At 34.1% G+C, this 71060-nt stretch overlaps 2 protein-coding genes and 1 long non-coding RNA gene across 5 annotated transcripts; 2 read left to right on the top strand and 1 right to left on the bottom strand.

The window, feature by feature from the left end:
* Window positions 1–24459: 24459 nt before the first annotated feature.
* LOC104899769 (protein Brevis radix-like 2) lies at window positions 24460–30391 on the top strand. The gene is made up of 5 exons (XM_010687032.4): window positions 24460–25035; window positions 25267–25649; window positions 28553–28688; window positions 28900–29288; window positions 29829–30391. Exons 1-5 carry the CDS (start codon window positions 24904–24906, stop codon window positions 29905–29907), a joined length of 1119 nt encoding a protein of 372 aa, XP_010685334.1. The 5' UTR covers window positions 24460–24903; the 3' UTR covers window positions 29908–30391.
* Window positions 30392–31559: 1168 nt separating this feature from the next.
* Window positions 31560–43058, top strand: LOC104899768 (GBF-interacting protein 1-like). 3 transcript variants are annotated; one of them, XM_048647782.2, is made up of 11 exons: window positions 31560–32044; window positions 33000–33043; window positions 33736–33859; window positions 34843–34978; window positions 35571–35773; window positions 35861–36139; window positions 38729–39065; window positions 39569–39788; window positions 41209–41301; window positions 41758–42201; window positions 42458–43058. In XM_048647782.2, exons 1-11 carry the CDS (start codon window positions 31870–31872, stop codon window positions 42791–42793), a joined length of 2391 nt encoding a protein of 796 aa, XP_048503739.1. In that variant the 5' UTR covers window positions 31560–31869; the 3' UTR covers window positions 42794–43058. The 3 variants fall into 3 exon arrangements, with proteins under 3 accessions (XP_048503739.1, XP_010685332.1, XP_010685331.1); XM_010687030.4 differs by having other exon boundaries at window positions 34849–34978; window positions 35571–36139; XM_010687029.4 differs by having other exon boundaries at window positions 35571–36139.
* A 10746-nt stretch (window positions 43059–53804) lies between these two features.
* Window positions 53805–54492, bottom strand: LOC125491659 (uncharacterized). The gene is made up of 2 exons (XR_007268397.2): window positions 54183–54492; window positions 53805–54096 (listed from the first exon to the last, which is right to left on the bottom strand). It is a non-coding gene; the product is annotated as an uncharacterized LOC125491659 (long non-coding RNA).
* Window positions 54493–71060: the final 16568 nt, after the last annotated feature.

Below are 71060 nucleotides of genomic sequence, written 5' to 3'. Positions count from 1 at the left end.
AATATTTAGTTTCAATATATCATAATTTGATAATTTTAATATTTCTAAATAATTGGATAATACAGTTACTAGTATTCCATCTATACAAATATATATTATTAAAAGGCGTGCGTAACAACGTCGATACGCCACGTGGCACCCTCCTCCTGCCACTAGAATTTTGCCATGTGTCTGTTAACCAACAAAGTCAAGTGGTCATCATTTAAAAAATAAATATGCTGAAGGCTGGGCTCGAACCCCTAACCTTATATAAGGGTTTTCAAAGAATTACCATCTCATCTAACATCTTTTAGTGATCCATGTTTCCACAAAATTACAAATATGTGTTGTAATTAGTTAATATTATTAAACATATCCCTTGCATCCTTAAAAATAAATAAATTTGCATGTTCATTAAAATTAATTGTGTATGCATGATACCATTTGAAGAGCAGTGTTGACCACTACAGTACTACCCCTATGGAGTTTTAGTTCATGTAATCTATGTACAATAATTTTTTTTAGAAATTGCGTATTATAGGGTTTGATCCCGAGACCTCAAGTACATATACTAAAGTCTTAACCACTAGGCTAAGTTGTATTTATTGTTATTATCATAAAATATTATATTAATAAATGAAATTTTTTCTTACCCGGGGCATAGCCCGCCTAATAACTAGTTTAATATTTAAACAAGACAATGGTTAGAGTTTTGACGAAGAGAGAATTATAGAAGAATTGTGTTGGTGGAAAAGAATATGAAGTATTATCAGGGTCGTAGCTCTAGTGTGCAAAGATTAAATGTTGGTTTTATTTGAAGGGCACAAATTGAAAAAATGATGTTTTATAAACCTTAAACAGCAAACGCTCCACATCTCCATTCTCCAGACTCTATAATTCACTCTATCACTTATCATCTTCCTTAATCTCTTCCACCAAGAATTTAACCTTACATATCTTTAACTTTTTAATTATTTTTCGTAATTTTAAAAAATAACAAAACTAATCCAATAATCCATCAATTAGTATTAATTCTCTCTACTAAAAATTATAATATTTTTCTCTCACTAATGTGTAAAAAAGGACCCAATTTTCATTTTAGAATAAGACCCTAAAAATTTCCAAAATGACCTGAGTATTATTATCCGTCCATGAAGTTTTTTTTTTTTTTTAATAAGTGCAAATTTAATTAGCTTGTTTGCTGCTACAAGAACAAGCTCAATGTAGTTTGCCAAATCTTTAGCACGTGAATTCGTGATAGAATCACTTGTTGTTTCTGTCCTGTAATTGTCTTTTGTTTTGACTGGATGAAAGGTCCAAAAACAATGGAGTTAAATATTGCAGTTTCCCGCAGAGTCTGAGTTGTATAAACAGTCAGCAATCGTTGTGATTTTGTACAACTTGGAAAATATTTTGTAAATATTTCTTGAATTTTAGCTTCCTTCTGAGGCAAATACTCATATGTGAGTTGGTAAATTACTACAAACTTGTGAGCTAGAGAAGCCAATACAAGCTAAATTATGATGCCCTCGAACACTTAAAAATAGGTGGTATGATTAGAGGTGGTAAAAAGTGACACGATTTGTTAGCCTTATCCAGAACTTGATACAAAATAGTGGGTTTGGGTAAAGGTTTCAACCTATTTAGATGAGTGAATTGACCGACACAACCCGTTTTGTTGGATTAGGGCTGAACATTTTAACCCAAATCCAACACGACAACCGATTTAACTATTATTCTACTATCAATACTATTAGTTGGATTTGAAATAATTTGAATTTTTTTCATAAATATATAAGATTTATTCTTTGGTTGTTCGATTTGATTTGTTAAGGTAGAAATTAGTATATAAGACGTGGATTAAAAAATGTATGACATACATGTGTTTAGTTTACGAACACGTTGTGCGCACTAGATAAACATGTTAGTAAACGGGTCGGGTTAGGATTGAGTGTTGGTTAAGGGTGTTCAACTCGTTTATCGACAGACCCAACATAAATTTGACACGACATGAGCAGTTTACCTCCATGTATGATTTATGTTACGCTAGAACATAATTAAACTGATAATCAAAATCTATTTATCTCATATTGGTCATCATAATATATACAACAACATATGATCAAATTTTTGGTCAGGTTTAATTTGTATCACACTATAGACACTTTAGGGTTGAGAAATTTAGAAGTTGAAATGAGATAATGATGATAGTAATTTAATTAAGGATAGAATCACACATGATCAAATTATTAATATGGGAGTTTGATAAATTAAAAGAATATTTCTATTTAAAGTAGGTAAGTTAAATTCTCTTTTAAATATGAGGAAAATTAGGGATTTATTTGCAATGGGTGAGACTCGATTCCAAAACCTCTAAAATAAGAGGTGATATCTAACACCACTAAGGGCATGTTCTCCCCGACTTATTTTCAATTCCATTCAATTCAGTTCTGGACAATAATTTTACTCTCACGTATCACTATATATTTCAGTTCAGTTCAATTCAATTCAGTTCAACTGTTTTATATCGAAGAGAACAGGCCCTAAGCCATCTCAACTATTGCTTTAATTTTATAGATAGAATGTATTAAAATGAAAGGAGTTTAAACAGAAGATGCATGCACAACAATCTTTAATATAAAGGGAAAGAAAGGGTTTGTGTTATTGTAGCAAGCCTTAGCCTCCTATAAAAGTATAAAGGAAAAATAGAGAAAAGAAAGAAAAACAAATTAAAAGAACCAAAATATGGAGTAAAAGAAAAAGATGACAATTGACAAGTACATACTTTTATGTTTCCTTACGTGCAAAATGTTTGAAATTGGAATAATAATATCATCATATACAACTTAAAGCATGCATTAGACAGTCTTTTTACTTTCCTCGAATATATATGTTCCCAAAATTTCATAATAATCAACGTGTATGTATGTCTCTCATAGAAAGGCATGGTTTTATATAATGATGATTGGCCAGAAACACTAATCTGCAATTAACTAGTTAATTAAAGAACTTTTAATCTAATCTATTTCTTCCATTTCATATTACTCACTACACTTTTCAATTCACGGACTCCTAGATAATTTTTGGAGAAGAAAAAAGTAGAGAGTAAAAAGAAAAGGGATCCATGTGAAAGGATAAAGATAGAGAGAGTTTATTGCCTAAAAAGGAAGTGTAGCAAGTAATGTGAAACTTCCCATAACAAAAAGTGTAGCGAGTATTATGAAACGGATGAAGTATTAGGAATATATCGTAAAGCTAAGTTTAAATTTCTTATCTAAAAGCCAAAAAGTAGCATTAGTAACAGTTAATCCTTCGTCCTTAAGGACCCAAAAGGGACCAAAAACTAGAATAACTTTTACGTTTTTGCACTTTAATTTGATGAATTTGAGATCATATTAACTTGCAAAAGCTTAAAGTTTATAATTGGAAAGTACGAAATTGATGCTTCCATGCTGGACAAAGGTAGTTGCTTTAACTAGGAATTTTGGCAATTCTATCCTTAGCTTCTAAGGAGATAAAACAAACTGAATAAAATCAATGGATCTTTGATTTGGCTATATATAGGATGAACAGTTCATTCTTCTTTTTTCTTTGTTCGATTGAGAAACTTGGTTTACGGTCTAAAAATATGCCAACCTATTATAAGACGACTTTTTCTTTTTATGTTTGGTATATATGTCGTATTATCGTGTCATATTTACTTAGAAATAGAGGTGAGTAGGTGACATTAAGATAAGATACCCGACAAGTGTATTACTCGATCAAAACTCAACTCAAACAACTCTTAATTCAACTTGAAATACTTCCAAAGAAATTGAAATTCTCTATTAAAAAAACAACTATGATTTTAAATTTTTACAATTTATTTTTAAATGTTAAATTTTTTCTCTTAACAAAATAATAAAAGAAATAGATTGTTATTCTAAAAAGCACATGTCAAACAAGCACAAAATCAATGTTAGACGTTCAAGTTTTCACATTTTTAATTCATAAGTTTTCAAGTCCAGTCGATTTCGTTTCAAAAAACAAGATATACAGCCATATGGATGAATAGCAATAGTGGGAATACTATCCATATTAAAAATAACCACATAACACTATTAACTTGAAATTAAAGGCAAGAAAAGCATAAAGTGAGACAAAGAATATTGAGTTTCTTTTTGTATGTACTCAAATATTTTTTTTTGGAGGCCTCACTGAGATCACATGGTAAGATGAATAATCCTACCAGACCGGCACCTCTCGCAGGTTAACCCAACTTGAGTTTACAGACATATACTTTGAAATTGGGCCGGGCCGGGCCTGTTCACGGGTTCGGCCCGTGGGTTTGGGTGAATGTCGGGTCGGGCCCGGGCCCATGAGTGGTGGGCCAAGCCGGGATTGAAATTTTAAAAAGTTGTCCATGGTTTGGCCCAGGCCCGCGAGTTGGGCTCGTGCTTCCTGCGGGTCTGACCCATGTTTTATGTTGCTATTTTGCATTTTTGACAGTTTTAGGCTAAAAAACAAAGGAAAGGAGCGTTCGGCCTGCGGGCTAGCACACGCGGGCTCGTGCCGGTGCGGGCCGGAAATAAAATTTCTTGACCATGACAGGCCCGCGGCCCACGTAGCAGACAACGGGTCGAACCTTGAGCAAGCTTGTGCCGGCCCGTCTCATGCCCACCTCTAGACGTACCCCTAGTACCCTAGTGTGCTCAAATATGTCTAGACTATAATAGTACTAGAAAAGAAAGTCTGTTTAAATTTTAAAATACGTATATTTATCCCTTTTTTGTGGCCTTAGTTTCCTTAACTAATGGTCTGCGGAAAAGAACAGCCAAAAAACGAATGGAATGAAGTTGGAGCAACTTTTCACCGGGATCCAGGGCTAGAACTGTGACCATCATCATTTGCCTATCGTGCAACCCAAACCTCAACTTTTGTTCCTCAAAGATTAAAATCATAAAGCTCCAAAGTTGTGTCTTTGCTCTCTTTTCGCCTTTATTTTCGTTTGTATATATATTGGCGGACTTCATTAACTTGTTCAGTTTTTAATCCTTTTTCTTTTGCTTTCTTTACATTTTTCTTTTTCTTTCTTAGGTAGTTTATGATCTTCAGGTGCTACTTCTTTACTGGAAAGTAAGCCAAACCTATCTATCTTTTAACCAAAAACATAATTACATAAGAGTATGGCTAAACCGTAAATTTTTTGTAAGTAAATAAGAGAGAGGAAATGGGATGGTACTTGTGAAAATTAAATTGGCTAACTGTCATCCCTCTTTATTGTTCGATTTAGTTTTTTTTTTTCGAATACATAATACTTCGACCTGAATTTCTAAATAATTTTAGTCCTTAGCAAAAGGGTATTGTAAAGTTTTTAACCCGAAATGACTTACAATGTGGAGTAAAATTTACTTAACCTATTTATTTAATAAATTTATATGAGAGAGATGTGATAGCTCAGTGGAATACCATCCGGAATTCCAGGCTAGGGGATTGTTCAGGGTTCGAATTCTCATGCCAATAATATGTTGTGGCATTTACTTCTAGGCTTTTTACCTTATATCCAACCCATGAAATGGTGTGTCCTGTTAGCTAATAGTCTAACAGAGATTCGTCTTCGAACCAGTTATCTTTTCTAATAAAAAAAAAAATCATCTCTAAAAACAATTTTTAGGGGGGAGTTCTAAACAGAAACTGTAATGATAACTAAAAACATAATACTTCTATACTATAGGCTTATACAAATCTCAACCCACCTGCTAATTTAAGATCAGGTTTAGATTGATTGACCGATTGCTTTTGTTATCCCTAGTTTATGTAATTGTGAAATTAATTGAAATAAGAGTTTACTAAAAGTTTAGCACATGCAAATCCCTCGTCGAAAGCTGACATGGCTGGCTATGAACAAGTTGCAAGTGTTGCATGCTGTAAAACTTTGGATATTTCATTTTCATAGTACTTTAAAAGAATATAGGGGACCGCGCACGAGCCATCGAACATAAAGCATGGATATATCAAAGAGTAGATAATCTAAGTACTTTAACTATAGTGACAATTTAAGCTAAGACATCAACTTTTCTTTTCAACCAAGCTTGCGTGATGGAGGTGGTGGGACAGGTTACAAGTTCGAACTCCAATACCTAATTGTGTTTAGGAGTAGGGATTCCCTTATATCCCCTACTCTCAAGCGTTGACCTGTGTAGTTGGGATGGTCGACCTGCGATAAGTGCCGCTCGACTGGGATCCTTCTTCTTACCAAGGGATCCCGAGTAGGGGCCCAAAAAAAAAATCAACTCTTCTTTTCTCTCGATTCCTCTAAGCGGCTAAGCCAGTACTATGTTTTTTACTTGATTAGTTATTTGTCTCCAGTATGGTATCACATACTACTTCGTATTATTTTAGTTGTTGTCGTTCTACCATAATGATAAGCTATTTTATGAGTTACAACACTTTATCAGTTTCACGCTTAACTATACTACTTCATCAATTTCAACTAACTTGTTAATTTCCACTTCTTTTCAACTAGCTAGAGTATTGCAAAACATACCCATTGTATAACTTGATTATAAAAAAATTAATTAATTAATATCAAAAGTATATAAATTATCCACTGAAACAAATTTAATAAATCTATACTAATATATTAAAAGGCGTGCGTAAACCAGGAACGGTGCCACGTGGTGCTCTCCCTAAGGAGTTTTAGATCATGTAATCCATGTACAATAAAAAAAATTAGAAATTGCATAGTATAGGTTTTGATCCCGTGACCTCAAGTCATGTACTAAAGTTTTAACCACTAGACCAAGTAGTATTTAGTGATATCATATCAAAGTACAATATTAATAAATGAAAATTTTCTTACCCGGGGCATAGCCCGGACCTAATAACTAGTTATAACATTTAAATAGTGCAAAAGCTTACACGAATAATTAGCATAAGAGTAAGATATATATTGTTTTTTTTTTGTGGCATCATTGACTCATGGGTATGGTTTTTGTCATTTATTAGAAGTTGTTATCACATTGGTTAGAATTAGAGTGTTGGTATTATTTTTTTATTTGAATATAGTTAAACTCAAATTTTGAAACAAAAAAGTGACGAACTAGCAAAATTATTGGCTATACCATATTGTTTAGATATATATTTACATTGAAAATTTGAAAATATAATACATTTCTACTATTAATTCTTTCAAATATTTAACGGAGTTGCTTCTTTAAATATATTAGTACTTCGTTTTCTTTTTAATCTACATAAATTGACTTTTACATTTGACAACACAAAACTTTAACCATTAATATTGTAAAAAAGTTGATACTTTGAACAATATATGTCGAGACGAATGTAACAAAATTTCACATGACTACACTTTTTAATTCTTATATATGATCAAAATAAAATATGTGAATAGCCACAATATACAAAGCGTGTAATAAAAAAAGACCCGTAGGGAGTATGAACTAATAATCGAGGTAGAACTTTTGGAGTTTGGTATTTCTATTTTCATTGTGAAACTTCCTAATATATGGAGGGCAACAACTTGAGTGTTGGCCGTAGCTCAATTAAGACCTAGATTAGCTTAACTTAAACAATCCATTGTCTGAGTATATGACTAGGTTACTTTGTATATTAATTGTCTTACTTAGCTTAAATATTGTTGAATGTTGAAGGTGGGGGAAGGTAGGGAAAATTGATCTGATACTTTATGATCGAATTTGTATTTTGTGCAGTATTTCCAAGCACCACAAACAAGAGTGGCCGATTAGGTTGGGACTTGGGAGCAGAATTACAAGATTCCAGAATTTGAGGCAAAATTTTCTGCATGCCATCAAATTACAAAGAAGCTAGTACATATAAGTTGGAATATTTTTTCATGGCCAACATACTAGTTGGAATTGAGCGAGCTTGTACGACGTTCAATCATCATCTCAAAGTTGAAATAAGTTCGGCCATATGTACCCATGTCCCATCATTATTAAGCATGGTTTTAAGGAATCGGGACCCTTATGTTGAGTTGGATCGGATTGGATAAAAATTAACTTGATTCGACAATATGATCTAACACTAGGGGAAAAAACATAAAGGGCTGCGCAGGAAGGGCTGCGCTTTTCGTAAAAGCGCAGCCCTACTAGTGAAGGGCTGCGCTTATTTAAAAAAGCGCAGCCCTACTAAGCAGAAGGGCTGCGCTTTTTAAAAAAAGCGCAGCCCTTCACTAGTAGGGCTGCGCTTTTTTAAATAAGCGCAGCCCTTTTGTAGGTAAGAAGGGCTGAAAAGCGCAGCCCTTTTGTAGGTAAGAAGGGCTGAAAAGCGCAGCCCTTCTGCTTAGTAGGGCTGCGCTTTTTAAAAAAAGCGCAGCCCTTCCTGAAAAAATTTGAAATTTCGGAATCGCGGGCTTTGAAATATTGAGCGGGATTCGTCAAATATATTATCCCTCATTCTCTCTCCTCTCTCACGTCCCTCATTATTCCTTTCCTCCTTCTCTCTCATCTTCTCTTCTCTCTCATCCTCTCTTCTCTCTCAAAAACCCCCATAAACATTTGCGACAAAAACCTTGAAATGATTTGCACTAAACATGGCGACGGAGTCCGATTGCCTATTGTGATACCTTTTCGGAAGCGGAACGAGCCAACGAGTCAAACTCACCGCTATGCTGTGATGTTTAGGCTTTTTAAGCCATCCGAGTTCGTTTAAGCCTCCAAATACCCATTTTAAGTTTTTCCGAAATTTTTTTTTTCCTTAAATTATGTATTTGGGTTTTGTTTTATGTATTTAAACATTATTAGGTTGTAGTTCTTGTATTTTCAGATCTATAATGTTCTTGTATACTTCTCTTTGTTTATATATTTTGATTAATGTTCTTGTATACTTCTCTTTGTTTTGATTAATGTTCTTGTATACTTCTCTTTGTTTTGATTAATGTTCTTGTATACTTCTCTTTGTTTATTTTGATTAATGTTATTCTATACTTCTCTTTGTTTATTTTGATTAATGTTATTCTTGTATACTTCTCTTTGTTTATTTTGATTAATGTTCTTGTATACTTCTCTTTGTATATAATTTCTTGTATTTTCATCTTTGTTTTGATTAATGTTCTTGTATACTTCTCTTTGTATATTAGTTTTTGTTCCTTTTTTTCATTTTCGTTTCATTCTTTTTATTGTTTTGGGTTTAGTATTTTCGTTTCGTTTCTCTTCTCTTCTGTTTAATTTCAGAAAATGTGAGATTATGAGTAAAAAAATGACAAAAAAAATTTTTTTTTTTTTGGTAGGAAGGGCTGCGCTAGTTAGGAAAAAGCGCAGCCCTTCTAGCCCAGAAGGGCTGCGCTTTTTCCTAACTAGCGCAGCCCTTCTGGGCTAGAAGGGCTGCGCTTTTCTAGCGCAGCCCTACTTAAAAAGTGAAGGGCTGCTACTGAAAGGGCTGCTGTCAAAAAGCGCAGCCCTACATGCCTTTTTTAGCGCAGCCCTTCTTCATTTTTCCACTAGTGTAAATGCAATTTTAATTAAGCGTTTTAGAATTATATTAAATGAGTTACAATAAATCAGTTTAGTTGAAAGGTACTATACTAATTTCGTTTAAGTTTTTATGAACCATGATTGTATCGATAGGTCACAAGCATAGGAAAAATGCTTAACATATGTCAAAAACCATACATTTTAATGAAATAAAAAGATGAATACTTCATAAATGAAATTTCTCAATAAATTTTTTATAGTAAATAATTAATTATTATGATTCAAATGGATTGAGCAAGTTATGTCGAGTAGTATAATTACGTTGGTTTAGAGTTAGTTTTCCAATCATTATTTTTTAAAATGATAGGTTTGTCTTATAAAATATTCAATTATTTTGTTATCGACTCGAACATGAACTTAGATCCCACATTTAGAATCTTGGAAAAAAAATTCATGGGACCACATATTATAGTTAGATGAATTTAGTTTCACAAATTACACCGTACGCATCACCATTCCATGTGATGATCATGAGTATCTTGGGAGTATAGTTATTATTCTAATTTGGTAAGGTATCTTGACAACGGTTGACATTTATTCTACTTGTCTACATTTGATCAGAAATCAGAATGTGGTTTTTGGACTACATGTTATCAATCTATACCTAGTTTTTTTTTTTAAAAACAACTAACTCAAATGACAATAATTTTATTTTTAAAAAAAAGAAATTCTATATAGTACTCATGTACTATTGGCTTTTCCTAGAGATGCTATAAAGTAGAGATGACCATCGGTGCGGGCTGATCCGTAGCCCTTAGTGGGCTGGGTTGATATTTCACGGTCCAGGATCGGACCATGAAATCCACGATTTGGGTGGGCTAGTCCACGTGCTGAAAAATCTTAACCCACACCGGTCTGTTATCGATTTTCACGGTTCGAGAAGCGCATATGGCGGTTCGTAGGCCTAACGGGCTAGCGGACCGCCATGACAATTTTTTTCCAAAGTTCTATAATAATTTATTATTGTTACATAAAACCTTTAATATAATTACAATATATACAATTGTTAATATTAATGAATAATTTCATTATTTTTGAATTTGATGATGTGGAACTACAATATATGCAATTTGATTAAAATATATACAATTTGATTAAAATATACACAATTTGGTTGAATAGGTTCATGGACTGGGTTGGTCCAGTTCATGGGCTGGGCTGGACCGCTTTCGTGGACTGAGCTAGGCGATTTATTAGCGGGATTTTCTGGGCTGGACTCAGAAAATTTGGCCCACGATCCACCCACCAATTTCACGGTTCGATTTGGGCTGGATCGGGTTTTTTGCGAGCTCAGCCCACACAAGACAAGAGGCGGGTTGGGCTGAATTAGCACGCACTGTTGGACATCTCTACTATAAAGAACTTTAGAATTTCGCACATGCCCCTTACATATTGCCATTATACGTGGTACTATCTCAAATAATTATAATACCTCCCACTAGACCACCACCATAACTACCCTTTTAGCCACCTTCCTACCATTCCCACCACCACTATCGTCACCAAGTATGTCCACAACGTCCCCTTTGAGCATTTAATTTGTCAATTATTATCCTCAAAATTAGTGGATATACTAATGGATACTAGTGAATGGATTGCAAATAAGGGGCTTAATGGATCTTGTGGGTGAAGATAGTTGTGCCTAAAACATTGGGATAGTGGTTGGTGGGTAGTTAGAGTGGTGGGAGATAGTATAATTATTTGAGATATTATCTTAGAGAAATGTCAATAACTGAGGGGTACTAGGTGGAATCCAAAATCTTTCGATGATATCATATAGAAAGTCAATAATACAAGGATATTTCTTACTATATAGAATTTCCAAAATAAAAATAGATAAATTTCATCTATAATTTGTTGAGTTCTAATGAAAATCCTCATATGGTGAAATAATGAGCAAAAACCTGTGAAATGAATAAAATCTTCGGAAAATGAGAAAAAATGATCGTATCTCAGAGTTTTCCACAAGAGTGGTTCACATATGAACTTTTTTTTTAAAAAAAAAATTGGTAAGAAGAATTCCTTTGGACTGCCCTCGTACAAGACCCCCATCCAGAGGCCCATTACAAGCCAAACACCCCCAACCGCTCCCCCTCCCCCCGTAAATCCCACGCAAATGCTTGGGGTACGAATTGAACCTTAGACTTTGATAGGGAAGATGTGAAAGCTCACCACTTGAGCCAACCCCAATTCCTATACATATGAACTGGATTGGGAAGGGAACACACATAAACACACACACAATTCCCTTCCCAATTAATTATGTATATTAATCTGGTCGCTTTAATCTTTAAATATGACAAACAAAAAATTTAAAAAAAAAAATATTGGAATGGTAAATATAGCAACATTTTTTTTTCAAGAAAGTTAATTTATTTGCAGTCTTTGGAATTAGCATTTGCCACAATTTTTTGGCATACATTAAGTATACCTACTGATATTATAGCCTTTGGAGCATGTGGAAAGAACGCAATTCTAATGTTTTTGAGAGAAGCACTGTGAACATAGATCATATATACTACAAAGTCTGGCATTTGCAATAGGAATGGACCACTCGTTTATTGGCAGATATCTCTCTCACTATCTTTTCCCTCTCTTCTTGCAGGCCACCTCCCAGAGTTTCTGTTTAATGGCGTCCTCCACCACAAGGATGTTGTAAACTTAATTTTGATGGCTCTATTGTTGGGATGCTCCGCTTCGGCTAGTGTAGTCATTCGTAACTATGCCGGACATGTATTAGCAGTCCAAGCATATCATTTGGTCACACTTCAATCCTTGTGGCTGAGGCCTGTGGTTTGTGCAATGGTCTTATTTTGGCACAAAATCTCAATATGCAGAACATTTATGTCGAAGGAGACAATCATGTGGTGATTCATTCTTCAAGGTCGATATTCATGTCCATGGAGCATTCACACCCTCATCAATGACATCTGGTTGAAACTCAGTCAACTGACTATTTGCTCCATATATCACATTTTTCGCGAAGCCAACTGCACATCAGACTATCTATATAAAAAAAAGTCACTCTAGTTCTGCTGCGGTGGTGGATGTTGACACTGGAACTAATCCTACATTTGATCATTTGGTAATTCTTGATTTGTTAGGTCACTCTAGTTCTGCTGCGGTGGTGGATGTTGACACTGGAACTAATCCTACATTTGATCATTTGGTAATTCTTGATTTGTTAGGTCACTCTCTTGAGAGAAAGGTGTCCTAACTTTTCCTGTTGTACCTAAAAATAAAAAAAAAATAAGTATACAACCTTTTGAGATATAATAGAATAATAACTTAATACATCTATTTTTCAAATTCCAAAAAAAGTATGAACACAACAAATTAAAAAAGGATAACAGTCCAAAAGAAATGGAAAAAAAAAACATAGGAGAAATATAAAAGTAAGCATTTTTAAAAAGAAATAAAGTGTTTTTTTAGCTTGTTTAAAGCAACACTACATCATATATAGTATTAATCGATTGTCAATAAATTATTTATATGAAGTTCATATACATATGGTATGTGTGAAACTTTTATTGTCATTTTATATCAAAAGCACATCAATTATGTCACATTTGGCACAATCATATAGTAGGGAAGTAACAGAAGTAGAGAGAAAAAAGTGAGTGGGTGCGTGTGATGTCCAACTTTAAAGAGAAAATATAGAGAAAATACTTGCCAAAAATCATAACAATTATCTAGAACATCTAAAAAAATGAAAATGTGGTAACATAATAATAATCATAATAGCACTACCAATATTGTAGTAGGAGTAACATAATACCTCTTCGATCTTTTTTTACTTGTTACATTTTGATGGTTTTCTAACAATAGTTAAAAATCTAAAAGTGGGTGAACTTTTTGATGTGGGAAAAAATTGTAGCATGTTTCAAATGGCCATGATATGGTCATGAACCCAACAAATAATTTGAACAAACGACATAAATTTTAATAGAAATAAACTCATATTATAAGTATTCGAGAGTCTATTTTATTTTCAAAAATCATTTGTAGGATTGTCTAGCATATTATTACTATGGAGTCCTTCAAAAATTGCGATCATTTTTGAAGTGTAGTCATAATTAAATTTCTATTTTTATTGCAAAAAAAAAGATTACATTTTCTAATTTGTTTTGAGTTTTAAATTTATATATGTTGAACTTAATTTATTATTGAACTTATTTTTACTAAACATAACTTATTAATGAACTTGACTTATCATCGAGCTTAACTTTTTATTACTTCAATTATATTTATTGAACTTATTATTGTTGGATATAACCTATTTTTACTTATTAACTTGACCTTAAATATATATATTTAGTTAAAATAGGTTTAATTTAGAAAGATGTTCCATACAATACTAATAATAAACTATATAAGAGAATACATTACAGAATCATTAACCATAAGTTAAATTCATTTTTTTTAATAAATTAAGGAGAATATATCTCTTTGAAGTACTAATACAATTAGTACGTACTCATGGACAATTTATCCCAATCTTGATATTACCTTTTGCTTTTTCTATAAAGAAAAAAGTACTAATACAATTATAAGTTATGTTAAATCCTATTACATGAATAACTCATGCAATATTTAGCAATGACCTTAGTATAAGGGCCAATTTATCCCAATCTTGATATTACCTCTTGCTTTTTCTATAAAGAAAAAAGTACTAATACAATTATAAGTTATGTTAAATCCTATTACATGAATAACTCATGCAATATTTAGCAATGACCTTAGTATAAGGGCTAACATTAGGGATGAGTGTGGGTCGGGTCTCTGGTGGGTCCAGCTAGACCCATACCCAGAACCAGACCACGAGGTCTAGAAAATTCGAGCGCTTACCCAGATCCATTAGGTTCACTGAGTCTTAGGTCCGGAATGGATTTCAAGCTCATTTGGAGTTTCGATTGTTTTTAAATATGCGAATTTTTTACACACGTTTTTTTGTTATTAAAATGATAAAAGAACAAAATAATAGCTTAATTCTTGTAGAAACATTTAAAATTAAAGCATACACAATAAGTTGACTTTAGTCTTGGTAAAGTTTTGTAACACTTTATATATATATATATATATATATATATTATATATATATATATATATATATATTATATATATATATTATAATATATATATATTATATATATATATATAATACATAAACTAATATGTAAAAACGAAAATGGGTTTACGGAGCGGGTCTGTGTCTGATTTTATGAGACCCAAACCCAACCTTGAATTTTAACACACAGACCTAGATGAGACCCGAACACAGCCTTGAATTTTAACACACGGACCTAAATGCGACCCGAATCCATCGGATCTCAAATTTTATAGACTCAGACCCCTAAAAATGGGCCGAATCCAACAATGTTTGAGTCGGGTCTTTAGCCCATGTCCATACCTAGCCAATATAAAATATCTCTATTATATAAGCCAGGGGGGGAGCTATGGTGTGTCCCTTTGAAAAGACTTTTTAACCCTTCATTCAATAAAAATATTACCTATTAAGATTTCAAGATTCTCAACAATCATAGTCCTTTCTAATTTAAAATATGTATATCAAAGGAAGTTCAAAGTACGTAGCTCAAATAAACTTTCATAAAAATATGTGTAGTGAAAGAAAAAGTTTATGATTGAGGAACAAATTAAAATAACTAAAGCAGTTTTCAAATCAATTACAAAATTAAAGACATAAAATTTTAATTTTACCTAAACTTTGAAATGCAATAACAATACCAACATCCATTAACATGTAATAAAAATACCAAGAAAATAACTTATTCATCAAGTAATTTTTCTATTTACACCACATGATATTTAATTAGAACTAATAATGATTGTAAATTACATCCTTCAAATTATATTTAGATGAAATTTGTTAAAAATCGCCAAAATAATCCACGCACGCATCGCGTGCAAAAAAGACTAGTTATTTCAAATCATAAGGGAGATCAGTATCCAAAAAGGCAAAAATGAGAAAACTACTGAGCATATGACAATAAAGACGTCCTTTATGTACCATCAAGTTCGGTAGCTTGATTTGCTTCCTTAAAACAATAACAAAAGGGTTTTTCTAAATACCGCCCTATTTTTTTTCCTACTAACGCCCTATATACATACTTCTTATGTATTTTTACTCATATACATAGGGATGGCAGGTGAGTATAATTTGGCGGGTTTCGCACCGCATCCGCCCCAGTTGGGGCGGGTATGGATATGACTTTGGTGGGTAGTGGGTGGGTATGGATACGAAAAGTCAAATCCGCCATGGGTGGTGGGCAGGTGGTGGATATGAGGTCACATCCGCCCCAAATCCACCCGCCCCGCCCCACATCCGCCCGCCCCGCCCCATATCCATCCGTCCCGTATAATATTTACTAATTTACCCTTTATAAAATAAAGAATTATGTTCATAAATCTAAAAAATTGTAAAAAATAATTAAGAAATATGAATACTAAGAATGAGTACTTTTTTTTCTTTGAAATGGGTGTTTCCAATAATTAATTTATATAATAGGTTATATATAGAAAATAAATCAGGTGGGCGGGTGGAAAATCCACGTAGGTGATGGGCGGGTATAGTTGGGTAATGGATATCCACTTGGGTGGTGGAGCGGATGTGGGTATAACCTTATACCCACGTGGGCGGAAGTGGATATGGAAACTTGTACCCGCCATGGTTGGCGGGTAGGTGGTGGGTATGAAAATTTTAGGTGGAGGTGGGTGTGGATTTAGGGGTATCCGCATCCGCCCCGCCCATTTGCCATCCCATATACATTTCCTCAGACTCTCTCACTCTTCCACTCTCATACACTGTCACTCTCTTTCACTCTCCCACTTCCTCACACTATCTCATTGTCCAAGAACTTCTCTGACCACTTTTTCGCCCAATTTCCTGGTCACTCTCTCTCATCACATATTGAAGGACGTTGAATGACACTATCACACCGCCACTCCTCCGGCAACCTTTCCGCTTACAATACGTGCAACTTTTCCGAAAATTGAAAATGCTGAAAATTGAAAATGCCGAAAAAGTGGTCAGACGCCTATTTTATTTACCTGTTCCTGTGGTTGGGTCACTTGGGTGCTTATTTTTAGGCGCCTGTTCATGTTGTTGGATGCCTATTTTAGACGCCTAGGTACTTTTTCGGCATTTTCAAGTCAATTTCTAGTAATTTTACTCTATTATGAGATGTTCTAATAAAGCTAAATAAAATCGGCCAAAATAGAGATTGAAACAAAAAATGATTACACTAAACCCCATGTATCGTAAGTTTCGGGGGCCACCTTGCGCCCTCAAACCCCTACCCAGATCCCCGTGCTAAGATTTTCGAAGTGCCATGTTTAAAACATTCTACCAGTTTTATTCGAATTTTTTTAATTACATTAGCATTTTTCCGTAATATAAAAAGATGGTAACAAATTTTGAAATCGTTGGAAAATGTGAATTTGTCGGAAATGTTTTAAATCTCGTAGTCCTTCAATGGAGGAAATGGAAGGGATAAGAGAGAGATAGTGAACGGAAGAGGTGAGGAGAAATGGAATGAGGATGGAAAGGGAATGAGGAATGGAGGGGAAAGAGAAAAAAAACTCCTGTATTTTTATACAAAAATATAGTATATTAGGGCTCCGTTTGATAGAGCGTAAAACGTTTTCCTGAAAAATTGTTTTCCTCTATTTTCAGTTTTACATTGTTTGGTTGGCAAAGGAGTGCAAAACCATTTTTTCTTTGGGATAAAATTACACTCCCAATGATGGAAAATCATTTTCCCTTCAAAATGAAGGGAAAACTGTTTTCCTTATCTCTCTTACACACTCCTCTCATTACCTCCTTACTTTCCCTTTCATATTTCTTTCATTTTCATTATTTTTTCTTACATAGAACCAAACAACGGAAAACTAATTTCGAAATTGTGTTTTCCATTATAAATTATATTCCATGAAAATCACTTTACACTGAAAACGTTTTACGCTCTATCAAACGGAGAGCTTAATAGGAAAAAACAGGACGAAACTTAGCAACATCCAACATTTTGAAAAGGGATCAATAGTGCCCACCAAGACCAAGATAAATTAGTAGACATTGGTTGCACTTGCACAACTCAACTCTTGGCAGCTTGCTCTCAATTCTCAAATCTCTACATTTCACTCTCCTCCCAAAAGAGTGTGAGAGTGAAAAGTGTCAAAACTCATAAAGTGTGGGGAATCTCAAATCTCAACTCCATTCTCACACTGTACTACTACTGTTACTACTAGTTGTGTTGAAAGTTGAAACTGTTGTGAAAACAGTGGAATGACCAATTCCACTGTTGAGCACAATGAATTCCACTGCCATGCATTCAATGCATGGTAGGTTTTTCTCGCCGTATTTGTTGATTTATGCAAATACACAGTAAGTTTTGTGCCTATAAATATACCATTTGTAATACACGAACATCAATGCAATATACAATACTCTCTGATATATTTGCATAACTTCTCTCTCTATTTCTCACAACACGTTATCAGCACGAGTGTTCTACCGGAAATTTTTTTTAAGGTATCTTTAAAATTTTTACATCCATTTTGTTTTTAAGTTTAAATTTTTTTTCCAAGCCCAACCTTTATACTACCCGAACATGGACCAACAAAGTAACGGGATTAACATTGTTTTACACAATGTCTCTGTCTCGGGTATTTATTTTTGGATAGAGCGAAACAATGTGCCATTCACTACCAACCCAGCGAGGGGAACTGTAATACAGCCCCGACCCAGTAACCGTAACAACGGTACAAATACTCATACCAGAGAAAACCCACAAACCCCTGTTCCCAACACCAATAATAACCCTCCTATACAACCAGCTGAAAATCAACCTCCGCCCAGTAATAAAAGAGATAGAGATGAACAGGAAGAAACTAGTAGTAAACGTCACCATACTACTAACGCAGAAAACAAATAATTTTAACGCCACCTTCATGGAGGGCAAGGACATTTTATTTACGTTATTTTATTTTATCTGCTCTTAAACCGCCTATATGGACAGGTTAATTTTTTTTATTGCCGCCTATATGGACGGCCTAGTGAAATGATAGCATTATTATGTCTTATATGTGCAATAATGTCGTATGTATGCAGGGAACAAGCATTCAGAACATTATTATATATTATTGTCTCTAATCTTCTACTTTTTTTGCATTTATAGTTACATATATTATATTACCAATTTACTAGCATGCTCTAATATATATTTGTCAATATTAGAATTTTATTGCGTTGTATATTTTTTAACTGTATATGAACTGCACAGTTAGGGATAACCCTCTATAAAAGCGGATTACCATCCCCATTTTCACCACATATCCCTTATCTTCTTCCGATTTTTCTTTCTCTAAACCCACAAATTTTTTCCTTCTTCCTCAACCTTCCGGCCACCATGTTTAACGCCGACGACAACCGTCCTCCACCCTCATCTTCCTCTTTTGAAGAGGATTTTAGGAAAATAAAACTCTACTTATTTCTTATAGCCGGTTTCTTTTTCCTCCTCATGGCATTAATGATATATCTCCAATAATAATACATAATAGGAGACAAAAAAAAAAATTTCCCCCGGAAGAATGGCGAAAAATGCACATGAATATCAATTTTTTTTGTCTTTAAGTGCATTTTAGGAAGTTTTTTTTTTATTCACTTGTTGTATTTTGTTTCTATTTTTGGTATTTTCTTGTTTTTTTTGCTTAGCTTCATTATTGTTGTATGCTATTTTTAGTTTTTTTTGTTTGTATTATTTATCTATAATAATAATGATATAAATCAGGGGGAGATAATATATATATGTGATTTATCATCATTACTAATTTCAAATATTTACCTATTTGTAGTCAAAAGAATGGGAGATCTAGTGAAAAGACAATTTAACATACTAGATCTATCTGGGCAAAAGTTTTTAGAATGGACGGTGGACGCCCAAATGAATTTAAAGGCCCAAGGACTGGAACATACAACAAAGATGTGACAACCCACAAGGGGATGCAACTACAACAGCGCATCAGTTAAAATTGCGACTGTACAAGAAAAGGCAAAAGCCTTAGTCCTCCTAGACATCATTTACATGAAAGTTTAAAAAGTGAATATCTACTTGTGGATGATCCAAAAGAACTATGGGATAGCCTAAATGAAAGATATGGGCATCACAAAAATGTGCTTCTCCCAAAGGCACATTATGACTGGACCAATCTGAGGTTCCAGGATTTTAAAACGGTCAGTGATTACAATTCAACATTGTTTAGAATTGTATCATTGTTAAGATATTGTGATCATCCCATCACAGAAGAGCAAATGATAAACAAAACGCTCTCCACTTTCCACGCCTCTAATATCATATTGGCAGAACAATACAGGTTCAGAGCTTTCAAAAAGTACTCTGAGCTAATCTCAGTACTACTTGTGGCTGAACAAAATAATGATCTTTTGCTGAAAAATCATAATCTTAGACCTACGGGGTCTTCAGCCACTCATGAGATAAATGCATAGAAAGCTCTAATCCACCAGAAGCAAATGCTATACATAGTGGTGGACGCGGTAATTACAACGGTCGTGGGAGAGGACGTGGTAATTACCGTGGCCGAGGGCGTGGACGTGGAAGAGGCCGATTTTCCCCAAGAAATAATAATTTTAAACATTCTGATAAAAATTGGGGACAATCATCTGGAAATCAGAGGCAGACGTCCTATAAAGGAAATGATACTTGCCATAGATGTGGCATGACTGGGCACTGGGGCCGCACATGTCGTACTGCCAAACATTTGGTAGATCTATATCAAGCTTCAATAAAAAACAAAGGAAAAAATGCTGAAGCAAACTTTGTTAATGAAGCCACTACATCCATGCCCAGCCTTGATGTTTCAGATTTTTTTATGGATGATGCTGAAGTTGAAAATAAGTTTGTTTAGATCACAATCGATTAATGTGCTTAGTTTATTTCAACTGCTTCAATATCCACTTTCATGTATTTGTTCCTTTATTATTAATAAAAATACGTATTTTTCTTATACTAATCATCGTATTTATTATTTATGAAGATATGAATTCATCAGAAGTTGGAACTAAAGAACAATGTCTCCTGGACAGTGGGACAACACACACCATATTGAAAAATAAAGAGTATTTTTCAAAACTTACAATATTCCAAGCAAATGTTAGTACAATTTCTGGGACAGCCAAGCTAATTGAAGGCTCTGGAAAAGCTTGCATTATATTTCCAAATGGGACAAAATTGATAATTAATGACGCATTATATTCGAGTAAATCTCGAAGGAACCTCATAAGTTTCAAAGATGTACGTCAGAATGGTTACCATTTGGAAACAATGACGCGTGAACAAAGAGGAATTCATATGCCTAACGGCAGAGAAAAACGGCAAGAAATACATCTATGAAAAATTGCCAGCAATTTCCTCGGGACTATATCGCATAGATATACGTCCGATTGAAATTAATATGATATCTAACCAGAAGTTAGATAATAGAAATCATTTACTCTATGGCATGACCGATTAGGCCATCCTGGCACAGGAATGATGCATAGAATCATTGAAAACTCAAATGGACACTCTATAAAGAATGTCAAAATTCCTCGGTCAAATGAATTAACATGCTCTGCATGCTCACTTGGCAAATTGATAATCAGGCCATCTATAAATAAGATTGCCACTGAATCTCCAATGTTTTTAGAAAGAATTCAAGGAGATATTTGTGGGCCTATTCATCCTGCATGTGGACCATTTCGTTATTTCATGGTATTAATTGATGCCTCTACTCGATGGTCACATGTGAGCCTTCTGTCAAGCAGAAATGTTGCATTTGCAAAACTTTTGGCTCAAATAATTCGATTAAGAACTCAATTCCCAGATCATACAATAAAGAAAATAAGATTAGACAATGCTGGGGAATTTACATCCCAAACATTTAATGACTATTGCATGTCTATTGGGATTATTGTTGAGCACCCTGTACCTCATGTACATACACAAAATGGTCTTGCTGAATCATTAATCAAAAGACTACAATTAATTGCAAGACCATTAATAATGAGGTCAAAATTGCCATCTACTACTTGGGGTCATGCTATATTACATGCGGCAACATTGATAAGATTAAGGCCGACAGCCTATCACAAATTCTCACCATTACAATTAGTATCTGGTCGAGAACCGAATATCTCACATTTGAGAATTTTTGGGTGCGCTGTACATGTACCTATTGCTCCCCCAACGTACTAAAATGGGTCCACAAAGAAGGATGGGAATATATGTTGGATTTGAATCTCCATCAATTATCAAATATTTAGAGCCAACAACTGGTGATCTATTTACGGCTCGATTTGCCGACTGTCATTTTAATGAGTCGGTATTCCCATCCTTAGGGGGAGAGAAAGTGGACCCACAAAATATAAAATCGGAAATTACATGGAACGCATCGCAAATGTCGTTTCTGGACCCGAGAACAAATTCATGTGAACAAGAAGTCAAGAAAATTGTTCATCTGCAAAGTATTGCAAACCAATTGCCAGATGCATTCACAGATTCTAAGAAAGTGACAAAGTCACATGTACCTGCTGCGAATGCTCCGGAACGGATTGAAATTCCTAATGACAATAAGGCAATTGAAAATGAGTCAATAGCACGTCGAAAACGTGGCAGACCACCCGGTTCTAAAGATTTAAAACCGAGAAAAATGAAAAGGCAAGGGGAGACAACGAACGAAATTAATATAAATCTCCCAACAGAGCATGATGAAAACAAAAATGAAGAGAAACGTGTTCCAGAAGAAAAGGAACATGAAAGATAGACAACAATGAAACTTCAATTAATTATGTTTCTACAAAGAGACAATGGAATCGAAAAGATGTTGTCTTGAATGAAATTTTTGCTTACTCGATAGCGGTTGAAATGACATACGATGAAAATGATGTAGAGCCAAATACAGTTGATGAATGTCGCCGTAGAAAAGATTGGCCAAAATGGAAAGAGGCAATTCAAGCAGAATTGAGATCACTTGAAAAACGTGAAGTATTCGGTCAAATAACCCAAATACCAAAAGGTGTAAAACCAGTTGGGTACAAATGGGTATTCGTGAGAAAACGAAATGAGAAAAATGAGGTTACTAGATATAAGGCAAGATTAGTAGCCCAAGGCTTCTCGCAAATGCCAGGGATTGATTATGATGAGACATATTCTCCAGTAGTCGATGCAACTACACTAAGATTTCTGGTAAGTTTATCAGTTTCGAAAGGATTGCAAATGAGATTGATGGATGTAGTGACCGCATATTTGTATGGCTCACTTGACACAGATATTTATATGAAAGTTCCTGAAGGACTAAAACTACCAGAAAATTGCATGCCCAAAGAGATGTTCTCAATAAAATTGAGAAAATCACTCTATGGGTTAAAACAATCTGGAAGAATGTGGTATAATCGTCTTAGTGAATACCTATTGAAAGAAGGATTCAAAAATAATCAAATCAGTCCCTGTGTTTTCATTAAGCGATCTAAATCAGGATTCGCGATCATTGCTGTATATGTCGATGATTTGAACATTATCGGAACTCCTAGAGAACTTGAACGACTGCAAAATACTTGATGAAAGAATTTGAGATGAAAGATCTCGGGAAGACAAAATTTTGCCTTGGCCTGCAAATGGAACATCTAAGAAATGGGATTTTTGTCCATCAATCAAACTATACAGAAAAAATCCTGAAACGTTTTTTCATGGACAAAGCCCACCCAATAAGTTCTCCAATGGTAGTGCGTTCCCTGAATGAGAAAGATGATCCATTCAGACCACGAGAAGAGAACGAGGAGATTCTTGGTCCTGAAGTACCATATCTAAGTGCAATTGGGCTTTAATGTACTTGGCTAACAATACTCGACCTGACATAGCTTTTTCAGTAAACTTGTTAGCTAGATACAGCAATGCACCAACCAAGAGACATTGGAATGGAGTCAGACACTTATTACGTTATCTTCGAGGAACACAAGATCTCGGATTATTCTATCAGTCAAGACCCAATGCGTCACTCATTGGATATGCAGATGCTGGCTACCTCTCAGACCCACAAAAGGCTAAGTCTCAATCCGGATATGTATTCACTTATGGAGGTACTGCAATATCTTGGAAATCACAAGCAGACTTTGACGGCCACATCATCAAATCATGCGAATTAATTGCTCTTTATGAAGCTGGAAGGGAATGTGTATGGCTAAGGTCAATGATCAAGAATATCCAAGAAGAATGCGGGATGGAAACAATAACAACAAATCCAACTATCATCTACGAAGACAATACTGCATGCATCACCCAAGTAAGCGAAGGGTACATCAAAGGAGACAGAACTAAACATTTATCACCAAAGCTCTTCTTCACTCATGACCTCCAAAAGGAAGGGACGATCAACATTCGACAAATCCAATCATGTGAGAATCTTGCAGATTTATTCACCAAATCCCTTCCGGCGAAGAAATTTGAAGAATTAGTCCGAAAAATTGGAATGCGTCATCTTCATGATATATGCTAGATTCGGGGGAGTATTATATGCCTGCACTTTTTTCCTTCGATCAGGTTTTTATCCCACTGGGTTTTTCCTGACAAGGTTTTTAATGAGGCAGTTAATTTTAAGCATATAAGGATATATTATAGTTATACTCCTTTCCCTAGTTATGGATTTTTCCCACAGGAATTTTCCTAACAGCATTCTAAATAGGACAACATCTGTTATGAGTTATCAGTGGACATTCAAGGGGGAGTGTTGTAAAACAGTGGAATGACCAATTCCACTGTTGACACAATGAATTCCACTGCCATGCATTCAATGCATGGTAGGTTTTTCTCGCCGTATTTGTTGATTTATGCAAATACACAGTAAGTTTTGTGCCTATAAATACCATTGTGAATACAGAACATCAATGCAATATACAATACTCTCTGATATACTTGCATAACTTCTCTCTCTATTTCTCACAACAGAAACAACTAATTAAATTATCCAGATTTCTTTCTTCTCACACTCTTTTTTTACTGTTACTTCCCATATAATCAGAGTGAAACTCAAGATAATTCATTCTTCTTCATATAACAATGGAGTTTCTTTCTGTCGATCTCCATTTTTCTCTCTCCTCCTTGTGAAAAAAAGTACACTGTGATCTTCTTCATTGACAAACTAAATTAAATTCCCACAGATTTTATTGTACGTCATTAATGGTGGCTGTGAATGAGACCTGCAAATTTGTCTCTGCTTCTCTCTCTCCTAAATACCCAACAACAACTTTGATGTGACTAAACCTTTGTAAAAAAAAAAGAACTCTCTTCCCCAGAAAAAAAAAGTATTATTTTACAGAAATTTAATCTTTTTCCGCCATTGTTGAGTGCTCTTGAAAAAAACCCAGATGTTGACTTGTATAGCTTGCACAAAGCATTTAAATGGCGGATCCTTGGGAACTCAAAAACAACGGGAAGAAGACGATGATGTTGTCGCAACACCCAGCAAAAAACAACCCATCAAAACCCTCACAACTCAAGTAAGTTTTTACCAAAAATATGTAATAATATATTACTGCATTTTAGTTATTTGGTTGTTTTTGTTTTGATTGATATATCCTTGTTAATTTAAAACCCATGTTAATTTAAGGATGGAGGAAAAATACCCTGGTTGATTTAATAATATTTTTCACTAATGATTATAATTTTGAAGTATTTATTGATGTGAAAAAGATAAGACTTATTGTTGAAATGTTTGGAAAAAATGGCAGATAAAGGGAATGGCGTTGAGGGCATCAGGTGCATACAAGAACTGTAAGCCATGTGCAGGGGGGAAGAGTGAGAATAGGAAGAGTTATGAGGAATCAAATGGTGGGTCTGGTTCTTCTGGAAGATTCCATTGTGGGTATCAAAGGGCGAATTCGACGGCCAGGGTTTGGGGGAAGGAATTGGATGGGAGGGTTACGATTAAGGGAGTGGGAATGCTTTCCAGTGGCGAAGGGACGCCGGTGTCTGTGAGCGGGAGGTCGGAATCAGTGGTGTTGATGGAGGAGGATGAGCCTAAGGAGTGGGTTGCTCAAGTTGAGCCTGGTGTTCTTATTACTTTTGTTTCCATGATTCAGGGTGGTAATGATCTCAAGCGCATTCGCTTTAGGTATAATTTCGATTTTGATTTTTGTTTTTGTGGTTGTTTTTTTGTTTGGTTTTGATCTGATTCTGTTCGATGTTTGTTGGGTTGCTTGATGAATTATTGAAATGAAATGGGTTTTCTCTGTTTTTATGATTGTGATTTGTGAATTTATGTAAAATTTTGTGGTTTTATTGGTTTAGAGTATGTGCTAAAATGTACTTATGTTAAATCGTGCTGTTCAATTTGAATGTGGATTATCTAGTGATTTGACCCGTCACTTTGTAATTGGAAAGTGTCACCGGCTTTGTGGTGTTTCTTGATTGTACAACATTTTTTTCCAACTTTAAGTTGTCGATTCACTTGTAGATCATGAAAATGCTAGATTGTTGAAGTCAATTTTGGAACTATCGATCGTGTTAAGTATTGGCTGTCTATTACATCAGTGAGAGGTTTGTGACAGTGATGTAACTATATGAGTTTTAGTGGATCATTTGATAGTTGTGACTGTTGTTGTTGGAGAATTTTTGGCTTTCCCCTTCTTTTGATTGTTGAGGTTGAAAGTTCGCGACATTTGTGATTGTAATTTACAGCCCTGGTTGCTTGACAAATTTTGTGGACTTCTTGGTACTTTGTGCATCTGGTATACCAAGAAGGCAAGAAGTGGTCAGGACACTGGCTTCAGCGTCTAGCATATTGATTTCTTGATTAGAGAATATGTGATCTTATCATATTTGTGTCTTCTCTAGGTCAATAATTTCCACAGGTAGTGGGTTTTGAAATATTTATTGGACTGTATGTGGGATATGATGCTTACATTCAACCACAAAACAAGGGCTTTTGTGGGCCTCTCTATTAAGCCATAAGTGGTCTGTAATATGTTGTTAAAGTGCTCTCCAGCATGATTGTGTTCTGTTTGTCATGGACCCAATCACTTTTCTCTGTAAACTGTTTCTCTTAGGTTTCCTCATCATTTTTTAATACAAATTTTCTAATTGACTCTTTATATGGTCTTTCTTTTCTATTTTCGAGCTCTTATCTTTTCTTCCCGAGGTTGGGGGGGGGGGGGGAGATGGCTATTTATTGGCAGAAAATGACTATGTATGTACTAGGGAGTGGCTGAAATTATGTTCTTGTACTTCTTTGGCTCTTCTTTCAAGTTGAAGCAAATCTTGCCTGAGCCTTTTGCACATACCCTTCAAATTTTCTCGCATTCAGAATGGGTTTCCTAGTGTTACTGCTTTTGTACAGATTTTGATACTCCCACAATCCCAGCTTGGAGATGACTTTGAGTTGGGTCACGAAGATTAGTAAGAGAAAATAATGGGTGGGTGGAGGTGGGTCCCAATTATAGAAAAGAAGTAAAAGACAAAGAGGGTAAAAGTAGAATGTTTAGCTCGAGCATCTTCTTTTGGCTCATTTTAATCTTGAGCAGGGATGGAGGGAGTAAGTGACTGTGAACTAGATGTAATTTTAAGACCGTGGAAAAGAGAGAGGATTATAATTTAAGAATGTTGCATGCCCTTATACTTGTGTTTCGATGTTCTGGAATCCCAGACCCAGTTGACAAAAGATGTGCGTATCAGATGGATTGCTTACAGCATATTAAAGTGCTCAAAAATTCAAACTAAAACCCTGTGCTACAAAGGTTAATACTATCAAAGGGTATGCTTTGCTTAATTATTAACATAAATTACGAGTGTCACTAGGACAAGGAGATGTTTTAACCTGCTTTATTCAGCATATTGCTTTGGTATCTTGAACGAAAAATCATGTGGAAGAAGGGAGATGCAATACCTGCAGCTGATTGTGTTTTGATTGATTTAGCTTGAAAAAACTTGCACTTTATGTTTTCCATGAAACGTAGTTGGTAACTAGAGAGTATAGTAAAAAGGATTGTGATTTGTTGTCAACAGATCTACGTAGCACAACAAGTGAGAAAAAGGGATCCCAAAGCCATAATTATAATTTATAAGTATCTTTAGCAATAATGATTTTCCTAGAATCAACAAGGTTTACGGGTTTACCTCATTTTGTTTCGCCTGATAGAATAATGGCAAGTAGTCGTCAGATGCTTTTATGATATCTTAATACACTGTTATCTGTGGAATTTTGAAATTTGAATTGTATCTTTTGAAGTTCTCTAATTGTCAGAAATATTTGCTTTTAATTTTAAGAGGGGGTCCGTTATCTATTTGCATTGAAGGCAAAGTCTTTTTGATGATATACACTGCATATTATTACAATTTGTCATTTTTCTACTTCTTCTCTATGTTTGCATACTTTTTTTCTGTGGTTCTCCTTGTTCAATTGAGTATGAAGGTAAATAAAGTAAAGAAGCAGAAGATTATTAAATTAATTTCTTGACATTCTAATTGTTATGCCTAAATACTATGAAAGTACACACAGATGACACCAATAGGGTGGATACATATTCTATTGCTTAACTGGCCTTCAGAATAAACATTGCTCTCTAGTTTTCTTATTGTCTGAATAACATATTGGCGTTAATCTAGCAAAGCAAATTGCTCTCGTGTTGTCACTCCTCATTGTAGTCTGTAGATATGGTTGTCCCTTTTGAGGCACCCTTCAAATGTAAGATTGATCTTTGAATTTAAGTAGAGGATTGCTTCTTTATGAACTTCTAATTAGTTATCTCTCCCTTCTTCCAAAAAACTTAAAAAGCAGAATGTTCTTAACCTAATTTTCACGGGAAGAAGTATGCCGCTCATTTAATCATGTGGCCTGATGTTTCTAATCTTGCTTTGCTGCCTTTTTGTTGCCTCGAGCTTTCCAGGAAACGGAAGCTCAAAAATGAGCTTTTGTTTCTCAACAAATCATTGTTTGCTTACTAGGAGCTTTATGGTCTTATAATAATGTGAAATCACTACCTTCTTTCTTCATGCCATGTTACTCTTTTGTCTTCTCAGCCGTGAGCTTTTTAATAAGTGGCAAGCTCAAAGATGGTGGGCAGAGAACTATGACAAGGTGATGGAACTTTATAATGTTCAAAAATTCAATCAACAGGCTGTACCGCTAGCAACCCCTCCTAGGTCTGAAGACGAGGTGAGCTCTCATTACTTTTATGGTTATACCTTTTCAAGAGTTGATTTTTGTTGTTAGGAAATGAGGAATGAGATAGCAGGCCTCTGTACTAGGCAAATTCATGTATAAGGATGGTTTCATGCTGTTTTCTGTGACCGGAACTGAGAATTTTAGTGGGCTTTCTAAATATGCAATCTTTATTTTGATGTCCGAGCTTTTGACATTTCTGTAGATCTCGAAGATTGGATCTGCACAGGGTAGTCCTGCAACACCCCCATTGAGTAAAGAATGTTTGCCTCGGAACTTCCATCGTCCAACAGGGTTGGCATATTCTTCATCGGATTCACTTGATCAGCATGCATCTCGCCAATACTATGAGTCGTGTGGACTTGCTTCGACGCCTAAGCTCTCTAACATTAGTGCTTCAAAAACAGAGACATCCTCAATTGATGCATCTGTTAGGAGCAGCTTATCAAGAGAGGTAGATCACTCGGGTGAACTTTCGGCCAGCATAGCTAGTGACGTTGAGACTGAATGGGTTGAGCAGGATGAACCTGGGGTCTACATCACTATCAGAGCATTGCCTAATGGTTCTCGGGAGCTTCGACGTGTCAGATTCAGGTGAGCATTAGTAATAATAACAAATCTGTCATTAGCCATTGGTTGTGTACCCATTAATCACGAACTCTGAGCAAGTACCATTAATCTCAATTAAGATTCTGAATTTCCATAGATACTAATGATAAGCTTATCTGATTAGTCACTACCAAAGGGAAATAAAAGAAAAAAACCCCTTGTGAACATTAGCTACGGTTTCAGGATTAAGATCCCAGAAAGCAGTACGAGAGCAGGATTCAACAGCGCCAGAGTAGTCTGCTCAGTTGCTGCCTTCTACCCCTGAGTCTCATCATCTAATTTTAGTTTCTTCACTGAATAGTTGAGTTATAACTAATTATGGGTTTGGTGAACATGTCATAACTCATAAGCACCATCTTATTTAGTGGAAACCATTTTCCTATACCATCATGACCATTGACTTATTTATTTCCCAATCTCCCATGCCTTGGTTATTGACTTAGTTTCCATGGAGTCGAAAGACAATGTCTAAAATGGCCCTTGAACATGCTGATTTGATGCAATTAATTTGATTCCTTGATGCAGTCGAGAGAGATTTGGTGAAATGCATGCAAGAGTATGGTGGGAAGAGAACAAGGGCAGGATCCAGGAACAATACTTGTAATCTAAGCTGCTCTTCGACTTACTGGATCTCTCCTAGGCGCACAAGAGTTCAATTAAGGAAGCAGAAAGACTGATGGGGAATATTGAACACACATACAGGAAACGTTTTTTTTTTTTTTAACCTTGGGTTTATATATAGTTTTCTAAATATAGATATTAATGTAGTTGAAGTTTGGTTGGAGCATTAGGTAGAAAGATGTTCAGAAATGAGCTCGGTGAATACAGAAGTTGAAGAGAAATTTTGGTATGAAATGACTTTGTAAAAACTCCAAGTAGCTCGATTCACAGAAACTACTTACTCGCATGCGAGAAATTAGTCGAACTATACTCGGGACCTTCCAGTACTTTGTGTAAATCTTCTCCATGTTTAGACGTTAGAGTAATTTCGAACGAATTTGATATATAATGAACTTTTAACATGCTTGATATGTAGCTTAACTTTGTTAAGCCAATTGTAAGCAGTGATTATGATTCTGTTATGTGCAGAGTATAATGTACGATTAAACTCTTACCGTGAATGACATTCTTCATAATGTGTTTTAAGTCACCCTTTTGCAAGTCTTCGTTGGAAGTCATTGCACCATAATTCTCTGCAAAGTTGACTTAGCAATCATAAATTTCCCTTGTCACACGATACATAATATTGATAGAAATGTCAAGCTCTTTATTACTTTTCTTTTTTTCCTTATTCTTCGATGAGTGTTAATCTTCTTTCTTCATAATTATCTATATAGTTGACATAGGACGTCATGACTTTGCATGTTTTGTGGTGTAGTTGAGCCAATGATACAGCCGTCCACTAGAATATGATTTTGATCAACAATTCACAATTTCAATCTTGTACTCAATATAGCACGAGCTACCAAGTAGGAAATTATAACAACAATAATGATCAAATCGAATCATACATAAGCATTTGGGATTATCAATTAGAAATGACATACTCCTCAGTTTCTAACTTAAGTCGTATAGCTTAATTTTTGTTTTACGTCTTTAAAACTCTAGCTTTTCAGCTTACATAGTGGATTAATTTGAGGTGTTTTATGTTGAACTATACTAAGTATTAATTATTAACATTATAGTTACTTCAAAAGAAGTCAAAATTTACACCTTTTGTATATTAGGTGCTGAAAAGGATGAAACTAAAATAACAATATATCAAGCACATTGTTTTGGGTTCTCCTTGGTTTAAGTAGATAAATAAATTGTAAATGCTAAAGTAATGACAAAAGGAATCACCATTCCACGAATACCAATCTATTCGAATCTATTAAGCTTAGTTCAGATCAGATAACACCTTTAATGACCGAAACCATCAACAACATAAACACCCAAAATAGTTTCTATTACCCTAAAAACTTGCCAACATCATAGCTCCTACCCTCCTAAGTTGAAAATTATTGACATTGCACCAAACCAAAAAACTTTGTAGAAAATGAGAATAAGAAAGAAAAAGGTTCCAAAAATCCAAACATAGTAGTGGGCTAAACTCTAAAGACTCCAACTTTCTAACCCAAATTCTGTTCAAATTTCCAACCCATTTTACACACCCAAAAGAGGGAACTTCAAAAAGTTGGCAAGAAATCAAAAAACATTTTAAAAAATATATATTTTTGAAATAAAATAAAAAACCTTCCTAAAATGAAGCATTGAAGACCAAAAAGGTGGAAAAATTAATTCAAAACCCTTAAACTCTTGTATCTCTCTCCCCCAAAAAAACTTCCATCTCCCTCTTTTTTTCTCTCTCCTCTTTCTCTCTTCTTCATTAGCTTTCTCTCTCATCTAATGCATAGCAAACCCTAAAACCCTAATTTAACATACCCTCTTTCTTTTTCTTAGGGTTTTACTGATTTTCATCTTATATTAGTACGTAAATTTAGGGTAAAAAAATATTAAATTTTGCTGCTTTTTGTTTTGTTTTTGTTTTTGCGCGTGTTTTTGTTTTTTGTTTTCTGGGATAAAAATGGTTACTTTGTTGAAGACTGAAGGTGGGACGCAAATTGTTTCGGCTAAAGTTCAGAAAACTATTCAATCGATCAAAGAAATTGTGGGTAATCATTCTGATTCTGAAATTTACAACACTCTTCAAGAAAGTAATATGGACCCTAATGAAACTGCTCAAAAATTATTGAACCAAGGTAAATTTGTGTTTTTTTGATTTATTTCATTTGTGGGGTTTGTAATTTGTTGCCATTTTATTGTGTGTGTGTTTTTTGGGTGGATATTGTTAACTATTATTATGGTAATGGAAGGGTTTTAGGTACTGATGTACTATTTTAAGTAGCTAATTGAAGTTCAAATAAATTTAAAATTATGTGAAAAAGTGCTTAATTGGTGGGTGTAATTATGGAGTTTTAGTAGTTAAAAGTTTAAATGTTGTCATTTTTTTCTTTGGGTTTTGATGATTGAGGTACTGTATGTGTTTATTATGTCTTTTTTGTTCATTTGTGCTTTTGGGAGCTGGGAAAGAAGAGAAGGGTAAAATTATAGTGCCCTTCTTTTATGTAAAGGAGAATAAGCTGTTAAGTAGAAGGAATGAGGTCACTTGTGTCGAATGCCAAGTAGTTATACTTATGTCCATGTTCTTATAGCTAGTTGTTTTAGTCGATGTAAGGCATTGGTTTCGGATGCTCTAGTTTTGAAATGTGAAACCCTTTTTGTTTGGAGACTATAGTCACATATGCTATTTTCAGATGCCCAAATAAAGATGCTACCTTTGTGTAATAGCATCGTTTACGACTGGGGTTTGATGCCGTAATTGAGGTTGATTGATCCAAATATTATAGTGTCTTTTGTTAAGATTATGTCATTATTTTTAGTGATGAGGGTTTAGAGGATATAACTTTTGTTTGAGATGGAGGATGCATTATTGCTTAATTGTCAATCTCCTATTAGTGGTTTTCAGGAGGAGTTTACATGCATGTCTATGCAACATCTAGTTGGGTAGTTTGGAAAAACCTTATTAGTAAACCATCTAATCTTGCTGTTTGGTGAGTTGTAGTGTGTTAGTATATTGTTCGTTGACTGAATGTGTTAGTTAAAGTCAAATTAACAATTGTAAGGATACTAAATCTGATGACTTTCACCTGTCAGATCCCTTTCATGAAGTGAGGAGGAGACGAGATAAGAAAAAAGAGGTAATTTGTTTTTGAATTTTACATATTTCTGGTTCATTTTTTTATGTAATGATTAAGCAAGTGAACTGTTCGTGTTCAGACTTTATAGCTCATATTGTTGCTGCTGGAAGTTGTTGCCTTGCGTTGTTTTCATTATTCACATTGACTTTGGCTCTTTGTGGTTGTTTCCTTGTAAATTTTTGAATGCAAGTTGTTATACCCCCTTGACCTCTTAAACTTTGAATCATCCCTTTTGTTTGAGTGTTGCAAGTGGATGTGTTCCTTTACCGGGTAATGGGGTCAGCTTTTTGTTTTAGCTGTAGTTTACGACTCATTATGTATTTACGTTGTAAATGCTGTCCACTTCAGGTTGGCCTCAATACTTGCTATGAACATCTGCTATAGAACTTTTGGATTGCCATTTTGAGTATAGAATTGCTGGTCCATAGTCTCCATAGAGACAGTTGCATATTTGACTGTACATTGACACTGTATTCAGTTCATTGGTCGTATTAGTGTCTTAAGGTCCTGAGGATGCCACTTTATAATCCATATTGTCATGTATGATTGTGCTTTATCTTCACTCTTTTAATTTTGTTATAGACTAGGATTGATTGATTAAGGGTTTGAGTGCACTGTTTACTGAGTGTACATAAATGCATAAAAATCATTTTAAAGGTCTTGGATACTGAATATGTGGCATTATTTTGCAGAATGCAGGATATAATGATCACTTTGAACCGAGGAAACGTTCTGAATATACAAGTCAAGGGGTGAAACTCTATGGTTCTGATCGTAATGTTCACAGAGGTGGCTATAAAAGGAGTCCTGTAAATGGTAAGTGAATTTTTGAGAAATGAGAAAGCTTGTTTTTTTTCTAATACCCTCAGATTGTTTCCTATTTAATACTAGTAGGAACTTTATGGACAAAGACCTTTGTGTGATAGAATATAGATCTCATTTAGATATAGGAATAGATCATTTCTTTGGTACCGATTTTGCTACCAGCACTCGGTTTTTTCAATTTATGGTGGCATTGGTTTGCGTCAAATTTCGGTTGCTTGTTGGAATTGTTAACATTGTGATTGTTACCCTCCAATTGGCGTTGAAATTGTCTGCAACACTTTCTTAAATTTTGTAGTGTTCTTTCGAGAATGTTCTTGGGAATAGTATGTGTTGATCACTGAGAAGGCATGCATGACAGACATAACTGCCTTTCCCCATTATAAAGTTGCAATAGGTAATTGATGAACAATTAAGATCAATTGGTGGTGAAAACTGCAGAGCTGGTTTGTTTCATGTTTTTCACTTCTGTTTTAATGGATTGCCATCCTTTTGTTTTTCTTTGAGATGTTTTGATGTTATTTGGGTTAATTTCCGTCTTCTGATGGAGGATGACAAAAACTAGAACAATATGGCAAATTCTAAAATGTTTGAATCATGTTAGGTTTGGAGGATAGATGTAAAACTGATACATTTGGTGTTCTCATGTAAGATGTAACATACGGAATCCTATCTTTGATAATTTTGGACATAGTTGAAGCTTGAACCTTTGTAACATATAGAATCCTGCCTTTCCCCATTGTAAAGTTGCAATAGGTAATCCTCCCTCTTGTTTTGCTCTGTCCCAATTTATGCTTCACTTTGTATTGAATACGTATATCTGCAAACATCTTTCCTTATTTTCAACAACATATATTACTCCTGTATATTTGTGAAAATACCTAATGTAGGATATAGAACAAATTTCAGATGAGAGAGTGTATCAATAGAATAAGTAATTCTCGTTTCTTTGTAATTGATAACACTTTCTGCTCTAGATGCAGGAATGAGTCAGGAGTTTCGTGTTGTGAGAGACAACAGAGTTAATCAGAATTCTGAAAGAGAAGCTAAGCCTTCAACTCAAGCTTCATTGTTGGCCAATGTCCAGCGGATTAATAATGCTTCTGAGAGAAGGTATATTTCACTGTCTCATTTATATCTGCATTTTCCAATTTCCATGGCAGATATGCCTGTCGTCTTCTTTTCTTGTGTTCTTTTATTTATATGCTTTTTTCTTCTTTTCCTCTGGCCTGGTGGAAGTATCCTCATTTGTCAACGTAGTTATTGTTTTGAAGACTCGTCATCAGATTATTGCTGTTGTTGTGCTGTTGATATATTTGTATTCTCTTTAGTTATGTGCATATTGAAGGATGGTCCACACTATTGTTTTTCCATCATTTTATCTTCTGCGTTCTTCATTGAATATACTGACCTTTTTTTCTATTTTTATCTCTCTAACGAAAAGCGTCTGACTGCCTATCATAGATTATCTGTGTATATCTCAGATAATCTGGTTCGTTGTGGTATGAGAAATGGTATATCAGGTGGGATAATGTACATATGTGCTGCTGTAATTGCATATGGTTGTTTTCCAATATGTTTGTTGAATTTGACCTGTTGCTTTATGATTCCTAATAAGAATTATGCTTATCATTCTTTGCTGTGTCTTCTTTGCTTTCCTGTTTCCTGAGTTGCCTGTAACTGAATCTCTATTACAATGTGGCAGTTCATCTGTAGTGCCAAACTATCATAGACACCCAGGTAGACGTTTTCAAACTCCCAACGGGATGCGTGATTTTCGGCCCAAAGTGTCTCGGGACTCTAATACTGACTCTCGAAATGGACATTTTGAGAAGAAATCAACTGTTACAGGTTCTGAATCTCAGGTCACATTGATGAAGCCAAACAATTTGCACTCTCAAGCTGGTGGTACTGTATCTTCCAGTGCTGTAGGTGTTTACGCTTCTGCTTCAGATCCTGTGCATGTTCCATCTCCTGATTCTAGATCTTCTACAGCTATTGGGGCGATAAGGCGTGAGGTTGGGGTTGTTGGCAGTCGTCGACAATCTTTGGATAATAGTTCAAAGCAGTCTCTTCAGCAAAGTAATTCTAACACTAATTCAGTCTTGGGAAATTCATCAGCGGCAGAACCATTTCGTCAGATAAATGTTGTTTCTCGAAATGACCAAACTCATGCTACTGCTGTGGAACCTGTAGTGGTTAGCTCTACTGGAAGCAGATCAAGCAGTCACTTCAATGGTAGATTGCATCAGCAATCTGTTGGTCATCAGAAAGGTACGTTTTTCTTTAATTGCTTATCTGCGAGAAGTGAAAAGTTGCGTGGTATCTCAATTCTTATCTAGCAGCTGATAAATCAAACTAGTTCAGAAAATGAACCTTGAAATAGAACTTCTGTACAGATCCTCATAGAGTAGCATCAGAGTAAGTGAAACGATTCTATTGAACAAAGCCTCTCAACTTGTCCTATGTCTTAAAATTCTATCATTCACAGCTAGCCATAAGCCCAAAGAATCACTTAGAAAAGTGATCCCTGAAAACCTTCCTCTTCTAAACCTCCCAACAGGACAACAGTGACTTAGTTGATGTGAAGCTGGTGCAGTTCATAAGGTGTGCAAAAATAGAATGTGAGTCGACCCATTGAACTACCAAAAACTCGTGAAACTCGGTACAAGTGGAACATAGCTGCATGCGGTGAAAAAACAATCTCTGAACTCATAATCACAAAGTATAAACACGTTTTGGCACGAAATATGGAACTTGTCACTTGTGGAGTCTTTTAGAATTTTAGCTATTTTTGCAGATGACGTTGAGCTTTCTTGAGACCTGAAGTAAGGTTCTGTTCTTTTGGACTGAATTAATGAAAATTTAGTTCAGACAAATTTACTTCAGTTCTCAAAAATTTAGCTTAGTTCAGTTAGTTTCCTATCATAATTTTAATTCACTTCAGTTCAGTTTACACAAATCAAGTTCAGTTTTGAGGAGTGGTGTAGCTTTGAGGAGTATGATTAAGTTTTCTTGTTGAAGTGGGGGTTATAATGTCTTCAATTTTACGATATATTTTTCTTTTTGATATAAGTGGAGAAGTTGCACATGTAGAATATAGCCGAGATCCAAGCTGTTCATGCAGAGGTCCACGTGGTTGCTTATTACAAGTTATCGTGGAGTCCGTGCTTCCCCATAACCTGCTAGAAGATATTATTGTTGCTTTGAGAAGGGGAGTCGAATTCTCTTAGCAGGGATTCTGGTGACGTAGTTTTGTTTGGATATGGCATTTTTCTTCATAGAAAGTTAAGGAAGCTGAATAGATACCGCTTTACCATTCATATCCAAATGTTTGAGAGTTGAAGTTCATGCAAAAATCTTTGCCTTTTCTTGGGCCTCTCAATTTTCAAATCTGGTGGCTAAAGATTTGTAAGATTTATGTTGAGACTCGCTACTTGGTATGAAAGGCGTTACTAGCTCCTCATGAAAAAAGGACATTGTGGCTTTAAGGAGCAGGATCTTGCAGGGACTATGCTCATGTTTTTATATCTTTTTGATATTTCGATTTATCTCATAGAATAATTAAACGAACACAATTTGCATTGCCACCTCCTTTCCGTTCTTTTATCGGGTGATAACGAGTCGAGTCGAGCCGAGCTTGATCTTGGGATTGCTTGGCTTTACTTGGTTTTGTTACATTTGAGCTCGAGCATTACGCAGCTCAAGTTTTCAAGTTCAAATTTAGCTTAAAAATTGAAGTTGAGGTTGGTAATTTTTAGCAAATAAATACCTTTTGATGTTATAACAATGTTTATTTATCTATTTAGTATATGATAGTATTTGAAGATTCTTCATAGTCTAGTACAATTTTCTAATCAATATTTATGTTTAAAATTTTATTTATGTGAAATAAAATATGTAAAAATATTTCGTTCACAAGTCTCTCACGTCGAGGTAGAGTAGTTTGCTAGCCGACTAAGCTCATGATCACCCCTATGATCTTATGATTTGTTGTTAATTTAGGGCTCACTTCCAATATCTTAATCGAATGGTATTAGGAAAGTTGAACTTTGGTTCTAGTTATCACTTGCTAGTTCCAACCGAAGGCAAGTAATTGAGCCGAAGTCTTTCAAGCGGAGTTTGAGTTGTTTGCAAGCTGACTAGGCTCATTTTCTCCTCTAAATTTTAATGCTTGGCGTCAATCCAGGGCTCAGGTTGTTACTCCCAATATCCAAATACAGTAGTTAATATTTGCTGATTCCAACTCAAGGCTAGTAATTGAGTCGAAGTCTAAGATGAAGCCTAAAGGCGTGTTTGATAGACAATAAGTTAATTTCCTTTAGGCTACCCCCCCCCCCCTTCCTTCCCCCCCGGCCTGTTCGTCTCAAGTCTCACTTGTTGGTCAAATGACAGAGTAGGCTAGGACAACCAAATAATGATGTTGATTTCTGTAAGCAAGGGGATCTTGCTTGCCTGGATAAGTACAGATGTTGTAATTGTTTTTGAGCCAATGTTTCAGTTTTAGACACAACAACCACAATTCTGAGCTAATACCTTCCTGGTTCTAAGGAAAAGCTCAAAAAGACCTTCAGCTCAAGGGTTCTCGTACTTCATTTTAGTACAAGATAGGTAAGAATACCGAAGTGAGTGAGACAACTCTCTCAAAGGTAGCTGGTACAACTGCTGCACAACTTCAGATGTCACGTTTCATGAGCTATCATCTACTACGTACTAATGATTTTTATGATGTTAGTCTTTTCTTATTGTCTGTCTTGTCTGTATAGTAATAGTTCCTTTATATGCAATAGAAAGAGGGGTTCTGTGCTGTCATTTGTGATGAATAGATGGTTTTTAAAACCTTGGTATTGTTATTTTGTCTAGGTGCCTTGCCTGGTAAAGAATGGAAGCCTAAGACAAACCAGAAGTCTATTGTTTCAAGTCCAGGCGTGATAGGATCACCTGTAAAATCTGTTTCACATCTGGTTGATAATTCCAAGAATGTTGAGAGTGAAGCAGAGCAGTTGCAAGATAAGCTTTCACAAGTAAACATAAAGGAGAGTCAAAATGTCATCATAGCCCAGCACATTCGGGTCCCCGAGAATGACCGTTGTAGGCTGACTTTTGGAACTTTTGGTACAGAATCAGATAGTGCCGAGAACCCTGTTTCCACATTTCAAGCAGTTGATAGAGTCGAAGAGCCAATGGAGCCATCTTCTTGGTATGCTGAACTATACTGGCCTATAGTTCTCATTAAGATTTATCTTTGGGATTTACGCTGCTTTTACAATTATAAGTACTAACCTTAAAAATCTGATGTAAATTTTTGTGAATAATACCTGAGCTCCCTGGAGAAAGCCATTAGAAAATTCGAGCTTCTTGTTGATTAGATCGCAGTATTTTTTTGCTTGTGAAGGTGTCATGACAGCTTTCATTGTGACACTTTAATTCTTTTATGTAGAGAGAGAAGCCATCCTGCTCTTGTAATACTTTCCTTTCACTTAATCCGTTTCTCTCGGAATATTAGTAACTAAGCCAAGTATAAGAAAAAGTGAGAAACTGATGACCTGATAGACTTTTCTTCTTCTTATGACTTCTAATAATCATTGTCTAGGATTGATTGCAAACAACTGTTCCCCCCCCCCCCCCCCCCCCCCTCCCACCTCCCCCCCTCCCCCCCTATTGCATGAACCAAGTGTCATCCATTTTTTCTCTGCTATGCAGCAACCAGCAGATAAATTCTGTTCATGATCAAGTTCGAAATTCTGGTTCTAGTAGTCCATCACGTGCATCATCTGAGAATCAGTCGCCTGAGAAGAAGGATTCCTCCGCAATCTCCAATGCAGAAGATTTTAGTGATATGGGTTTGGTCCACAACAGCTCATCGTTGACTGGTGTAAAGTCTCAGCAGCACCAGGAGTCCACTGATTTGTCCAACTTTTCTGTAAGTTTAGTTGCTTCTCTTGTCTTTGTTTCCAATATTGTGTGTTTTCTTGAATTTTTTTTATCTGATTTCTCAAGACAAGGTAAACTTGTGAGTTGTGAACATACTTATGGACTAATGCCAGGATAAGATTCTCACTGCCTTTGTTAGTAGATGAATTATGTCAGATCTATGAGTTCGTTAATTGTAATACTGCATGTCATTATTGGAGTATGGCTGGGGAAAAGAGTTTTCTATTGGCTCACGGACCTGTGACATCAGAGAGAAACACAGACCCCTGACCATTATGAGAGGATAACTTTTTTTATATTTTTTTCTTCTGTTTAGCGATGACTTGCGTTTCCTTTTAGTTGAAAATTCATGTTTCTTGGAACTAGCCATTGATGTGTTGGATTCTCCATTTGTTGTCTTGTCTTTAACAAGCGTAATGTGTTGTTTCTTTTACTTGAAGTAATGGACTATATTACCCGGATGTGATGTGACAGGACATGGCACATGGGTGCAGGTATAAATCAGTGTCAATTGCCATCTTGCACTTGGATATGGCAACCTGATATTAAAAAAAGAAAGGCAGGAGAGGGAGGGAGGGACGGTGAGAGAGTGCGTGATTTCACTTTAAAAAATCTTGTATGGACATGTTTCACTATAAGTTTGTTGTATACCCATGTTCATATTTGCAAAAATTATCGTTTTTGTTTCCTAAGTCCAATTTTAATGCTTTGAGTTTGTTTTTCAAATAATCACTATGAACATATAAATTGGTAACTCCAACTGTCTAGCATGTGCATGTAAAAATGGTCACTTAAAAACATAAAAGGGTAACTTATGCATGAATTCACCACAAACCTACCAAAGACTGGGTCCATACAAGATTTGGCATTTTTATATTGGGCTTGAGAGGAATTTTACTGAATCTTCCACCTAAAAGAGTGATAATTAGAATGTGTGAGAACTTGGAAATGAATTTACAGGTCGTGCAGAATAGCCCTTCAGTTTTGTGATACATTGCATATGTAAATATTTCCTCCGTAACAATATAGATGTTACACTTTGACTTTTACGCTTGTCGATGCAGTACTTTAACCGTTAATTAACTTTTATTGTGTATTAGTAAAAATTATAAGAAATTAATATTATGAAAGTATACATTCAAACGGATCCAACAACATATCATATAGCAAGTGTTGATTTTATCTAAAACCTAAAAATGCATGGTCAAATGTAGTAGGTGAATAGTGTTTTTTTTCAAAGTATACCATCTATTTTGTTACGGATGAAGTATTATGTTGGGGTATGGGGATGATTCTACAATTTTCATATTATGTTGAGACGTGAGATCCACAAACTTCCCATTTCATCTGGAATGACATAGCGTATAAATATGGTGGCTTTTTCTCATTAGTTGAGTGTTGGCTTGCAGGCGTATGATCAGCAACCGGTTTATGACATATCATATTTTAGGCCTTCTATTGATGATGCCGTACGTGGATCTGGCCTGCCATCTCCTCAGGAGGTAATTTTGTTTACAGTTGATTTACTGAATCAACATGGTTTTTCTTTTCCTTTTTCTGATGAATTAGATTTGCCATCTCAATTAAATTTATGTTATTTTGAATCACTCTCCAAATTTTTTTGCTTCCTTTTTTTAAAAGTAAGTTCTCGGGTTGTTGGGCAGTGGGGATGGGGCTATTGGTAAGAGGAGGGGTTGGATTTTGGCTCTTCTACAAAAAGACAAGAAACATGTTGCTTTTGTCATAATTCAATGATTTGTCAAATGAACTACCAGGAGCACAATTGATCACTTTGGAAGGACAGTAAAGGGAATTGCATTCCCATAGCTAATTTCCTCTCCAATGCTGTTTGATGTTGCATCAAGCCTGTAGCATGTTTAATGAGCATCTTGTGCTTGTAATATGGATTCTTGTGTTTATATTTAGTTAGTGTTTAAAATTAACTCCTCGAATTACAGGCTTTACCATCACACATTGCCAACAATGCCTCCGCATCATCTGTTGGAATGGTGCAGCAGCAGGCACATATGGCTCAGATGTATCCACAAGTCCACCTTTCGCATTTTGCTAATGTCATGCCATATCGACAGTTCATTCCTCCGCTCTATGTTCCACCAATGGTTCCTGGATTTTCTGGTAACCCTGGCTATCCCCACCTCTCAAATGGAAGCAGTTATGTTTTGATGCCTGGTGGAAGTTCTCATCTACCTGCAAATAGCCTCAAGTATGGAGTTCAACAATTCAAACCTTATCCCGTTGGCAGTCCTACTGGCTTTGGGAATATGCAAAACCCCAATGGATATGCCATCAATGCTCCCGGAGTTGTTGGGGGACCGACAGGTCTTGATGATTCATCCCGTATTAAGTACAAAGATAATAACCTTTATGTTCCAAATCCACAGGTAATACGATTGTACTATCCTTGTTCATACTTGAAGTTCTTACTTCCAAATTTTCTAAATCTTTTTCTGCCTAACTACGTAATGCCCTTAAACATTATGGGTCTTCTTTGCGCCATAAATGGAATTTATCATTCTGTTGCTTTGAGTGAAACTTTTTCTTTCTAAAAAATGTGCTGATTCTGTTGCCAGATTTTTGAATTAGTTCCAATGATAAATTTTGGTATGTCCACTCATTTTTTTGATTTGAAACTTTCAGGCTGAAACTTCTGAAGTTTGGATACCAAACCACAGAGATCTTCCTGGCATGCAACAAAATCCATATTTCAACATGCAGGGGCAGACAGCTCACCCTGCTGCTGCATATTTACAATCCCACACAGGTCATGCTTCTTTCAATGGAGCAGGCGTAGCGCAATCATCCCAAATGCAATTTCCTGGGATGTATCCTCCTCAGGCCACTGGTATTCCCAATGCTCATCATCTGGGTGGCGGTAATATCGGAGTTGGAGTTGCTCCACCAGCTCCTGGTGCTCAAGTTGGAGCTTACCAGCAGCCTCAGATCAGTCATCTCAACTGGACAACAAACTTCTAAGAAACAAGATGCTAATCCTTTCCATGCCTTGTTATTGTCAGGGATGGATAATCTAGGTACAGGTTCCAAATTTCCTTGTTAATTATGACCCTAACTCTTATCATTTTTGTTTAATAGAAAATGTGGTGTTCAGCCCTATCTCTCTCTCTTTCTTAAATTTCTGCCGATACAAGCTAACATAGTGCTTTCTGAACATCGTACAATCTCGACGCTGTTCTTTCAAAAGCTAAGCTTAACTTAACATAAATTACGCTATTGCTATTAAGTCTTATCTAACAAAACTTTGCTTTGTCAGTATTGAAGATTTCCCATAGATCCTGTATGACTTGTATTGGTTTGAATGAGGAGCAAAATGTTATCAGGTACAATACCTGTATGATGAAAGTGAGTAGTTCAGAGAGGAAAAGCAGTTCCCTACTTTATTTTTAATCTTGATGGGAATAAAGCTGCCTGTTTTGGCTTTAATACAGTGTAACTGTGACGGGCAAAAGAGTTTTTAGCCGGCAAAAGATGCGGCAGTTTCTTTGATGATCCCAACAAACAGTGATTGTCACAATATCTACCCTGCTTTATTTTTTTTTGCTTTCTGAGCCAAATTGAAATGTTCCCTCAATATTTACTAGGGCACTTTTTAAGGCTCATGTTGTTTTGCAACTAAAGAACCCCCTCCCCCATTGGGAAAAGGCTCCAACTATGTAGTGCATCGGGAGATAAATGTTAATGCTTAGTGGAATCTAACTTCCCAATGAAGAATTTTTTTTTGATGGTCTTTCGCTAGTGGGTGGTTAACTCAGTGGGTAGATGTAGCATGTGTCAGCAGTGGGTTGAGATCACGTCTCATGTGATGAATTTAAAATCAACAATCTTAAATAAAACTTCTTCCGTTCTTTAGAGGTTGTAAATTGCAACATTTGCATTGTAGTTATTCATCGACAAGCTTTATCCCATATTATGTTGTAAATGTATAAGAAAAAATATAGGCGAGTTTGATCTTATTTATTTTGTCCTAATGTATTCTTTCGTAATATTAATTTTTTATATATATTTACTTATGCAAAAGTAAATATATTATGGATCAAAATAGTGCATTGAATATGTAAATGTTACATTATTTAAAGAACAGAGGAATTATATATATAAGTGGGTTAGATTGCAAGTTGAGAACCATATGGTACACTAAGTGAGACTTAATATGTGACACAGGATTCCTTGCTTTGTAATTCGTTCTTACTCTTCACATAGAAATTAGAGTTCTTACTGCTTAACATATTGAATTAGGATCCCTAGATTTCTAACGCGTTCTTACTTCTTCAAGGTGGATGTATTTGCTAGTTCCTTTTTTTCATATTGCATTAAGAAAGATGTTAGTTTCTGAAAAAAAAAACACACACACACACATACACAACTTCTTTTTTATTTATTAGGAAAGATAATTGGTCCGAAGATCAATCCTTGCTAGGCTACTAGCTTGCAAGGTACACCAACTCAAAGGTTGGGTACAAGGTTGTGTACAAGTTCAGAATTAAATACCTAACATATTGTTGGGATGAGAATTCGAACCCTAGGCAATGCTCTGGAATTCGGGGTGGTACTCCACTGAGCTACCACCTCTCCCTCACACACACAAATACTAATGGTCTTGCTTTTCTTAAGAGAAAAGAAAATTCTGATTTATTGTGGATTTTATATCTATTTAATTTACGATATTACTTCCCTCATACGTTCTGGATAAATCGTTGAGGATGTATCTCAAAATTACCTTTTCCTTAGTAGTGTTCTTTTTCTTTTTTTTTCAATTCTTTATGCATTATGTGTAATGGGAAGAAATAAATATTATGGTTTGCCGAAACATTTATCGTAAATTCTAAGAGAAAATTCTTGAAAAATATGACCCTTATTTGGAATAGTTTCTGAGATATTTTGAAGCAATTAATCATTTATTGATTTGAGGCAAGTACTTTGTTTTGATGTGTTTGTTTAGAGATTTAAAAACAGTGAGAGTTACCTATCAAGATTGTTGTGCCAAGCAAATCCGGCCAGAGAAGCAGATTTGCCACCTTGACCTTATTAGCTTGGCATATGTCACACATCTTATAATAACACTGTTGTCCTGATGTTGGAAAAATTCTTTGAGTAGTACCTTTCTTTAAGATTATATACATAGTTCCAACTAATTTTGAACTTGTTTTACTATTTGACTTCAAAATACAATACACTTTAAACAATCTTAGTTCTTGATACCATGTGAAAGATAATAACGACTATCTTTTTAGGTTGTTTGACATAGTATATATATATATAATAGATCGGGATTTCACCTACTATTAGGATAGTACTTTTAATACTCTATTATATTGATATGTCTAATGGCATATTGTTATAGATTTTTCGAGTTTTCAAGTGTTCAATCATTTTTACATATTTCTTACGCCGAAATTGATATGATCAACTAAAATTTGGCAATTACGGGTATGTATTATTATGCACCCCCAAACATTAGTTGATGTTGCTCCCCTTATATTATATCGGCTAATCTTCCAAAAGAAAGCGGAAGAAGGTATATAAAGGTAAGGGCCCGTTCGGTATTACTGTGGGTTTATGTTTTTTGGTTTTTTGATTTCCAAAGTCATATGATATATGTCCTATAATGAATAAAAAATTAATCAAATTTATTGGGAATATGATAATTTTGAAAACTGATAACTAGACAGTGAAAATTACTTTTTCCGGTTTCCTGTTTTTTGTTTCTAGTTTTTTTTTTAAAAAAACTGAAAACTGAAAACAAAAAACGATAACAAATGGGCCTTAACTTCTTGGATTATAATGTTTTCTTCTATATAGAGTAGTTTGTTTAACTCTAGTAGTAAATCATTTATTAGTCGGCTTTCAAGTTGAGATTTTGACAACCCCTCCTCCTCTTTAGATACCACGGGAGCATCATTATTGTTGATGATGATAGTAAATAGTAAATGCTTTAGATGGGTGGTACAGAATTAGACATATGTATATGAGGGTAAGGATCTTTTATTCACCTTATTATATTATGAACTTATTGAAACTGTAAAAATTCACCTATTCTTTTTTCTTCTAAAACTCATTTTTTTAAGGTGAAAGGAATTCATACTAAATGTGTGTAAACCAAGAAAAATTAGTAGCATAATAAAGAGAAGTTTAACGGTTAGAATAATAGTTATATGATTTTGAAGATGAAGGTTGGAAAAAAGATAGTAACAATCAAGTTAAAAAGATTATTTTGCATTCAAAGGGATTGAGTAGATAAAAAAAATATATACTTTGGTGGCTTAATAAATTAAGAAAAACTCTAGATAAATAAACTTTAGTCAGCTAAACGTGAGAAACAGTTTTGGTGGGTTTCTCACAAAGTTTATGTATAACAGTATAGTTTTACTTCTGATAGAGTCATAGACAACTAGCTAAAATCTAGTCAAATAGCCAAACTTATAAAATAATATTTCCCAACGTCTCATATTAGCAATTTAGAAATTGAATCACTGACATATTATAAAATTCATCGTTAACTATATTGTCCTACATTCTACCTTCTTCAACTTAGTAAAATAGTTCTACTAACTCCTATCACAAAAGAAGTATATTTAATAATATAGGAGGTTTAAAAAAGAAAATGGGAAACAAAATGTAACAATCTTATCAAAAAAAGTTGTAATGTCATATTCATGACATGAGTGTATGTTGAGTATAATAAATAAGGTGATGTTGGATCATCCTAGTTTCGTAGAAGATGTATGAACAAGAATGACTCAAAACTCTTTTGGGGTTAAACATCTCCACTAGCGGTTCACGTGCCACACGAGATATGGGCCTAATATTGAAAAGGAAATCCCTCTAATGTTTATAATGGGCCCTATTGTCCTTAATTAAGGTTTACTTTTTGGGCTTATTCCCATGCTTACCAAGATAACTTTTTCTTTTGGTAGGTTACGACTCTTTTGGCATGAGAAGATAACAATGAGAAAAAATGACGTCTTTATACAAGGGAGTTATTAAATGTGGCCCCTAAAATTACTCAAAAACCTATAGTTCACTCAAATGTATTTTATTGCTCGAAATTGATTTTTTACTTGTTTGAAATCTTACAAATAAACAAAGAATAAAGATATGGCCTCATCAAGGATGTCTTGGTTTAGTGGTTAAGATTGAGCTGTTGTAATTCAGTTTTCACCTTGCACATATATTTTATGACCCAACTAGCTCATGCTGGTACTTGATTGCTCCGCCAATCAACATCTTTGATATAAATTGCATGAACATATTTCACCCAAATATCATCCTTGCCAAAACCAATGTGCCAAATCAGTTTTCCCACAACAGCTATGTTCCATAAATGAACATTCCTCAAACCAAGCCCACCATTTTTTTTTCTAATTGCAAACAATTGTCCAATTCACATGCCCTACTTTACCCTCTACTACATTGTCATTCCAAAGGTAATTCCTGCACACATCATTGATATTTTACAGCACAACTTTGGACAACATGAAAATTTGCCCAATAACTATGGATGCTCAATAACACAGAGTTAACTAACTATGTTCTTCTGCAAAAGATAGACTTCTAGGGATCCAAGTTCTTATTTAGTGGTCATTTTTCCCACTAAAGTCTCACAGTCAACAACATTTAACTTCTTGGTACTAATAGCAACACCAAGATACCTAAAGGGGAGCGTCTCCCCAACAAAAGCCAGAGAATTGAGCTATTCTGGTGGCCTCAGATTCATCCATTGCTAGGCAATACAAAGGTGACTTTCCTTTGTTTTCCTGTAAACTAGAAGATTCGGTGAAGAGGTTTAGCCCTTGTAATATAAGATAAGCAGATTTTACATCCCTTTGCAGAAGATAAGCAAGTCATTTGCAAAGCACAAATGATTGAGCTTCAAGTGAGAGCAGCCAAGGAAGAACTTAAACTCTTGCATCTCTCCAATGTAAGTAAAAATTATGGTCAGATAATCAATGCACAAGACAGAAATCAACGGGGACATTGGGTGACTTTGTCTCAGACCCTTCTATGCTTCAAAGAGAACCTTCAGGACTACCATTTATAAGAAGAGTAAATTTGGGAGTTGTGATGCAAGCCATTATGCACTTAATTAAGTGACTGGGAAAGTTTAGAGTTATCAACAACTCATGAACAAACTCCCACTCAATAGAGTCATGATATGTCACATTTATATATAGCTTTTAAATGCATTTTGATTGCATTTAGAACTCCTTTTAGAGCATTTAGGTACATAATGGAATGAATTACGTAAGTTGTGCTCTACTACTCACCGTTTGCGTGTTTTGATCATTTAAGGTTACTTTGATGCAAATTGATTATGATTACCTAAGATCAAGCCTATTAATCATTGAAGATGAAGATATTGCACAAGGATCACAATGCATCCATTCGAGACAATTTCGAGTTAGAATGAAGCAAAGAGTTAGTGAACGAAGTGTCAAAACTGACACCTATTCACTATTTTGGCCATAACTTTTGATATACAATTGATAATCAATAAATTCCAATTGTATTGGAAACTAGACTTCAAGGGCTTTCCAATGATAGGTCACACGCCACAATCCGACTTCTGGTCTGAGAGATTCAGCCATCGCAAGTTGACGCAAAATTATAGTTTTCTCGCCCGGTCGACCGGGGGAAATGAAATTTTCACAAGATGCAAGGCATGTTAGCCCGGTCAACCGCGATTGACCGGGCGGATTTGTTTTTTTGTCGTAAGTTGTGAATCACCGTCGCCCGACCGGGCGGTTTCTCGGGACGGGTTTTTTCGCCTTTTTTAGCCGGTTTTGTAAAAAATATAAATAGGTTTTTAGTATTTTTTATTAGACTATCTTATTTTCTACGTTTTTAGGGCTAACACTTAGTTTTCTCTCTCTACTTTGTGTTAACTTTTATTTGAAGATTATAAAGATCGTTGATTTCGTTTTCGTTGTTCTTCAATCATTCGGTATTCTTCTCTACTCCGTTTAATTTTATGAATTCTTTTACTTTGATTATGTTTATTGAGTTTAATATCATCATGAGTGAGTAGTCTATTTCTAGGGCTTAGAGAGGGAAGCCATGTTTATACCTTTTTTATTGTGGTTTGATGTTCTTCAACAATTGGGGTGAATTAGAATAATTCCTGTTGATTTGTTATACTTGTTTGATTCATGTAATTGCGCAAAATCATGAGTTATGTCCAGCTAATAAGAATTAGAATCGAAAGATTGTATTCAGTAGAGGCTTGTTACAGTAGGTAGATTTGATTATGTTGAGCGACCGTATTGGCATTTGTTAATCTAAGAGTTGTTAATGCCTGACCAAAGATTAACGAAATACTTTATTTATTCGAACCTCAATCCAAGTATTGTTGAACTATATTGTAGTGATTAAATTGGTATAACCATGGTGGACCGATCGATTGCCCTAGGCCTTTTAATTATTTGATAAATTCCCATCTTTCTGTGTTCTAGTTTATTTTAGTTTAGTTATTAATCCTTCAATCATTTTCTCTCTGAAGTAGTTAGATAATTGAGCATAAATCTGTAGAACTCCTCTCCCTGTGGATCGACCCGTATTTGCCAGTTTCTGCTAAACAGACACCGTGCACTTGCACCTTACTCCTATTGTTCCCAAACCTTTTAACCAAGTCCTGACATATTAAGATGTTATTAATTATGCTCGTCCCACTTATAAATGCTCATTGAGACTGAGAAACTAGGTTTAGAAGAATTTTATCAAGCTAGGTGCATATCTGCTTTGTGATGACTTTATAGAGCATAGAGCAACATGCTATGGGTCTAAAATCACCAACTGTTGCTGGGATATTGATTTTGGGAATCAAAGTTATAGCAGTAATGTTAATTTCTTTCAAAATCTCCCCATGCCTAAAAAAAATCCTGAACAACTTTGATGATGTCTTGCCCAACTATGTTCCATCTTCTTTTGAAAAAACAACTAGAAAATCCATTAATTCTAGGAGATTTATCATCTGGAATTGAAAACACAACTGCCTTTATGTCATCTGCAGTGAGCGTCACATTTAACTCTTGCTGATTAGTCTAGGTAAGCACTTGACCTCTAGCAATTATACTAGATTCTACCTTTTTAGTTGTGCCACAACTGCCCAAAAACTGCTGATAAAACTCTAGAAAGGTTGTCACCACCTCAGATGAATTATGAGCCCATGAGCCATCTCCCTTTCTGATTGTGTTGATTCTATTCTGAATTCTTCTCATCTTGATACTCTGGTGGAATGTTTTTATATTGTCATCACCTTCTTGAAGCCATCTGATCTTGGCTTTTTGTTCAAGCAACTGAGTATAATTCTTTTGAGCTACATTATACTCATAATTAGCTTCATGTTCCAGAGCTCTTAAACTTAAGTCATCAGGCTGATTGTGCATTTGCTTTTACATTTCTATCATATGTTGGTGAGTTTTAGAATACTGAACAGAATTATCACCATATTATTTTGCATTCAGGATCTTTGACTCTTTTTCAAAGCCTTGAGTTTATAAACAAGAACATCTTGCAACCTGCCATTTGTTGCTGCCAAACATTACTCACTATTGTATCATACCGAGGAGCTTGGCACCACATGTTGAAGAAGCGAAAAGGCTTCTTCTTCACATTGTCCTGAAAAGACCTCACCAGCAACGGACAATAATGATCAAAGTCTCGATCACCACTGCATTGGCCAACTATCAAACTAAGTTTCATTCCCTAGGGCTCAATTATGTCTACAAAACACTTTGTCAGTGCCTTCTTGCTTGTTGTTCTAGGTATAGAATTGCCCTGATGACTTCAATTTCATAAGCTGGCACCAACTCATACACTTCTACATATCTTCCACTTCTCTTGCTCTAACTAGTTGACAAATTCTCTTTTCAAATTGCATTATTGCATTGAGGTCACCCAAGATAATCCAAGGCTTGTCATCAACAACAAGTCTTCTCAAATCACTCCATAATGCCTCTATTTCATTTCCTGTATAAAACCCATAAATGAAAGTATAGAAAATTTCCCCCCTATTTACCACCTCTATCTCAAAACGTACGATTTGGCCTGAACAAGAGATAATATCTACATGCATAGCTGTAGGGTGCCACCCTACTATTATTCTCCCTTTTCCATGCAAGGGGTTATTAGTTGTCAGGCACCACCTAGAACAAACATTTAGGTAAAACTCACCAAGGGCATGAGCTTTGACCATAGTCTCAAGGAAACTAAATAGCCTAATATTATGAGAGTGAAGAAATTTTTTCACTTCTCCTTGTTTCACCTTGTTGTCTAGTGCCTTACATTCCAGCAAACAAAATTATCCATTCATGGTAGGAGGCTCCCCCTCCTCACCATGTTCCCCTATTTCCTAATTACATAGGCTCATTTCTTCACCGTGCCCTATCTCCACTATCTCCTCTACGTCATCTCCGTGGTCTGTTTCCTCCAAATTATCTAATGTAGAAAAGGTATTGACCGTTTCCACTGGTTGAGGTCTAGATTAAGGGACTATTGTCACCCCTTTTACCACCTGAAATCCTTCCTCATGTGTTGCGAGAACTCTCTTCTTTAACACCCACTTCTTTTTAACTCCCTTCTTACTCTTTTTACAATCCACAATTACATTGATTACCTTTCACTTGTCTCCACTCATATATCACCTTATGTTGCACTAGGAAACCTTTTTCATTCTCAAATTCAATAAAATCATCCAGCTCTTGGTTCATTCTAGATTCAACTGACACCCTAGCATACACCAGTCTCTCTTTATTTTGAGTGGCTTGGTTAAGCTTTAAGGGTTTCCCAATTCTTGCAACTAATTTGAACAAAAAACGTTCTCCCCGGTACTTCAAATCAAGGCAGGAAGTTGTACCCAAATAGGAACAATTTAAAATCTTTTTTAAAATCCATGTTTGGATTCCATTTCTTCATAATTAAAGGTTTCTTTTTCAAAAACTAGAAGCCTTCAGCCAAAACTAGCTCTCATTGATCAATAGTATGAATTCGCACAAGAAAAATACCCTTGCTAACAACCACAATTATATTTTCTATTTTGGTCCAGATTTTACGAAGAAATCCATCCATTATTGAAAACAGAGGATTTGCACCCACCACATAGCAAATAATAAAAGATTCACGGTAATTAATTTCATCTTGCACATCTTCAATATCGATCTTCATTGGGGTTTTCACAGGTAATTCTTCCTCATTCTGGACTTTCTCAAAATCAGACAATAGTTGACGAGATTGAGGATTACCTGTTTCAATGGCCTCCAATCTAATTTGATTCTTCTTCATTATTGTTAACCACTCCGACAATTGAGAACTCTGCAATTCTTTCAACAAGCTTCGCGGTGACAATGGCGGAATCATTTCAGGGGTCTTAATCGTCAGTGCTTCAATTCCATGAAGTCCTGCTACTGCTTTGAATTTATGTCCCTCAATTGGACTTGTAGGACCGTCATCCTTTCCTTTTCAATTGCTTCTACTCCAAGACTTCTTTGCCTTAGCTTTTGATCGCCCTGCCATGGCGACGGAGCAGGATAAGAGAAGGGTCTCTTATCGTGCAACGAGAGAGAAAAAAATGTGGGAGAAGAAGTTTTAAGATGGATGAGTTTTCCTAATTGAAATTTATTTTCCTATTTTTCATTGATTCGAAGCCTAAATCACGTGAACATATGTCGAGAAAAGGTAGTTTTGTTGTCAATTATGACATTCACCGCACTCAAGTCAATAGTCTGTGGTGTTCTGACTACTAGTCAAAGTTGGTGGCGCTGGATGCACCCACGCCATATGCATATATTTTTTTTTGAAATAGACATTAATTCATTGATTCACGTCATACGATATCTACAAAAGAAGTCAAAACTAAACAAATACATATCAAAATGAAATAAATACAATTCTAATATCACAAAACCATGATCGTTGAGTAGATTTAACACTTCTGAAAACCCTCGTCTTTCACATCGTTGTATGATGCAGCCTTCTGCAAGGTGGTCTGTCGATCTTTTGTAGTTTTCAAATAGAACTGGATTCAATTGAAGTGATTGTAAACAAAGTCTTGACATCTGTTGCAACTCCGCACAAATTTTGATCAACAAATCAAACTCTTGAATTACACAAAAACCCAAAAGCAAAATCTCCAAACTCCCACATAGAGAGAGATGAAACCCAATATATGGTTAGATATAACCCAATATGGGTAGAAAAACTCTACATTAGAGAGAGAATGAAGTTTATTAGAAACATGAGCATAAAAACCAGTAACAAGAGGAGAAAAGGGGCTTACTACCGCCTAAAAGGGGGGAGGTATCCCCTAGGTTGAAAATAGGGTTTTGTGGGAGAGAAGAAAATGAAAGTAGTAATAAATCTTAGTGTAAATTTACAAGGATGAACTCATCTTACCCGCGCCATAATTTGTGGTTTTGAGGCTAATATTGCTAAATAATTAATATGGTATTTTGAAAGCAAATCCAAAAGAAATCCGGGGATTATTTTTTAAAAGATTGACATTTGTCATTTTGAGTATCCATTTTCAATAAATAGGCATTTTTTGCACAACTAATAGTAGTAAAAGAAAGTATCATTAGAGATCTTAAAAAACTAAAGCTAACGGGAATCTTTATAGTAAACCTGGGTGTACCATGCTCATGGTACACCCAATACTATTTTCGCCAAATGAGCAAAATGGGAAATGAGCAAATGAGCAAAATGAGCAAATGATCAAATGAGCAAATGAGTAAAATGAGTAGATGAGTAAGTATTTCTACTCATTTAAGAAAATGAGCAAAACTTGAATGAGCACAAATACTCATTTAAGAAAATGAGCAAACTTGAATGAGCACAAATACTCATGTAAATGAGCAAACTTGAATGAGCACAAATTATGTAAATGAACACTGCTGCACACCACCACCACCATGAATAAGCTACTTTCTCTCTCCTCAACAACTAGTATTATAATAATATGCAAACCAAATTATCAATATAGGAAGAAAAGAGAGAAAATTACAATATCATATTCATCAAATCCTATAACTTGCAACCTGTGAAACAATTTCGAATCATTTGGAAACACTTAAAATTCCATAATACACACAAAACTCCACTATCAATCTCTTGACAAAAACAAAGAAAATTACAACAATTGCATAAAAACAACTTAAAGACAAATTCATTTGAGTTCTTTCTGAACTGAAATTGACAGCGTTCATTCCCATTTTGTTCAACTCTTTTGCTCTCAAATTTTCTCCACTGGTTGATTGCAAAAGTGCATATCACTGAAATCACAAAATCACATAATCACCATTAAAACACAATTAACTTAACCTAATCTAGAGAGAGAATGACAAAAAAGGATGAATACCTCCGACAGCCATGAAAGACAGATCTGGAAACCTCTCCGGCGAGCATATCGGCCTTTTTATTGATCTTCCGCGAATTTCAGATCTGGAAATTGAAGTTTTGATTTCAAAATTTCAGATCTGGAAGTTTTGATTTCGTGATTCCGACGAGAAAGAAGAGCGAGAAAGAAACCACCATCGTTTTCGTCAGAAGAAGATGACGCCTTATCAACGAAAATGAGCAGAAACAAAAGCAGCGGCAGCATCGCCGAAAAAAATGGCAGCGAAGCACCCGGAAGAGGAAGAGGAGAGAGAGTACTCAAAATTACGAACGTGCCCCTGAAATTTAAATTAATCACGAAAATACCCCTGGGTGTATTATGCTCATGGTACACCCGGGTGTACTATGCTCATGGTACACCCGGGTGTACTATGCTCATGGTACACCCGAGTGTACCATGAGTGGACTCAAAGCTAACCATTACAAATAACGGGAGTACTATTGTGCTTTAATCTGAAGATACTTCTTTTGAACTAATCTTACATTTTTCTTTTCCACTTTGACTATGGGCATACTTGTCTCAACACATAATTTCAATTAATTATTTTTTTAATTTTACATCAGTTAAATCATAATATATATGCATTATGAAATATATAGTGAAACAGATAATTAAAAAAGCAAGAAGTATTAATTATTGCATGTTTATTCATTGTAATACAACGATATAATTCGTTCAAAGCAAGGAGGTTTTTAGCCCATCTAATTAATACAAGGACCCGAAAAATATTTCTATCAATGGTTTGGAGGAAAGACAAAAGTAAAGCATTTGAATCAGTTGTAAAGTTGTAAGGAAAGAGCAAGTAGAACATGGGATAGATAATAGCAAGTTTTGTTGTTCTGATATTTTTATTTTTATTTTTATATTGTTTTGTTGGTTTAACACTTTAAATTTTTTTTTTTTGTGTTTGCACCCGCTTCACCCTTCGGGCTACATTCGGATCGAGGTCAAGTTCGGGGTGGTTAGGTTACATTCCTCTCCCAAGGGTGTTGCGGGGATTCGAACACGGGTCCGTCCTACCAAAGTCAGTCCCCATCACCACTGGGCCAACACTTGGTTGGTTTAACACTTTAATGAGATGACGTGTTTACTGCCCATTCACTACATCTTCAATTCTTCATACTAATTTTGCATGCACGCGATGCGTGTGAAAACAAACAAAAGGTCAATTGCGTAATAATATATACAAAAAGTTGTTTATAAAATTCATTGTATATTTTTCTTCTATTTTTTGAAAACTACCAAGGATGATATAAATATTTTGTTAGTTGAGGGAATAATGGTAAAAGATGGTGAATTTGAATTTCATTACTTAAGGGTATAAAAGAGTTTACCATTTTTGGAGTCTCTCTCCTCTTCCCTTATATAATAAAGGTTGACCATTAATTGTGATTACCCGATTCTTCCAAATCTCTCTCATTAATTTCTGCTCATCATTTCATATTTTAAAATTGCAATTTCTCAATAATATTTACTCTTAAACTTTAATTGAACATATTTTCTTTGAGAAGTTGAAGAGATGGATGAATTTCACTTCCATTAAAACGGTTTAATCTTCAACTTATTTCATGAAATTAAAGATTAAATTGTTACCAATTGATTTAGAGATATCATTCAACTCCCTAATTTCCCTAAGTAAACATAGATTTGCAATATGTACCAAGCAAAATTCAAGTTATTGAAATACAATGATATACTACTGTTTTTGGGTCAAAAACCTTCCCATTCTAATTTCTAAATGCTAGCTAAACTATGAAGTCTAATAGGATATTATTTCCAATCTCAAGGTAATTTTTTTTCAAATTGAGAATCTTATATCTTTTTTGAACTACAAATGAATGGCTCAATTTTAAAAAAGTGTACATGACTCCCGTTACGTTTGCCTCGCCCCTGATTTAAAGGCTAAAAAAAATATACTTACAAAAGTCAAATTTAGCCTTAATTATATTGAATAATAGAGTAGCAATAAAAGATTAAGGCTATTTTTGGCAACACTAGTTGAAATGGAGCTGAAACTGATAAGGTGGCTGAAACTGATTAGGTATTGCATAACCTGTTTGGTAAAATTATTTATGACTGTAGCTGAAATATCTTTTTAGGCTGAAAAAGATATAAAGAAAACATCTTTTTAGGCTTAAAAAGATAAAAAGAAAAAAAAATATATTCAGCACCTAATCTCAGACGCTATATTTTACTCCAACTCAATTTCAGTCTAATTTTGGACTTAAATTCTATTTAAGTTACTCCACCAAACACCACTAATCATATAAACACCTTATCATTTAAGTCACCTAAAATACTTCCCCAAACAGAACCTAATTCTACTCATATAAGTCTCCCATAATTCCTCTAGTTCCAAGTCTCAACTATTCAAAATCCAAGCATCTTATTAAATTAAAGGGATCCTAAATTAGCAATCATTTCAATCTATCCAAATACTATTAACAAGAGGTTGAGTAATTAATCCACCTTCCTATATCTAACCCTCCAACTCAAGGATATTATTTCTAAGGAGGACATGATGAAAGCATGGACATAAGAGGTCATTGGTCTCTAGTCTTTGCTAATAATTTTGGTGGGTGTGCTACAACATCAAGTGGGTAACAATTTTTGAGGACCTAATAAAACTCAATCAAAAGATGGAACATTATATTGCACCTTTAAATAAATTGAAGCCACAAATTTTAGAAGTTTCCACTAAGGCAGGATTCTTTACTAGCTTGAGCTTAGTGCATGAGTACATTGCATTTTAGTTACGTCGCATCAGAGTGAGAAAAACGCATTTGTATAATAATGGACGTACGTCAACATTTAATTTGTATTAATCAAGCTATCTAATTACTATATATTGTCAGACAAACTGTACGTGCAACTTATCGTGTTGTTTTCTTAATAATCAAGAATTTAACGCACTATATGCACATACGTTATATTTGAAAGAAGAAGTTCTTTGGATTTTGATAATTGTATTCAAGCCTTCATAGTTTTTGGATTTATCTCATGAATTAGTTATTAATTAGTTGTTTAAAGAGAGTTAAAAGGTGAACTAGCTACTTTATACTTAGATTTAGGTGCTAATTATTGCATGCCTTCTCATACTTGTAACTTCGAGGGATGGTGGTATATTGATATACAAATTGAAAACCATTAATGTTGTCATTTGTTATACTTCACTTGAGAATAAATTGAGAGAAGAGGTAATAAGATAAGTAGTACAAAACTTTTGTGGCAAAAATGCAGTGATAAAAATAATATGAAGTTTCTATTTTTTGCGCATGTCATATTATAAACAAAATAAACCAACTTATCAAAAAAAAAATATGTAGGTTCCATTTAATATATATAAGCATATGTAGTTATGCATCATTAAGTAGCGTGAAAATATAAAATGGTGTAACTATTTTTAGATGGAGAAAATAACTAGTTTGATAGTTAAATACATTTTCAATAAAATTAGTACTATTAAACTTCCGTGATCTGAATGGAATCTCGTCTTAGCTTCTTTTTCTTCCGACCCCATAGTCTTGTAGGAAGGTCGAGTTTTCATACTATAGCTTAGCTTAGTGTTTAATACTTGATCACAATTCTATACTATAATTCAAAGCTATAGAACAAGGACATATGTCAATTATAATGATCATACATATACTTCATGCTTGTACTCTATATTTCAGTTGTAAATTTTTATATGCAACCTAGCATAATGCATGCTTTGTTAGGCAAGGGTACCTAGCTATGATAGCTAAGACGACTACTATATAAAGATGGTGACCTACGGCTAGTAGTATAGTAGTCTAAAAACTATGAGTCACTAATCTTAACTTTAGGAATGTACTATTTGAGTTTAATCTTCATTGATAAATGCTATATAATGATGCTGAACTATATTATTATATATTGTTGATTGATCTTAGTGATGTATAGTAAGTTTGTTTCTTTTTATACGTAGCTAGGTTCTAAAAACAATCAACTATATATAAGCATGCATAAACAATCAAAACTACCTATAACTCTATATAATACTGTGCCTCTCTTTTTTCCAACTTTGTTGATGTTTTAACCTTTGGCAATGTTACTAAGGGTATTCATGCATGTTGGCTGATTTTATTCCTTTTGGATTATAAAAAAGATGATGCAATTTAATCATGCAACTCCTCTTGATGTTCTGATCTGTTTCACCAGCTTTCACTATTTACTGTTAAGTTTGAACTCTAAAAGTGAGGCTACATGATCAACAAGGATTTCAGAAAAAAGATGGTACTTCCTTTTGCTCCAAAAACCTCCTCTATAGGTATAATGTAATTTATTCAACTGGTTTTGACTTATTTAGAAAAAAAATAGGTGATTGCGTCTTGGGTTTAACATATTACACGATAACTTATTGTATAATAAAACCTCACGCATACATAATGATACATAGTTATATTATCTATAAATATATATTAAATGACGTGCGAAAACAAGAAACTGTGCCACGTGTCACTCTTCCTAGGGAGTTTTAGTTCATGTAATCCATGTACAATTAAAAAAATTAAGAAATTGCATAGTATAGAGTTTGATCCCGAGACCTCAAGTACATATACTAAAGTTCTAACTACTAGGCTAAGTTGTATTTAATGTTATTATCATAAAGTATTATTATTAATAAATTAAATTTTTTATTACCCGAAGCATAGCCCGGGCCTAATAACTAGTTTTTTTTTTTACAAAAGATGCGGTAGTTTTTGGGTTGTTACACCAAAAATTTGTTAAAAAAATTTCAGATAGCTCAAATCAATTAAAAACAATTTAATAAAAGATACCTTTAATAAATATAAAAAATCAATTAAACTATATTGTTAAAGAAAAAATTCTAAAAATTATTTTGAAAGGGATTGTAGGAAGTGATTGCTAATAAACCAATACCCTTTATCTTCTAAAAAAGAGGCCACATGCATCATGTACATGGGATTAAGTTCTTGTGTGTTACAAAATAAAAATAGAGCACATTTTTGAAGGGAAATAGAACATATTTATATGGGGCTGGTCTAAATTGTAGATTAATTTTTTATTGGGATACATTAACGTTATTGCATAAAAGGTATAGTGTACATGTGCAATTTCATCAACTGTTTCTAATAGTTAACTTCAGGAAGTTGACGTGACATAACAGTATTATAACTGATTTTATAATTTTGCACCCATGGTATTCCTGTAGTTGGCCATAGTTGTACACCTTAGCCAACTAATTCTAATGATTAGATTCTGCTTTACAATTAGACCTCACAAAATCAACAACTTTTACCATACTTAGGCTATGTTTAGTTCACCTGAAATTTTCTGATCTGGACTTATCTGATCTGAACTTATTTTTTATGATCTAATCTGATTTGATAACAAGATCTTATCTTTTAGATTTTTCTCAATATATAAGAAAAAATATAGTCATGTGGGGTCTTTTTTTATTCGTCTCTATGAGTACTTTATTAATATTCAATTAGTATAATTTTTACTAATATGTAATGAAAGATAAAGTGATTTTTAAATATAAGCATTATCTGAACTGATCTGATCTGAACTTATCTGATATGATCTGATCTGATATGATCTGATTAGATCTGAAATAAGCAAAAATAAGGTGAGCTGAACATAGCCTTACACATCTATACGTTTATAGTGATTTCAAAAGATTATTTCAATAACCTCCCCCCTTTTTTGAGTTTTTAACATGAATTTGAAACACTAAACTAACAAAATCACAAATTTTACACCTATTACATTACTATTCCAACAATTCAAGATCCATTATAGTAAGGTTTAAAGTGGAACTATAAACATGTACTTCTTCCATTCGTTGTTATTTGCTACATGTATTGTTTCAAGGTTCGTTTGATTGAGAAAGAAAACACAATTGTGGATTAATTTTCTTTATTTGATTCTTAGCATAGAGAGCAAAAGAAGAAGGAAAATGGAAGTAATATGATAGATGGGATTAAGATGGCTCGCAAACTATTCGAGTTCGCCTCGAAATTTTCTAGAGCTGAGAATTGAAGAGTTCAGTCCGAGAAGCTTGTGAGGAAGCTCAAAATATATTTAAGCTATATTGTTTTTCATATCATAAAATTTAAATGAAATATTATGGTTAAATTGTAAAACTCAAATTGAAGAAAGTTCAAACCTATTATAGAAAATATTATAACATAAGTTTAAAATACAAGTTGAGGTTTAAGGTAAAAAGGAATAGAAAATCTAAGCTAAAAAATGCTCGAGATTTTGCTCGAGTTCGAGTAAAAGTGTTACGAGTCGAACCAAGCAACCCCAAACCCGGTCTCTGTTCGTCTCATGACAGCCCTGGATAGGATCACAAATAGGAAAAATAGTGGAAGGTAAAAAGAAATACAGGTATATGTACCATTTCTTTCATTAAGAAGGAAAATATTTTTCAATCAGACTTATTACACCTTTATAAGCTAAGCCAAACAAAGAAAGATTTATAAAAAAGTACTTTTCTTGGAAGATATTTCTCTTCCCAACCAAATATGTCTTAGAATATCAGTATTTACAATATAACCTTGATAATTAAGCTTTTTCTCTCGAATTTTTTTAGAATTGGACTTCGCTATCAACCAATCAACAACTACTTTTTTGTTCTAAAACCTTTTTACATATTTCTTACTATTATGTATGATTTTTTTTTGGTGATCGATAATTTTCAAAATGAACATAAATAAATTTTTTAGCGAAATTATAAACTCATATCTTATATTATAAAACTATTATAAACCACCAATATTGTATGATCAACTTCCAAATCACCCCATAAAAATTTCCAAAATTAGGTATGGTACAAAAATACATGAAATCATGGTAGCCTGCTGAAACTAGCTAAAGACGATTATTTAATCTAAAGGAAATGATAAAAATATATTTAAACGAATAATTGGAAAGTTGGTATCATTATATTTAACGTGAATTTGAAGGGACGAAGAAAGAGAGGAAAAGAATAGAAAGAACAAAGAAGCATGGAATTCAATTACATAATATTTTTGAAGTACTATTAACTATTTATAATATAGTATTATATTGGTCCTTTATAATCCCCTTTATTATTTGTACTAATCCTTTGCTTAAATCAATCAATCAACATAAAAAATCAAATCTTACTTTTCTTGTAGCTAAACCTACAAGTGATCCTATCTTACATTTTTTTCTTTTTTCTCACTAAAAAAGTTAGAAGAGCCACGAGTGCAATCATTATTATGCATATTAAGGGTAGCCCCCACAAAAGACACCAAATTCTTTCTCCTCTTTCTAACATGCACATGCGCACACAAAGGATCCTACAACTAATTAAAGTGTGTTTTAACTAATTACAGTCTCATTTTGTACGATAACATTAATCAAATTGTGTAGCCGTTTTCATAATCTCATGCTTTCTTCTTGAAAAGGTTAAGACCAGTTCATATTACGCTATTCGTACCACACTTATTATGCAAGTACGATAAAGCTATGGAACTCCTTATGTGAATGAAGGGAGGAAGAGACAACTATACATGACCACTTTTTTCTTCTTAACTAGTGAGTGTTGCGAGCGATGCCTCGAGTTGTTTCTTTCCGTAAATTTTTGTCTTGTAAGTAAAAAAATTGACATCATAATTTGAAGAATACAAGAAATTTGAGTAAGCGTTTATGTCTACATTGATCTATTATTATTACAATTAATGTGTTAGGTATCTAACTAGCTACTTGTATAAGTCTCTTAATGATCACATATAATTACAAGACCTTTATAAGTTATATACATATATTTATTACATAAAGCTTGCTGAGTCAGCTTAGTTTCTAAGAGAGTTAGTTGTATAAATAGATGTTATCTAGCTAAACATAAGTAACTTTTCATTTGCTATATTAACAGACTCATTAATATATGTATATAACTTATAACCTTATTATATTTTATTTTGAAATACTAAACAATGATGTTATGTTATGATTAACCTCTCACTTTTCATTTCGAAGGTCATGTGTTCGATACCTTGTAACTACACACCATTATTTTTTAGTTGAGGAGTTTGATATGAAAATAGAGCATTTACATTAGAGCTTTAGAGGAGAGTGCCACATGACACATAAACATGCTTAAAGACGCCTTTTAATATATTTGTATAGATAGATTAAAAGACAAAGATATTAGAAGAGGTTAACAACTCCTTGTGTCTTCTTTTAGCACATTAACGGCCCGTTTGGTAATCGTTAATAAATTACGGTAATGGAAATGAATTTTAATTGTAATTTTATTAGGAAAGGACCCTTAAAATCTCCATGGGGAGACAGTTTTTCTCTATGGGCAAGCAATCTCACCCCTAAATTTTTGTTTTTGTCTCCAAGGGAAGCAATTTTCATTACCACTCATTCCCACCTACAAGGTGGTATTGGATGGGAATGAAAATTCAAAAAGAAAAGTGGACACTTTAGGATAAATTAACATTACCATGGGAATGGACAAGGATATTTTTCACAAATTTACACACAAATTCATTCCCATTACCACCATTTATGACCAACTACCAAATGGGCCGTAAATGATTTTTCGGGTCGGGATACTTTTACATGTGATGCAAAAGATAATCATAAGGAGCAATTCTAATACATATATAAGACATTTGATACATGGAAATGGAAGTTTGAGGATGCGAAAGAAATCGAGTGAGACTTATTATTGATTACAAATTTAGTAATATGTTGTCATATCTTGTTTCGTAGATCTTAGTATTATATTGGAAATATATATTAAAAAAAATTGCAAATCTCTATTATATAAGCCAAGGGAGGAGGTGTGATATCCTCTTTTGAAGTGACTAAAATACCCTTAATGATCTAATTAATGGAATGAAAAAATTACAAAAGCAAATCATTTAAAATTCTCATTCCAACTTGCCATTTAAAACAAGTTTAAAATGGTATATGCATCAAATACTTCAATCAAAAATTAAATGGACAAAATATTTATACCTTATAAAAAAAGATGGCATACATAACGTGCACATGAAAAGTCTGAACATTCACTACCTTTGATACTCTTTAATTCAGTTAAACCAACTACTCATTATTTTTGTTCTTTCTGTTCAATATTCATTCACAAAATATTAATGTTAACAATCACTCACAACCTTTTAATTTTTTTACATTAGCGAATCAATATATCTAAATTCATCTAACTGTTAAATTTTTCACATTTAAGTTTAATCATAAATAAAGTACGAATGGAGTATCTAATAGAATAACAAATTTTGAAATTAACGCACGCATCGCGTGCATATGAAGGCTAGTTTGCTTTTACTAAAACTCGTCCTCCTTCCCTCACTTTTAGTAAGGGTAAAAAGATCATTTAGCTTGACCAATTTTTATTCCAAAAATCCTCTTACTACAAATAAGTTATTTTAAGTAATTAAACTGTTTTTATTGGTTAAAACGTAAAATATCCGACTAAAACTAATTTTTGTTGATTCCACGTGATTCTAATTATTGGATTTTGTTAATTCTCTATTGTTTCTCACAAATGCATCTACTGATTTTATGACAAATTTTGAGTTCGACCAATTACAACTAAATTTTACTAATTAGAGCTGATTAGAATATGATCTGTACGACTGTACATAACATCAGTTTGGAAGTTGCTAAGTAAGGAAGGGTAAACACGTACGACATTATGTTAAGTCTAAAGGTGGATTTTATTTTCTATATTAAAATTTTAACACTCTACTTTTTTTTTTTTTTTTCAAAGAAAGTTTAATTCTATTGTCTTGACTTTTAGTCATTTAATTAAGGAAAAATTGACAGAAAAAATCCCAACTATAACCGTTCCGCGCACTCAAAATAATCTCAACTTTGGGTTATTCTGGAATAATCCAAACTATTTGTGGTACCTTCCCAAAATAATCCAATTTTTTATTTTTCTTCCCTTCAATGATCCTTTTTGGGTCTATTACATACAGAATAAATAAAAATTTGGATTATTTTGATAAAGTACTCCCAATAGTTTGGATTATTCTAAAATAATCCATAATTGAGATTATTTTGAGCCAAACAATGATAGTTTGGATTATTCTTGTCAATTTTACTTAAATTAAAATAATTATACCATTATGGAAAGGGTATCACATAGTACAACTAAGTCCAGATTGCCAATTGTAGCCTTTTTAATATTCTAGCCTCATGTGTATGTTTTAAGTCAATTGTTTGGTCTCATGTAAAGCGGGACGGGAACTTTGGTGCCGACCACTTAGCTAGGATTAATTCTTTTGACGTAGAACAGATTTGGGAGAACCATTATCCCCAAAAGTGATTCCGTGGACGTTTTATCCCTTGCTATATTATTGCTTGCGTTTCCCTTCAAAAAAAAAAAGTCCAAGATTGCCAAAATTGGGTTAATTGGAAGTTTTCATATCAAGCGTATATTCATCCTTATAGCTGCGTCTATCTGGCACTGCACCAACGAAGTAAGGATGGATGAACGAATCAATATCTTCAAAAAGTCATTTTGACAGAAAAAAAAGACCCTATGTGAATTTAATATGGAGCTCATATTGTGTCGGACTCGTCCGACATAATATTCTCGTCGGACGACTTCAGTTAGAAGCACTTGTGCTTCAGTTAGACTTACTTGAGTTTCAGTTGGTCTTTATTTTTTTTTCAGGTAGTCTTCATTTTTGTTTCAAGTAGTCTTTATTTTTTTCCAGGTAGTCTTCATTTTTTTTCAATTGGTTCTTCTGCTTCAGTTAGACTTACTTGGATTTCATCAGTTGGTCTTTATTTTTTTTCAGGTAGTCTTCATTTTTTTTCAGGTAGTCTTCATTTCTTTCCAGTGAGTCTTCTTTTTTTTCAGTTGGTTCTTGTGCTTCAGTTAGACTTACTTGGGTTTCAATTGCATTGGTCTTTATTTTTTTTCAGGTAGTCTTCATTCTTTTTCAGGTAGTCTTCATTTTTTTTCAAGTAGTCTTCATTTTTTTTCAGTTAGTCTAAATGAAAGTAAGTTACCTCTAAATGAAAGTAACTTAGGTCTAAATGAAAGTAACTTAAGTCTAATGAAAGTAACTTAGGTCTAAATGAAAGTAAGTTAGGTCTAAATGAAAGTAAGTTACCTCTAACTGAAAGTAACTTAGGTCTAACTGAAAGTAACTTAGGTCTAACTGAAAGTAACAACTAACTAATTAATATTAAAAAAAACACTAAGCTCTGCTTTCCTCTCACTTTCTCCTTCTTCTTCATTCCTCTTCATGAATGAACGAATTTGTTATCCAATACTCCACTCTTTAAAGTTTTATGACATTTGAAAACTTTAATTAGTTTATGTTTTGCCAAGTGTGAACCTGATGGTAGAGATGTTCTGCTTTCTTTGCCAAATACCAACTTCTACGAAATCTCAACAGCAACAAAGTACATCCTGCGATCAATTTATTGAAGAGGTTGAAGAAAGAGAAAGAAAGTGAGTGTAAGAATGACAGTGGAGGAAAAAAGGTGGGAAAGAGGAGAGGCAGCTATTTGCAGATGGAAGGTCGTCGAGGGCATTATCTTGCTCAGCCCGTCCGACGGAAAGTATTGGGTCAGACTATCTGACCCAATACTTTCACTTTAATATGATATAATCAAATCTTTCTCAATTAATCAAAATCTTCAAGAAGTTAATCAATTATTGTAAATCTCCAAAAATTCCCCTAATTTTCCATGATGAGTTCGAGTCTAATGTCAATACCACTAGACCATAACCAATTATTAAAATTTTAATTTGTGATGGGTTGTTTTTAACATGTTAAATTTTTAAATATTTTTCATCAGGTGTAACTATAAATGAAATATTTTATATGGTCTCATTGTCCTTTTATTTTATCTTAATCTTTATCACTAATGACATATGTTTAATCAAATATGGGTTAGAAAATACTTGTTAGAAGCTCAGCAAAAGAAAAAGGGATCCAAGCATATCTAGGTTCCTAAAACTAACAAGTGATCTTTTTGTAGGCAAACGTGAGAGGAAGCAGCCTATAATATCTCGACAACGATTGCTCAAGACATATGACTAGTGATAAATCTCAATTCCTCTCACTAGTAGCCTACCATGGAGAGTGTGTTACATTCAGCGATAACAAAAAGGGATAAATAATTGATACTTGAAACGTCGGCAAATCCGTAACACACATAGAGAATGTGATGTTGGTAAGTGGTTTGAAAAATAATTTGTTAAGCATATCGCAATTGTGTGATCAAAGTATTTTGTTGAATTTCATGCATAAATGTTTTATTTGTGGCTTTGGGATAAATTTCTGGAAATTAGTGGAGTATTATGCTTGTTGTCCTCCTTTAAATATGTTAATTAGAGTGTTAATGCGTGTCTTTGTGAAGTTTTGTGAGTAAAGATATGATTGATATAAAGAACGACTCGTAATGGTCTAATGATGGAGTCATAATGTCCTGATCCTAAGTTGCCGAACTAATGAGTTATATGATCCTAAGTTGCCAAATTTTGAGCTATGAAATGCAAATTCTTTCTTCTATAATAAACTTGATCTTTAGCCCGATATTCTGATTTTCTTTTTATGAGTTTGACATTTGTGCCTCACTATTACTTTCTTTCATATGTCCCACCTTATCTTCACTTCCATATTATTATCCTTCTTTTCTTTACACGTTGATCCAAAGTTCAACAAGTGCTAGCTTTTAATCTTGATTAATTCATGGTATATGGAGCAAAGATATATTGATAAGATAGTGAAAGAAGAAGATGCACCAGTTAAGGAGGAACATGAAAAGGTTGGAAGAAACACTAATGCGTTAAAGAATGAAAGCACTGCTTCACACTATGCAAGGCACAGTGTCAAGAGATGTATCTAAAAGAAAATGAGGTTCGAATTAACTTATTTCACCTTTGATCTCTTATTGATTGACTCTAGTAATATTGTATGGTCTAACTCTCTTTTCTAAAAAAATTAAAAATAAAATATAATTTAAAAAGAAAAAAAAAAGAAAAAAAAAAAAAAAAAAAGGAGAGTAAGACACTTGTGTTAGATAAATCTTAGAGTTCAATTCCCGGATGAAAATAACATATCAAAGTTTTGAAGATCATCGGGATAAATAATTGATACTTGAAACGTCGGCAAATCCGTAACACACATAGAGAATGTGATGTTGGTAAGTGGTTTGAAAAATAATTTGTTAAGCATATCGCAATTGTGTGATCAAAGTAATTTTGTTGAATTTCATGCATAAATGTTTTATTTGTGGCTTTGGGATAAATTTCTGGAAATTAGTGGAGTATTATGCTTGTTGTCCTCCTTTAAATATGTTAATTAGAGTGTTAATGCGTGTCTTTGTGAAGTTTTGTGAGTAAAGATATGATTGATATAAAGAACGACTCGTAATGGTCTAATGATGGAGTCATAATGTCCTGATCCTAAGTTGCCGAACTAATGAGTTATATGATCCTAAGTTGCCAAATTTTGAGCTATGAAATGCAAATTCTTTCTTCTATAATAAACTTGATCTTTAGCCCGATATTCTGATTTTCTTTTTATGAGTTTGACATTTGTGCCTCACTATTACTTTCTTTCATATGTCCCACCTTATCTTCACTTCCATATTATTATCCTTCTTTTCTTTACACGTTGATCCAAAGTTCAACAAGTGCTAGCTTTTAATCTTGATTAATTCATGGTATATGGAGCAAAGATATATTGATAAGATAGTGAAAGAAGAAGATGCACCAGTTAAGGAGGAACATGAAAAGGTTGGAAGAAACACTAATGCGTTAAAGAATGAAAGCACTGCTTCACACTATGCAAGGCACAGTGTCAAGAGATGTATCTAAAAGAAAAGAGGTTCGAATTAACTTATTTCACCATTGATCTCTTATTGATTGACTCTAGTAATATTGTATGGTCTAACTCTCTTTTCAAAAAAATTAAAAAAAAAATAAATTTAAAAAAAAAAAAAAAGAAAAAAAAAAAAAAGAAGAAAAGGAGAGTAAGACACTTGTGTTAGATAAATCTTAGAGTTCAATTCCCGGATGAAAATAACATATCAAAGTTTTGAAGATCATCGGGATAAATAATTGATACTTGAAACGTCGGCAAATCCGTAACACACATAGAGAATGTGATGTTGGTAAGTGGTTTGAAAAATAATTTGTTAAGCATATCGCAATTGTGTGATCAAAGTAATTTTGTTGAATTTCATGCATAAATGTTTTATTTGTGGCTTTGGGATAAATTTCTGGAAATTAGTGGAGTATTATGCTTGTTGTCCTCCTTTAAATATGTTAATTAGAGTGTTAATGCGTGTCTTTGTGAAGTTTTGTGAGTAAAGATATGATTGATATAAAGAACGACTCGTAATGTCTAATGATGGAGTCATAATGTCCTGATCCTAAGTTGCCGAACTAATGAGTTATATGATCCTAAGTTGCCAAATTTTGAGCTATGAAATGCAAATTCTTTCTTCTATAATAAACTTGATCTTTAGCCCGATATTCTGATTTTCTTTTTATGAGTTTGACATTTGTGCCTCACTATTACTTTCTTTCATATGTCCCACCTTATCTTCACTTCCATATTATTATCCTTCTTTTCTTTACACGTTGATCCAAAGTTCAACAAGTGCTAGCTTTTAATCTTGATTAATTCATGGTATAGGAGCAAAGATATATTGATAAGATAGTGAAAGAAGAAGATGCACCAGTTAAGGAGGAACATGAAAAGGTTGGAAGAAACACTAATGCGTTAAAGAATGAAAGCACTGCTTCACACTATGCAAGGCACAGTGTCAAGAGATGTATCTAAAAGAAAATGAGGTTCGAATTAACTTATTTCACCTTTGATCTCTTATTGATTGACTCTAGTAATATTGTATGGTCTAACTCTCTTTTCTAAAAAAATTAAAAAATAAAATATAATTTAAAAAGAAAAAAAAAAAAAAAAAAAAAAGAAGAAAGGAGAGTAAGACACTTGTGTTAGATAAATCTTAGAGTTCAATTCCCGGATGAAAATAACATATCAAAGTTTTGAAGATCATCGGGATAAATAATTGATACTTGAAACGTCGGCAAATCCGTAACACACATAGAGAATGTGATGTTGGTAAGTGGTTTGAAAATAATTTGTTAAGCATATCGCAATTGTGTGATCAAAGTAATTTTGTTGAATTTCATGCATAAATGTTTTATTTGTGGCTTTGGGATAAATTTCTGGAAATTAGTGGAGTATTATGCTTGTTGTCCTCCTTTAAATATGTTAATTAGAGTGTTAATGCGTGTCTTTGTGAATTTTGTGAGTAAAGATATGATTGATATAAAGAACGACTCGTAATGGTCTAATGATGGAGTCATAATGTCCTGATCCTAAGTTGCCGAACTAATGAGTTATATGATCCTAAGTTGCCAAATTTTGAGCTATGAAATGCAAATTCTTTCTTCTATAATAAACTTGATCTTTAGCCCGATATTCTGATTTTCTTTTTATGAGTTTGACATTTGTGCCTCACTATTACTTTCTTTCATATGTCCCACCTTATCTTCACTTCCATATTATTATCCTTCTTTTCTTTACACGTTGATCCAAAGTTCAACAAGTGCTAGCTTTTAATCTTGATTAATTCATGGTATAGGAGCAAAGATATATTGATAAGATAGTGAAAGAAGAAGATGCACCAGTTAAGGAGGAACATGAAAAGGTTGGAAGAACACTAATGCGTTAAAGAATGAAAGCACTGCTTCACACTATGCAAGGCACAGTGTCAAGAGATGTATCTAAAAAAAATGAGGTTCGAATTAACTTATTTCACCTTTGATCTCTTATTGATTACTCTAGTAATATTGTATGGTCTAACTCTCTTTTCTAAAAAAATTAAAAATAAAAATAATTTAAAAAGAAAAAAAAAAGAAAAAAAAAAGAAGAAAAGGAGAGTAAGACACTTGTGTTAGATAAATCTTAGAGTTCAATTCCCGGATGAAAATAACATATCAAAGTTTTGAAGATCATCATTTTAAGATTAGTTATTTTGAAAGGGAATAGATTGTTCAGTGGCATAGTAACACACACAGTGCCACAATGAAGAAAGTCTTATGATGTTTATTTGCAGAAGTTGAAAACCTGAAAAAAGGGTTTAAGCACGTGTTGAACCAATTGCCATTTTAAATCTTCAAGCTTGCATTACCTATCTTTATCTTACATTCTTAGCTATCAACCATGATCCTTTATGATTATTTCTTGCTTCATAACTTCGAATTGTGAGTTGGATTATTTTTTGGCTTAATGACTTCGAATTGTGAGTTAGATTATAACATAGCACCAACATCCTTAGTATTTATTACTTCAGCTACTTGCATTATTTTTGCTGACTATATCTCACTTTGACTCGCTAAACATGGTGATGCTCTCCTTTTTGATAATGTCAAAAGGGGAAAGATGGGTATAATAATAATTAGACTAATGAATGAAAATGTCTTGGTTACCATGTTACTTGTGAATGTATGTGAATGATGTTATGTTACTTTCCCTAATGTGATTAATGGTGCATATTTTGAGGGGAAAGTATTATTTGTTTCATCATAAAAAAGGGGGAGTTTTATGTGACTCTAAGGTCAATGTTATTTTGATGATGATATAACACTTTGTGTTATAGATAATAACATGTATGTATGTAACATTGATCTAAGAAAGCTATCAAGATTGGATGTTCATGAAAGATCAGGAACTTGAATATATGAAAACTTAGGTCTAGTTATATTCTTAGTCATGTTTATGCAATGTAATTAACTTATTTGAATATTGTGCTAAACTAAAAATATGAAATTAGGATGATTAACTATTT

This window comes from Beta vulgaris, chromosome 7, assembly GCF_026745355.1.
Source record: "Beta vulgaris subsp. vulgaris cultivar EL10 chromosome 7, EL10.2, whole genome shotgun sequence".
Lineage (NCBI taxonomy): Eukaryota > Viridiplantae > Streptophyta > Magnoliopsida > Caryophyllales > Amaranthaceae > Beta > Beta vulgaris.
This window is presented reverse-complemented; position numbering and strand designations above follow the sequence as displayed.

Bases quoted from the DNA above. Each gene is read 5' to 3' on its own strand.
- LOC104899769 (XM_010687032.4), top strand. From the start codon at position 24,904: ATGTTGACTTGTATAGCTTGCACAAAGCATTTAAATGGCGGATCCTTG. The intron at 25,036-25,266 runs GTAAGTTTTTAC...AAAAAATGGCAG, and splicing joins TCAAAACCCTCACAACTCAA to ATAAAGGGAATGGCGTTGAG. The intron at 28,689-28,899 runs GTGAGCTCTCAT...ACATTTCTGTAG, and splicing joins CTCCTAGGTCTGAAGACGAG to ATCTCGAAGATTGGATCTGC.
- LOC104899768 (XM_010687029.4), top strand. From the start codon at position 31,870: ATGGTTACTTTGTTGAAGACTGAAGGTGGGACGCAAATTGTTTCGGCT. The intron at 34,979-35,570 runs GTATATTTCACT...ACAATGTGGCAG, and splicing joins AATAATGCTTCTGAGAGAAG to TTCATCTGTAGTGCCAAACT. The intron at 42,202-42,457 runs GTAATACGATTG...TGAAACTTTCAG, and splicing joins TTTATGTTCCAAATCCACAG to GCTGAAACTTCTGAAGTTTG.